General features: G+C 48.2%; 2 protein-coding genes across 3 annotated transcripts; both read left to right on the top strand.

The window, feature by feature from the left end:
* The first annotated feature begins 11,102 nt into the window (after positions 1–11,102).
* On the top strand, positions 11,103–19,827 carry CD177 (CD177 molecule). The gene is given in 10 exon segments (XM_055248533.2): positions 11,103–11,247; positions 11,334–11,474; positions 11,689–11,874; positions 13,118–13,178; positions 13,180–13,235; positions 13,445–13,561; positions 17,732–17,872; positions 18,613–18,798; positions 18,915–19,049; positions 19,497–19,827. Coding segments are annotated over 10 exon segments (1,308 nt in total). The 5' UTR covers positions 11,103–11,195; the 3' UTR covers positions 19,730–19,827.
* A 1,170-nt stretch (positions 19,828–20,997) lies between these two features.
* TEX101 (testis expressed 101) lies at positions 20,998–33,718 on the top strand. Of its 2 annotated transcripts, XM_063621071.1 has the most exons (7): positions 20,998–21,055; positions 21,823–22,119; positions 31,019–31,121; positions 31,237–31,380; positions 31,510–31,689; positions 32,999–33,127; positions 33,289–33,718. In XM_063621071.1, the coding sequence occupies exons 2-7, from the start codon at positions 22,105–22,107 to the stop codon at positions 33,516–33,518; spliced, it is 801 nt and encodes a 266-aa protein (XP_063477141.1). In that variant the 5' UTR covers positions 20,998–21,055; positions 21,823–22,104; the 3' UTR covers positions 33,519–33,718. The 2 variants fall into 2 exon arrangements, with proteins under 2 accessions (XP_063477141.1, XP_055104516.2); XM_055248541.2 differs by lacking the exons at positions 20,998–21,055; positions 21,823–22,119 and having other exon boundaries at positions 30,390–31,121.
* The last annotated feature ends 21,071 nt before the right edge of the window (positions 33,719–54,789 follow it).

Genomic DNA, 54,789 nt, shown 5'->3' with positions numbered 1-54,789 from the left:
GGGTAAATATCAAAGGTTAAATATCAAAGGTCGAAAGTAAACAATAGACGGTAGAGGGAATACCCCAAATTGTAAAACAACAAACTGTTTCAGCCACAATAGAATTATCGTAGAAATAAACCACGGTCCTTCCTGCTAAAATATTCCACTTAGAATTGTAAAATATTCTTCTCAATAACTCCTGGAAGAGCCTATTAGGAAATTAACGAGGCTGAGTGCGGTGGGTCACACCTCTAATTCCAGCACTCTGGGAGGCCGAGACGGGCAGATCACTTGAGGTTAGGAGTTTGAGACCAGTCTGGCCAATATGGTGAAAACCCGTCTCTACTAAAAATACAAAAATTACCCAGGCTTGGTGGCAGGCGCCCATAATCCCAGCTACTCGGGAAGCTGAGGCAGGAGAATTGCTTGAACCTGGGAGGCAGAGGTTGCAGTGACCCAAGATGGCGCCACTGCACTCCATCCTGGATGACAGAGTGAGACTCCATCTCAAAAAAAATAAAATAAAATAAATTAACGAATGTAAGAGCATCTCCGTTCCAAATCCAGTGTATTATCTTATGCAGGCTTTCACAAGCTCCAAAAGATTCACCGTGAGGAACTGGAGGTTCTAGAGAAAGACCACGCCTCCTCCTGCAGGTAACTCTTCATTCAGGAAGCAGCTCTTGGCTTATCCCTGGGCTTAGTGGAATTCGAATACCTGACCATAGGACACCAAGGGCTTTGGGACCTGAATGGCGCATCATGTCCTGGTGACGTCTGAGTTACCTGGGGCGTGCACAGCAGCCTCCAGCATCCCAGGGAGAGCGGTGCATGGGGTCAGGCTCAAGCAGGTCCCAGGGCACCAGTGACCCAGTGAGTGACTCAGACTCCCATGACACCTGCTTCTTCTGTTTCTCCCTCCACCATATAGATGAGCTCATGGGAAATGCTGTGACCTCTTACAGGGGAGGAAAGTGCATGGACTTCCAGCTTCTAGAACTGTGATACAATAAACTCCTGTTGCTTATCTACTCTTCTGCAGTATTTTGTCATGGCAGCCCTAGCAAACTACTACAGGGACTGTGAGGGTTAGGCTGACACCAAGCATCAAATGCCACTCCCTGTTCCAACACTGAGACCATTCCACAGCCCCTGAATGACAAGACAGGCCTTCAAACTGAAGACTACCTGGCTAGGTAAGTAGCACTTTATACACACCACTTCTGAACTGTCTCGCCTACCTGCAGGGCAGGAATTTTTATCATTTTCAAATGAGGACACTGAGGCTCAGAGAAGTGATGCTATTTCCTGATGGATAAGAGGTGATATATTTCAGTCCTCAGACCAACTCTGAAGTAGCAAGGCTGTAGTCTTACGAGTCAAACTTGGCTGGGCGTAGTGGCTCAAGCCTGTAATCCCAGCAATTTGGGAGACCGAGGCAGGTGGATCACCTGAGGTCAGGAGTTCGAGACCAGCCTGGCCAACATGGTGAAACCCCATCTCTACTAAAACTACAAAAATTAGCCGGGCGTGGTGGCATGTGCCTGTAATCCCAGCTACTCTGGAGGCTGAGGCAGGAGAATCGCTTGAACCCAGGAGGCAGAAGTTGCAGTGAGCCGAGATTGTGCCATTGTACTCCAGCCTGGGGGACAAGAGCGAGACTTCGTCTCAAAAAAAAAAAAAAAAAAAAGGAATCAACCTTGAGCCAGGCATGGTGGCTCACACCTGTAATCTCAGCACTTTGGGAAGCCGATGAAGTCAGGAGTTTGAGACCAGCCTGGGCAACATGCTAATACCCTGTCTCTACCAAAAATTTAAAAATTAGCTGGGTATGGTGGCTCATGCCTGTAATCCCAGCTATTTGGGAGGCTGAGGCACAAGGATGGAATGAACCTAGGAGATGGAGCTTGCAGTGAGCCAAGACTGTGCCATTGCACTCCAGTCTGGAGTGCAAAAAAAAAAAAGTAATCCATCTCAAAAAAAAACACAAAAAGAATAAATATGGGGCCTCATGACTGTATATTACTGGGCTTCTGACCTAGACTGAAAGATCAGGGAAGACTTTCCTGAAGAGAAAGTGAGTTATGATGGGCCCACTGTACCCCAGCCTGGACAACGTAATGAGGCTCTGTCTCAAGAAAAACATACAGAATAAAACCACAATAAAATACCACTACAGAACTATTAGAATGGCTAAAATTAAAAAGAGTGACCATGCCAAGTGTTGGCAAGGATGTGGAGGCACTGGAATGCTCACGCTGCTGGTGGGAATGTAAGATGGTACAACCACTATGGAAAGCAGTCTGGCAGCTTCTAAAAATTTCAGCATACACCCACCATGCCACTCGGCAATTCCATTTCATTCTCACATTATTTTTATTTAAAGGAAAGTCAAGTGGAATGATCCTTAAAGCACTTTTGCCTGATGAATAGATGAAATGTGGGTAGCAGCCCAACACTCCCTGGTCAGTCTTCACAGGGCATATGTGACCTCATGGCCCCCAGGAAATACGGCTCTTTCCACAAGTGCTAAGTCCACTCTCTCCACCAATCCTAAGATGTTAGTTCCACAGCACTGCCAGCATTGGGCTTTGTCTATTTCTTTCTTTCTTTGTCTTTTTTGAGAGGGGGTCTTGCTCTGTCATCCAGGCTGAAGTGCAGTGATGCAATTTTGGCTCACTGCAACCTCCACTTCCCAGGCTCAAGAGATCATTCCACTTCAGCCTCCCGAGTACCTGGGACTACAGGTGCACACCACCATGCCTGGCTACTTTTTTGTATTTTTGGTAGAGACGGGGTTTCTCTGTGTTGTCCATACTGGCCTGGAACTCCTGAGCTCATGCGATCTGCCCGCCTTGGTCTCCCAGAGTGTTGGGACGGCAAGCGTGAGCCACTGCTCCTGGAGTGGGCTTTACTTATTTCTATTTCTGTTTCCTTTTCCTGTGTGGTAAAGAGATTGAAAACCATGCCTTATTTTGCAGGAAGAGATGGAAGGCTAGAAAGAGGAAGTAAATTGTTCAGGTCATAGTGAAACGATAGCAGGTCTAGAATATCAGCCTCTTTACTCAAAGCCCACAATTTCCAAATATCACAACTTCCTTTCTCTTTATACACTTTAGGGATTTTATTTATTTATTTATTATTATTTTTTGCCAAAATGGAACTCCAGGTCAAAGGACTTTGTTGGTCTAGTGTCAAATTGGCTTCCAAGGTGTTGATCTAATCCATGGGGCCACCAGCACTCAAGGATATAGGCGCACAGCAATGCCAGCCTCGTGTTGTAATCTTTTTATTCATTTTTGCTCCTCTGGTCAATACACAAAGGCCTGTAAAGATCTTTTCCTTTATTTTTGAGATGGAGTCTCACTCTGTCGCCCAGGTTGGAGTGCAATGGCACACTCTCGGCTCACTGCAACCTCTGGCTCCAGGGTTCAAGCCATTCTCCTGCCCCAGCCGAGTGGCTGGGATTATAGGCACATGCCACCATGCCCGGCTAATTTTTGTATTTTTAGTAGAGACGGGGTTTCACCATGTTGGCCAGGCTGCTCTCGAACTCCTGACCTCAGGTGATCCACCCGCCTCGGCCTCCCAAAGTGCTGGGATTACAGGCATGAGACACCACACCCAGCCAGGCCTATGAAAATCTTTAAGTGTAACTTTTCATTAAGTGCCATAGATCCCTCCTCTTTATAACATAAAGTCCTGTAAACTGAATGCAGATCAGTTTGCCATAAGAATAATTTGTCTTTGCTGGAACATGCTGGGTGCTTGGCAGATGAGGAGATTGGAAGTGAACCACTGAGATGACTGATGAGCGTCCTCGGCAGGCTGTGGTGCAGGGGGAAGAGTGCAGGTTGTTTGTTTATAAGGCCTGGGTCGTGCCCCTGGCCACCATTTCCTGGCTTTGTGACTCCAGCTTTACTTCTCCTTCCCAGGGCTCGGTTTTCTTCTCCTTGATGGGGATGAATGGAACCAGCTCTGGGTGCTGAGCTGCCTGGGTGTAAAGACTTCCTGTAATGGGCAGAGGAGTGGATAGGAGGGCAGCAGGGGAGCTGGACCAAAAGCGTCATGTGATTTGCCGTGATCACAGAGGATTTTCTGGAAGTAGCTTGGGCACAATGTGTGCAAGGAGACAGAACGGTCTGGTGGTGGGGAATAGGACATTCACACGGCCTCCGTGGCTTACCTCACAGAGCAGTTGTTAATTAGCCAAGAATTGAGAAACAGGCATTAAAGGCCTTCTGAATGTGACACACGACACCCAGGTAGAAGAATATTGCCAGAAACCATTAAAACTACTCTAATCATAAAGTCCGAGTCAGACACATCCAGGTGGTGGACTACTTTACAAAAAAAAAAAAGAAAAGAAACTGAAAGGCAGCTGGGGAGCACTCCTAGATTAAAGGGGAGTCCAGAGATGAGATGTAAACCAAAAGGTATCTGAGACAGGTCTCCATCAACTTAGAAGCTTATTTTGCCAAGGTTAAGGACATAGAAAAAACCATGCAATCATAGAAACAGTCTGTAGTCTGTGCCTTTTTCCAAAGATAATTTTGAGGCCTCAATATTTAGAGTGGAAAAGCTGGCTGGCGGTGAAAGAAGGAGGGTGTGATCGCATTACTGAATCCACATGGTGTAAGAGAAAGCAGGAGGTAGGGGAATAATTGATCACGTATTCATCTCACGCTCAGTAAATTGGCACGTTATGAAAGATAAGGTGAATATGGCCAGGCGTGGTGGCTCACACCTGTAATCCCAGCACTTTGAAAGGCTGAAGCGGGAGGATCTCGTGAGTCCAGGAATTTGAGACCAGCATGGACAACATGGCAAAACCCATCTCTACAAAAAAAACACAAAAATTAGCTGGGCGTGGTGGTGGGTGCCTGTAGTCCCAGCTACTCGGGAGGCTGAGGTGAGACAATGATTGTGCCATTGCACCCCAACCTGGGAGACAAAGTATGACACTGTCTCAAAAAAAAATAAATAAGTAAAAATTTTTTTAAAAAAAGATAAGGTGAACATAGAGTAGCTACCTACGGAAATACTTAACCTTTTCTCTGTAGCTGTCTGCTTAGGAACAAAAGGAAAGGAAGTTCCTTGCATGACTCAGCTTCCAGTTTTTTTTTTTCCTTCTGTCATAGTGTATTGGGGTCCTGAGTTTTTGCTTCTCTTTTATAAAGCCAACGCAGTGCAGTTCATGCTTGACCCTGGATGTTCTGATCAGAAAGCAAAAAAGCAATGAGGGATGTTATTGGGACAACAGAGGAAAACTGGAAATGGGCTATTAGACAACAGTGCATCCGTGTAAACTATACGGGTCTGATCCTGGTCTGTGGTTACGTAGGACAAAGTCTTTAAGAATAATCTATTTAGGCTGGGCATGGTGGCTCACACCTGTAATCCTAGCACTTTGGGAGGCCGAGGCGGGTGGATCACCTGAGGTCAAGAGCTCAGGACCAGCCTGGTCAACATGGTGAAACCCTGTCTCTACTATAAATACAAAAATTTGCCTGAGTGGTGGCAGGCGCCTGTAATCCCAGCTACTTGGGAGGCTGGGAGAGGAGAATTGCTTAAACCCGGGGGTGGGGGGAGGTTGCGGTGAGCAGAGATCACGCCACTTCACTCCAGCCTGGGTAAGAGAGCGAAACTCCATCTAAAAAAGAGGGAGAGAGAGGGAAAAAAAGAATAATCTATACTTTTTAAAAAATTTTTATTTTTTTTTTTTGTGATGGAGCCTGGCTCTGTCACCCAGGCTGGAGTACAGTGGTGTGATCTCGGCTCACTACTGCAACCTCTACCACCAGCTTCAAGTGATTCTCCTGTCTCAGCCTCCCAAGTAGCTGGGATTACAGTTGTGTGTCACCATGTTCAGGTAATTTTTATATTTTTAGTAGAGATGGGGTTTCACCATGTTTGCCAGGCTGGTCTTGAATCCTGACCTCAAGTGATCCTTCCAAAGTGCTGGGATTACAGGCGTGAGTCACCGTGCCCAGCCCCCTTAAGAATAATCTTAAGAAGGTTCTTGCTGAAGCACTTAGTGGTGAGAGTTATGACATCTACTCCTTGTTTTTAAAATTTAAGAATATTTTAAAAGCATGTATCATTTGTGTATAAACAAATACAGTAAAATGTGAAGAGTGGGTGAATCCAGTGAAGGGGATACTTGTGTTTACTGTACTATCCTTGCAGCTTTTCTGCAGGTTTGAAATTTTTCTTTCTATTTTTTTGAGACGGAGTCTTACTCTGTCACCCAGGCTGGAGTGCAGTGGCGCAATCTCGGCTCACTGCAACCTCTGCCTCTTGGCCTCCGGAGTAGCTGGGACTACAGGTGCCTGCCACTACACCAGGCTAATTTTTGTATTTTTTTTTTTTAAGTAGAGATGGGGTTTCACCATGCTGTCCAGGTTGATTTCAAACTCCTGACTTCAATAGATCCACCCGACCTTGGCCTCCCAAAGTGCTAGGATTACTGGCGTGAGTCATCGCGCCCGGCCTGAAATTTTTCAAAATGAAAACACCGCAGGTCAGGAGTCTGAGACCAGCCTGAACAACATGGTGAAACCCTGTCTCTATTGAAAATACAAAAATTAGCTGGGCGTGGTGGCGCACACCTGTAATCCCAGCTACTCAGGAGGCTGAGGCAGGGGAATCTCTTGAACCCAGCAGGCAGAGGTTGCAGTGAGCTGAGATCATGCCACTGCACTCCAGCCTGGGTGACAGAACAAGACTCCGTCTTAAAAAAAAATTAGGGAATAAAAAGAAATAGAAAGCTGGTGGAATGCTTTGAAGTTAGGTAGGATAGGAGGTCCTTGACCCTCCCTGACCCTCCTGTGTGGACCAGACCCTCTGTGATGTCCTGTTCAAGGATTTGAGATTGAGAGACAGACGGGGACAGTCACAGCCCAGGTGATTAGTAGGACAGAGACAGAGGCAAGGGTCAGAGCTGGGGAAACCCCCAGGGGAAATACTCGTTTCTGATATCATGAAGAGAAGTCTCAGTGGGGAGAGTGTGTTTTCAAGAGTGTCTCCATGGAGGAAATATTTGTACTCAACAGGGCAGGCTTTATCTCCACGGAAAAAGCCCCACCCAGGTCCTACAGAGTCTGGCTTTGTCTTTGGTAGGTAAACATTGGAAGCAAATTCTGGCACTATCTGGGCTTCTCAAACTTGGGGAACACTCTGGCTGCTCAAGAAGGAGAAACAGTAGGGAACAAAAGGAAACAGAGAGCCCTTGGACTGCTTTGAGGACACATGGGATCAGAGGTTCTTGTCCCTCCCAACCCCTCTCTCCCCGCAAGCAGGGGGCTGAGGGGCCCAGACTTGATTCTAGCTTGACCACAGCTTGACTCAGAGATCTTGGTCAAGCTCATTCCCTTCTCTCAGCTCCTGCATCCTCTTCTACAAGACCAAGACGAGGAAGGAATTTCTGCGATTGTTGCACCTAACAGCAAAGAAAAGAGAAGAACAAGAAAACCCAGTACCGGTGGTGCTGCAGGCGAATGCCTTGGAGCTGTTAACTGGGGCGCTCTGTGGCATCAGTCATAACAGTTGTGTTTATCATTGTTATTACTCTGTTCGCGTTATGAAATTAAGTGACACGCATGCATCCAGGCATGGTGTAGTGGTTAGGAACTGGCCCCTGGAATCCAATGTGTCTCCAGCTCTGGAGCGGGTAAGGCATATCCTACCCACATCCCCTTGGCCAGCTGGTGTTGGCTGAAAACGTCTCACAGGTGCCCCTTCTCTAGAGAATTGCCCTTGAACAATGGGAGCCACTTGCCACAGGGACAGCACCCTCTTCACCTCTTCAGCTCAGGAATAGACCTTGGCCGTTCCCCACCTCAGCCTCGCAAAGTGCTGGGATTACAGGTGTGAGCCACCACACCCAGGCCTGGCATCTCGTTCTAATTCTCACCTAAACCAAGTTGAATCTCACCTAAGCCAAGCTGGATCTCACCTCATGGCCTTTGCACCTGCTCCTGCCCTGCGTGGAAGGCTCTTTCTGCATGTCCTTCCAGGCCTGGCTCTTTTTTTTTCCATTCTGCTCACAGCTAAATGCCACCTCCTCAGGAAGGTCCTCACTGATTTCTTACCAGCCAAAGCAGCCGGTTCAGTTGCCTACTTTCACCTCACCAGATTTTCACGCTCTGTCCAGCACCCTGAACCACCTAAGATTTTTCATGTTTGTGTGTTTGTTTAGAGTCTGTCCCGTCAGAGGCTGTGAGCATGACAAAAAGCAGTGGCCTCCTCCTTCTTGGCTTCTCTGTATCCCCAGCCACTAGCATGGTGTCTGGCACATATTCCAGCCTCAGTAAACATTTGTTGACTAAAGCAAGACCTTTTTAAAAAATTTAACTTTTATTTTAATTCAGAAGTATGTGTGCAGGTTTGTTATTAATATATGGGTAAACTAGTGTCATGGGGGTTTGTTGTACAGATTAGTTCATCCCCCCAGGTATTAAGCCTAGTACCCAGTAGTTATTTTTCCTGATCCCCTCCCTCCTCCTTGTCCTCCCACCCTCCACCCTCTGATAGGCTTCAGTGTGTGTTGTTCCTCTCTATGTGTCCATGTGTTCTCATCATTTAGCTTCCACTTACAAGTGAAGACATGTGGTATTTGGTTTTCTGTTCCTGTGTTAGTTTGCAAAGGACAATGGCCTCCAGCTCCATTCGTGTTCCTACCAAGAACATTATCTCATTCTTTTTATGGCTGCATAGTATTCCATGGTGTATATATACCACATTCTCTTTATCCAATCTGCCACTGATGGGCATTTCGATTGATTCCACGTCTTTGCTATTGTGGATAGTGCTGCAATGAACATACACGTGCATGCATCTTCATAATAGACTGATTTATATTCCTTTGGGTGCATACCCAGTAATGAGATTGCTGGGTCGAGTGGTATTTCTGCTTCTAGGTCTTTGAGGAATCGCCACACCGTCTTCCACAATGGATGAACTAATTTACACTTCCAGCAACAATGTCTAAGTGTTCCTTTTTCTCCCAGCGTGTGTAATTTTTGACTTTTTAATAATAGTCATTCTGACTGGTGTGAGGCTGTATTTCATTGTGGTTTTGATTTGTATTTCTCTAATAATCAGTGATGCTGAGCTTTTTTTCATATGATTATTGACCACATGTATGTTAAAGTAACACACTTAATTGAGTACCTATGACCCTGTTTGCCTCTTTGCCCACCCTTCCCTTCCCTCTTCCATCAGGGAAACTGCTTCAGGCCATGCACAATTCCAGGGCACCATTCACACAGTGACCACATGAATTGCTGCGGAGGGGGCAAGATTTCTAGGGTGCACGACCTGTACAAATGGAGTGAGGGCTCTGCTCTTGTCTTCCCCTTTTCATTCATTCATTCATTCATTCATTCAGTAAATATTGAGGCTGGGGCTTGGTGGCTCATGCCTATAGTTCCAGCACTTTGGGAGGCCAAGGAGGGAGGATAACATGAGCCCAGGAGTTCAAGACCAGCCTGGGCAACAGAGTGAGACCCTGTCTCTACAAAAATTAGCCAGATATGGTGGTGCACGCCTGTAGTCCCAGTTACTCGGGAGGCTGAGGTGGGAGAGTTGCTTGAGTCCAGGAGATGGAGGCTGTAGTGAACTGCAGTGAGCTACAATTGCACCACTGTACTCCAGCATAGGTGAGAGCAAGATTGTTTCTAAAAAAAAAGAAAAAAACTTATTGGGCATGTACTATATGCCATGTAGGTGGTGGAGACATAGCAGGAGATCAGACAAACACTTCCCTGTCTGTGTGGCAAATATTAAACTTGCAATAAACTTGCAAAGACAAATAAAGATAAAATTTATAGAGATGTCAAAAATAAACATGTAATTGCAGGTCACATTCATTTCTCTTTCTCTGCTATTCCTGCTCTCGCCTTCCCTCTTCTGCTTCTCCTCTCTCCATCACAGACACCCCCAATGTCCCTCTGCAGTCACTGACAGATACCCCTGGTTCCTTCCTGTCTTCCTCCTCCCCAGTGTGTTACAGCTGATTTGTACAGCCCTGGAAAGGCCAATGGTTAAATACCTAGGGATTTCATCAGTCCGGTTGGCAAACTGTTGGTAGCTTAAAATCAGACATGCTTATGAGTATTTACACCAGAGAAATAGGCCAACACTACAAGGCAGGATTTGTGGGTATTGTTTTTCAGCACAACACTGCTCTCCCATCGCCTTCCAGCAAATAAATGTTGCATTTTTCAGATATATCCTAATTCTTTCGTAGATATTCAGTCTCTACTCCACCTCTGGCCAAGCCTTTCCTGGTAGTAGGAAGCTGGGGATTGAGTCCTATGTTGTACTGTGAAGGTAGAGAATAGAAGAGAAAACGAGAGAAAAGCATGAAAAGGAGAATCCAAAGAAAAGCAATATAGGAAGGAAGGAGAAAGAACAGAGAAGTGGGAAGCCAGTGGAGGGTAGAAACTAGGACCGGAAGACATGGGGACAAGCCGATGCCCACTGCACAACGTCCTCACAGGTAGTTGGGCCATTTCCTCATCTGGGGTACAGAGGTGGCAAGGGAGCCCATGAGAAATGAGGCAACTGCCTTCCCAAACTACTGGAGAAACAGGGTGGGGGTGGCGAACCACATAGCTGGGCTCAGGAGGAAAGAGGGCTGGGAGTCTGGACGGGGGGAACCTAGGGTCAAGATGCCACAGTTTCTAACTATGGAGGGTCTGGGGACCTGGACTCCTGGGTCTGAGGGAGGAAGCACTGGGGGCCTGGACTCCTGGATCTGAGAGAGGAAGCACTGGGGGCCTGGACTCCTGGGTCTGAGGGAGGAGGGACTGGAGGCCTGGACTCCTGGGTCTGAGAGAGGGAGGCCTGGGGGCCTGGACTCCTGGGTCTGAGGGAGGAGGGACTGGGGGTCTGGACTCCTGGGTCTGAGGGAGGAGGGACTGGGGGTCTGGACTCCTGGGTCTGAGGGAGGAGGGGCTGAGGGGCTGGGGGTCATGGACTCTCCATCTGAGCGAGGAGGGGCTGGACGCCTGGACCCAAAGGTCTGAGGAAGAAAGGGGGTCCCTGATAGGCCGTTGGGGCCATTGAGACTTGGGGTGGGGCCCAGGCCTCCATTTAGCAAGGCCCTCCCCTCCCCACACTTTTCTGGGCTGGCTGTTCAAGGGCTGGTATAAAGGACTTGTTTCCTGCTGAAAAAGCAGAAAGAGATTACCAGCCACAGAGCGGTCATGAGCCTGGTGTTACTGCTGGCCCTCCTGGGGGTCACCTTCCCACTGCCGGGTGAGTGACAACCCCCGCCTGGAGGAGATTCCCTGGAGGCGGGGCAAGGGAACCCTGCTGAGACGGATTTGCTCTTGCCACTCCAGGAGTGCAGGCGCTGTTCTGCCAGTTTGCGACAATTCAGGATGTGTGGAATCTGTCCGACCTACCCCTGCGATGGACCCCTAAGAACACCAGCTGCGCCAGCGGCATGGGGTGCCAGGACACGTTGGTGCTCATCGAGAGTGGTAAGAAGGCCCTGGGGTGCAGAGACCCCGCCCTGTCCCCTCAGTCCCTCCATCCCTGTGCAGGGACTCGGGAGCCACCCCTCCGGGGGGATCGACTCCTAGGGTCCCGGTGATCCCCTTTCCAGCCTCTCAGCCTACGCCATGCAGCAGCGTCTCCCTCCAGGACCCTGGAGCCCTGACCTCCATCCTCGCTTGCCTCCCTCTCTCGGTCCAGGACCCCAGGTGAGCGTGGTGCTCTCCAAGGGCTGCACGGAGGCCAAGGACCAGGAGCCCCGCGTCACCGAGCACCGGATGGGCCCCGGCCTCTCCCTGGTCTCCTACACCTTCGTGTGCCGCCAGGAGGACTTCTGCAACAACCTCCTTACCTCCGTCCCGCTTTGGGCCCCGCAGCCCCCAGCAGGTGCCTGCGGGAGGGTCGGGAGGAGAGGGAGGGGCTGCCAGGAGGGATTCAGCTGAGCACAGAAGGGCTGTTACGGAGTCCCTCCCACCCTCGCTCGCTATCCTGCCCCTCGCTCGCTCCATCCCTCCCCTGACTGCTCCCTGACCCTCGCCCCGCCCCCCTCCCCTTCCGTCCCTCCCCACGCACTCCGGATCCCTCCCACTGACCTCTGCCACCCGGGAATCCCCGCATCCCTCCTCTTCTAAGAGCAAACAGGACGGATTTCTGATATGAAATCCCCATTAACTGGGTCACCCTGCATTCTTTTTTTTATTCTGTTGCGTTTGGTTCAAGAAGTTCTCCCGCAGGGTTTTGGTATTTCCTCTTCCTGAGGGAGACTGAGCTGTAACTTTCCACTTTCCTTGTCTGGTGTTATAAAGAATCTAGGGAGATACTTTGCGCTTCTTTTATTGGAACAGCTTGTGAACACAGAAGTCTCCTGTTCTTGGAGGTTCAGTAGCACTTGCAGGTGAAGGCACTGGCTCGTTCCAGGGCACCCCCTGGTTCCCTTGACCAAGGAGTGTGCTTCTGTGTCTCCCCTCCGAAGGCCAGACTTTGTTGAAAGGTTCAGACTTGACCGTGTCTGAGTCTACATTTGGCCTCAGCAGGCCCCTCCTCCACCCTGCCCACCTCCCACCCCCACTTGCCCCCCAAGAACCCCCCCTTTTGTTTTTTTTTGAGAAGGTGTCTCGCTGTGTCGACCAGGCTGGAGTGCAGTGGCGCAATCTCGGCTCACTGCAACCTCCAACTCCCGGGTGCAAGCGATTCTCCTGCGTCAGCCTCCCACGTAGCTGGGACTAGAGGAGCCCGCCACCACGCCCAGCTAATTTTTGTATTTTTAGTAGAGACAGGGTTTCACTACGTTGGCCAGGCTGGTCTTGAACTCCTGACCTCATGATCTGCCTGCCTCAGCCTCCCAAAGTGCTGGGATTACAGGTGTGAGCCATCACACCCAGCCAAGACCACTTTCTGTACCCAGCCCTGGTGCCTCTACCAAGACTTCCTGCTCTCTCCCTTCCTCTTTCATGGGTTACGCTTCTTTATTTTCCCACATCCAGATCCCATGATGGGAGCTGCAGAAAGCCCCTTTAAGGAAGGCTGAGCAGTTGACTCCGGAGGCCAGCAAAAGTGGGGTGCAGAGAAGGTACCTGATCAAATCCAGTGCCCTCTCAGTGCCCCCTCATTCGGTCTGTCACTTCCCTAGACCCAGGATCCTTGAGGTGCCCAGTCTGCTTGTCTATGGAAGGCTGTCTGGAGGGGACAACAGATCTGCCCCAAGGGGACCACACACTGTTATAACGGCCTCCTCAGGCTCAGGGGAGGTAAGCCCGGGACATCGGGGTCCCTACGGGAACTGAACGGGAAGGTCTGGGGACTGAGATCTTAGTCTTTGGGGAGCGAGGGTGAGCTGAGGCATGGCATGAGACCCAGAGGAGGGTGGGCCTGGCTTCCTGGAGCTATGCCTGCCTCTGAGGGTTGGGTGGTCCTCAAGGCAGCATCACTGACTCTCCCTCGCTCCCCCTTTCTGCAGGAGGCATCTTCTCCAATCTGAGAGTCCAGGGATGCATGCCCCAGCCGGGCTGCAACCTGCTCAATGGGACACAGGAAATTGGGCCCGTGGGTATGACTGAGAACTGCAATACGAAAGGTGAGTCCCGCCCCTAGGCTGTGCCCTGCACCGCAGCCTCAGGGCACGATGATACATGGGGCATCCAGAGCCATCACACCAAAGCCAGCAGGAGGAAGGTCAAGGGTGCAGGGTGGGTTGCTTGGCATGTGGCTTTAGGCAACAGTGAGTGCTGGGGCCCCTGCTGGCTCTCAAGCTGCTGAGAGTGGTTGCTTCAATTTCTGTGTCTCCACACCCCTGGCCTTGGGTAACCCTAGGTCTCCCACTTCCCTAGGCCACCGTAGCCTCTCTACCACCCTCACCAGCCCCCGCCCCACCCATGGTGCTGGAGAGCCCCAGCAGCCTTGCCTGCACAGGAGAGAACATCAGAGAGAAAATCAAGGGCACTTCAGGTGTAACAGAGAAAGCAAGAGTTAAAGGAGGACACTGAGAGGGTCCCCACTTACCCATTTAGGTGCTGCTATGGAAGAGAGTGCCAGGGAATGTCTCCATAAGAAGGGCTCCAAAGCAACAGGAAGCCGTGGTGGGGTGGTGAGGGTTTTCTAGGAATCCCAGCTTCCCTCCTAGGAGCAAAGTCCTCCCTGCCGGTGCCTCAGTTTCCTTGTCTGCCCACATCACGCTAACCCTTAGAGCTTAGAAGAGAGAGTTGTGTGAGTTCTGCATACATTCCTCTATGTATTTGGCTGTTTCTCCCTAGCTCGGCTGGGAGCCCGAGGCCGGGGGCTTGGTACCACTGGCACCAGGGTTTCCAGCTTTGGGTAGCTCAGGAGCCAGCTCAGGAAGGGCACCAGGAGGTGTTTGTTCAAGTGAGGACACGGAGGGCTCACTTGAGCAAAGCTCCCTCATGAGTCAGACCCTGTTTCTACCTGAAGAGCCTCCAGGACTAGGAGGGGGAGGTGCTACAGACACAGATGGTCACAGCTTGAGGTGATCAGGGCTGTGGCAAACCGGGCTGTGGGGACTGGGGCAGCTCAGAGGAGGAAGATACCGATGTTGTTGGGGTAGAGAGTCAAGGAGGGCTTTACAGAGGAGGTGGCCTGTGAACTGTGTGTTAAAGATGACCTACAGCATATTGGTAGAAGAGGAAGAGGACATTGGTGGCAGAGGGAACAGTGTGTAGCAGCTGTATAGGCCTGGAGGTGGGAGTGAGGCTGCTGTTTTCAAGAAGAGTCCCTCCCTCCACCTGAGAAGGACTCATCAAGATGAGGGGGCACAGCTGGGATTGGAGGTGATTAGAAGTTTTCCAGGTGGACAAGGTGGGTGTGGGGTCGAAGAGGGAGCGGCTCCAAGCCAAAAGCACTGCAGGTGTGAGGCTGAGGAGGAAATGAACTGGCATGCCTTCAGAATGGATACCGGTGGGGGAGGAAGAGCTAAGTGGGGAACCTGGTGGTCGCTCAAGTACCTGAAAACCCAGGCTGAGGGGTGGACCCTCTCCTGAAGGCAGAGGAGCCATGGAAGATTGTGGAGCACGGAGGGCAGGGTCTGACCATTTATCTTTCCTTTTGACTGATGCTGGTGTTAAGGATCTGGCCCTGGTCTCTGGGACCAGATGACACTGATAACCCAGAAGGTATTTCAGAAACAAATCAGACGCCACATGCCACACACACAGCCCACAATAAGCACAGCAGACACGAATGCATCACACCATGCCACATACACACCACACATCACATACCACACACACACTCCCCCATACCCCGACATACCACATATGGAACACAAATCACACACAGAGCACACAATATGCACAACACACACAAATGCATCACACAACTGCACAATTACTACGTGTACATGTAGTGTGTATGCCACATACACACTACACGTCAGGCACCACACACACTCTCCCTCTCAACATATCGGACTGCAATACATACCACACACAACACACAATACACACAAAACACCTGGCATGCCACACACACCACATGCAAACAAAACACAGATACACAGAACACACACCGCACCAAACACACAAAACAAACACATACCACATATATCACGCGCAGTATGTCTACACGTGTACACACCACACAAACATACCATGAACACACCACGCACCCCATACAAGCACACCCCCCACGTGTACTACACACTTACACACAGCACACACACCTGCACACAGCACGCATGCTCCCCCACACCCCATGCGCACACGCTACACGAACACACCACATAAAACACAGCTACTATGCACAAATCAGTGCTGTTCATGGAGATTCGTATTCTGCTTTCAACACTGGAGCCAGATCTTGGAGGATGTTTTGCCTTCCCTGGTGAAGTGCAGTTCAGCAGTTTAGCAGACAGCGAGCATCACAAGACCAGGCATCAGAAACTGGTGGAACAACAAGACGTTGGGGACCAAGTGCAGGAGAGAAGAGGCTTCAGGGTGATGGAACCGCTTATAAGAAGCCACAGCAGTGGGAGGGCTGGGTGCAAGGACGCAGATTACTAAAAGGGGCCATGGCAGCAGCCCCTTGTGAAGAACCAAGGGGTCCGGGCAGATAAGGCCCTGGCTGCCCCTAGAGGAGCTGGGCAGCGGTCCCAGTGAGAGAGCAGGGAAGAGCCCGCGTCTGAGGAACACGTGGGTCCCGGGCCCTGCTCTGCCGCTGAAACAGCATTCCAGCCTCAGCTTCACTTCACTTCACTTCAAAGTCCATATCTCATGGAGCCTCTTTCCCTGGATTTGGGGAAGAGGAGGGGATGGTTGCAGACATGGGGCGGAAGCAGATGCAAAGGCCATGGGGTGGGTGAGTGCCTGCCAGAAGCACCTGTGCAGAGCAGAGTGCTGGAGGGAGCGGAGTAGGACACCTGCATGGAGCAGGGAGGCAGCCGCCTCTTATCAGGCCTCCCAGGCTGTTGGAAGGGCTTAGAATTTTATTCTCCAGAATGGGGACCTCCTGGAGTCTTCAGAGCAGAGGAGTGACATGAACTGACTTAGGTTTACCCAGCCTCCCTCTGCCTGCTGGGTGGAGAATGGAGCGGGAGGAACAGTGACAGGCGGGCGCAGGGAGAGCCCCAGGAGTCAGGTGGGAGCCAAGAGGGGCTTGGAAGCAGCAGAGGTGGTGACGTGGGGTTGGGTTTTGAAGATTTTCTGCAGCTCAAGCCAGTAGGATTTCTTGAGGAACACAACGTGGGAGAGAAAGGGAGTAGTCCAGGACAGCACCAATCAGCCAGGCCGGCAGAAACGAGCCGCCACAGGCATAAGTAGGGGAGATGGGAGCGGGGAGAGAAGGGTGGGAGAAGGGAGCAGGAGCCATGATTTTGATTTTGTCATCTGTGAAGTATGCAAATGAGCAGCCCTCCAGGGTGGCATCCGTTCTGCAGGTCGCATGTGTTGGTGGAAGCTGGGGGCTCAGCCTAAGAGTCCCTGCATCATGGGACCGATCCCCCCTGCTCTGTGATGGCCACGAGGGAAGGCCGGGGGATGTGGTTTCACACTAGAGCCTTGAGGGCCTCGGGGCCAAGGTAGCCAAGGATGGTCATCAGTACCTGTCTCCCTCCTGCTCCCAACCCCGACCCTGAGGGTCCAGAGTCCCTGGGTTCCCAGCCTACCTCTGCCGCTCACAGGCTGTGTGGCATGGGCAGCTACTGAGCAATCCTGCCTGTTTCCCTTGTTGCAAATGAGGTTGTTGATTGTGATGACACCACCTACTGTTGGGGTGCTGTGGGGAAATGAGGCATCCTAGATAAGCTGAGTTCCCTGGGACCTGAGATGGGTGGATCCGTGGGAAGCAATGACGTCAGCCAGGTGCAGAGGCAGTGCTCAGCCCATCCCGGCCCTTCGCATCTTTTGTTTGGAGCATAGGGCTTTGCAACTGAAAGGTATGAGAAAGGTCTCAGGCTGTCTTCCTTATTATTGAAATGAGGACCTTAAAGCTCAGATGGGGAAGCAGAGATGGGCAGAGGATAAGGAAGAGCTTCCATTGCTCTCACAGCTGAAGCAAGGAACGGCCGTTCCCACAGGGCTGCGAGAGGACGTCCCTGCGGGTGTTCAAGCAGAAACAGGGAACGATGCAGGTGGGGTTTGGACTCCCAAGTCCCTTCTGAATCCGTGGTTGAGGGACTCTGTGGCCAGGTTACCTGGAGTGTGACTCAAGAGCAAGATCACCTTCCCTAGCCCAGGACGTGGAGGGACAGACATGGTGGGTTCCTGGCTTACACAGACCCTGGGTTTCCTCTCCCCAGATTTTCTGACCTGTCATCAGGGGACCACCGTGGAGACGCAGAGAAACTCAGCTCAAAAACCCACTGATTGGACCACATCTAATACCAAGATGTGCGAGGCGGGGCAGGTGTGTCAGGAGACGCTGCTGCTCATTGATGGAGGTGCGTGGACAGAGGTAGAAGATGAACACCTGTCCCAAGTCCCTGGCAGCTCCCTCCACCCCACTGGGTTCTTTCCCCTGAATTTCCTGCTCAGCTCCCTTCACATCTGCAATTTTCAATCCAACTCTTCTTCTCTCTACATCTTGGGTTCCCCTTATGAAAACTGGGGGTGAAGCAGTGGGAATGACAGTGTCTGCCTTTCTGGGTAGGGGTGATGATGTATGCGGTAATCCCTGCCCAGGGTGGAGAACCGTGCCAACACCGAGGAATCTCATTGGCTTCATACATTCTGGAAATATTTACCCAGCATTTGTTTTAGGCGCTGCAGATCCAATCCCATCATCTGTATTCCTGCAGCTTTATATGCCTTGAGAAACAGGAAACAAACAAACAAAAAGCAGCAAAGTATGGGGAATGGAGATCCCAGCTCTGGAGAGAAATCTGGCAAGGAAAAGGAGATAGGAAAAGTGAGGTGAAGGCTGCAATTCTAAGCTCAGTGCTCAGGGGAGACTCATGGAGAAGGTGATGTTTGAGCGAGAACCGGGAGGAGGCAGAGCTTCGGGGAGGACCCAGGCCCCGGCCTCCGGCTTTCCCCACACTAAACATGACCCATGCAGTTGTGATCAGGGCATTCACCCTCTGCCTGGGGGTTATTGTGAAGGGCAGGGAGTCCAGCTCTGGAGCCCCTGCTGTCCTAGGAGCTGCCCAGTCCCCAGCCCAGCTTTCCCTCTCACCCTCAGGACTCACATCAACCCTGGTGGGGACCAAAGGCTGCAGCGCTGTTGGGGCTCAAAATTCCCAGAAGACCACCATCCACTCAGCCCCTCCCGGGGTGCTTGTGGCCTCCTATACCCACTTCTGCTCCTCGAACCTGTGCAATAATGCCAGCAGCAGCAGCGTCCTGCTGAACTCCCTCCCTCCTCAAGGTATGGGATCCAGGGCCGTGGAGAAATGAGGCCCAGACACACAGAGACTCTAGCCCAAGGTGGGCGGCTGCTCTGAGCAAAAAGTCATGTACCCCCGTCTTCCCTCTGCTCCCCAGCTGCCCCTATCCCAGGAGACCGGCAGTGTCCTACCTGTGTGCAGCTCTTTGGAACCTGCTCAAGTGACTCCTCCCGAATGACCTGCCCCAGGGGCGCCACTCATTGTTATGATGGGTACATTCATCTCTCAGGAGGTGAGTGCTGCAAGCGGGACCCCAAGGATGAAGGCGCTGGTGGGCCTGGGCTCCTGGGACTGAGGGAGGAGGAAGCTGGGGCTCTGGGCTCTTGGGTTTCAGGGAGGAGGGGCTGGGCCTGGGCTCTTGGGTTTGAGGGAGGAGGGATGGGGGCCTGGACTCCTGGGTCTGAGGAGCTCAGGCTGGGGCTCTGGGCTCCTTGGTCTGAGGGAGGAGGGGCTGGGGACCTGGACTCCTAGGTCTAAGGGAGGAGGGCCTAGGGGTCTAGGCTCCTGGATCTGAGGGAGAGAGGACTGGGGGCCTGGACTCCTGGGTCTGAGGCAGGAGGGGCTGGGGGTCTGGGCTCCTGGGTTTGAGGGAGGAGGGGCTGGGGGCCTGGACTCCTGGGTTTACAAATTTGGCTGGGCTGTACTCTGTGTCCTTTCTGACTTGGTCTTCTCCCTCTAGGTGGGCTGACCACCACAATGAGCATTCAGGGCTGCGTGGCCCAACCTTCCAGCTCCTTGTTGAACCACACCAGACAAATCGGGATCTTCTCTGTGCGTGAGAAGGGTGATGAGCCGCCTCCTGCCCCTCAGCCTGAGGGAGGTGGGGCTGGGGGCCTGGAGTCTCTCACGTGGTGGGTGGGGCTAGCACTGGCCCTGGCACTCTGGTGGGGGGCGGTTTGCCCTTCCTGCTAACTGTGGGCGGCAAGCCATCCAGGTGCCAAGGCAAGAGACCGAGTGCACGAGCTGTTCCAGTATAATAAAATATATAAAACAACAAGAGTTATGCTAGATCTTGATCATAGACATGATTATATATGAATATAATTAATCACTAGTAGTACTTATTCTTTATTCCAATATTATAATAATCCTCGCTCTATAATCATAACCTAGGAAAAACCAGGCCATAAAGAGATAGGAGGTGAGGAGACATAGTGAGAAGTGACCAGAAGACAAGAGTGCGAGCCTTCTGTTATGCCCGGACAGGGCCACCGGAGGGCTCCTTGGTCTAGTGATAATGCCAGCATCTGGGAAGACGCCCGTTGCCAAGCAGACCACGGTCTAGAGGTAGCCTCAGTGTCAAGGAAAAACACCTGCTACTTAGCAGACCGGGAAAGGGAGTCTCCCTTTCCCCGCAGGAGTTTAGAGAAGACTCTACTCCTCCACCTCTTGTGGAGGGCCTGACATCAGTCAGCTCCACTCACAGTTATCCAGAGGCCTAATCATCTCCCTGTGATGCTGTGCTTCAGTGGTCACACTCCTAGTCCGCCTTCATGTTCCATCCTGTATGCCTGGCTCTGCCTTTTAGATAACAGTAGCAAAATTAGTGAAAGTACTAGAAGTCTCTGATATGCAGAAATAATGGTGTAAGCTGTCTCTCTCTTTCTCCCTCTCTCTCTCTCTCCATACCCATGGAACCCACTGACCGTCTCAGGTGCCCCACTACACAGAGACAGCTGCTTCTCAGATTGGCGCAATGGCTCATGTGTGGCTTATCAGGGCACCAGGAGGGAGACCGTACCCCACCACCCCACAGGAGATGCCACACATCTTATAAACCAGCAACCAGGCTATCGGGTCATTTTTCCCAGGGCCAGATGCAAAGATCCAGGAAAGACAGGAAGAATAAGGGCGGGTGCCTCCCATGATTGCACCTGCCAGCCCGCTGACAGAATGCTTGCTCCTTGTCCCCGTGGCCCTGGGCTGCTGTGGATGAGGAATCTCTTTCTAGTTCTGATCTGCAGGAAGCCATGACAGCCCTCCAGCCATCCTGTGCCCCTTGTGCTTCCAAAACAGCAGGCAAAAGAGAGGTCATTCTGCAGTCGGGGGAACGGCATCTGATTACAGAGGGAGGTCGGGTGGCTGGGACAAGGAGGCTATTTTTGAAGGCAGGCAACTCATGGCGGTAACATTTCCTTGGCCAGGGCCCTGTTCCATGGAAAACTATAGAAACCCACTAAAGACAAGGCCATCCAAGACTCACTCTCCATAAGAATCAAGATTTGGGTTACATTGCAGGTAAGAAATAACATCCAAAGGAGGTTTTGGAGGTGGGAAGACAATGTGGAATGTACTGGAAGAAAGCAGCTCTGAGCACCAGCAGCCCCGCCCCCAGGACCTCCGCAGTGCTATTGGAAGCCATCTCCTCCCCATCTTCCTCTCATTGTGGGCAAAGAACTGGTGCCCAGCACAATGGGAAGAGGACATCACTGTCACCATCACACACTGTTACTGTGACAGAGGGAAGGACTGGAATTGTGTGTCATCTGCATGGAGGACTCTGATTTTTTTTTCCCCTTGAGACAGGGTCTCATTCGGTCGCCCAGGCTAGAGTGCAGTGGTGGTCTTGGCTCACTGCGGCCTTGACCTCCTGGACTCAGCCTTCTGAGTAGCTGGGACCACAGGCACGCACCACCACACCTGGCTAATTTTTTGTATTTTTAGTGGAGACAGGATTTCACCATATTAGCCAGGATGGTCTCAATCTCCTGACCTCATGATCTGCCCGCCTCGGCCTCCCAAAGTACTGGGACCACAGACAGGCACGCACCACCACGCCCGGCTAATTTTTTGTATTTTTTTGTAGAGAAGCGGTTTCACTATGTTGCCCAGGCTGGTCTCAAACTCCTGGGCTCAAGTGATCCTCCCACCTCGGCTTCCCAAAGTGCTGGCATTACAGGCGTGAGCCACCGAGCCCGTCCTGGACTCTGATTTTCATCTGTTGAATTAAAACAAAACACGGCTTAGGCTGCTGTGGGTATTGACGTCTTGTGATTTCTGTGCAGGGCACTGAATGTCAAAGTGAAAGAATGCAATGAAGCCCGGATCAAGGGCAGGAGCAACCGTGACCCTCTTAAAAGAGGCAATGCCCCATGTAATTAGTGATGCGCGCGAATGGATAGACACTATTCCCACCGTCCCTACGTAGCATCCAGCGACACCACAGCCAAGGGACAGGCTTGGCGGAACCTGCGGGAAAGAAGAACCCGCTGAGCCTGATTGAAACGCGGTGAAGAGACAGCGGAGGGGGATCAGTGGGCGGTCCCGCCTCCATCTCCATTTCCCGCATGGAGGCGAGGCAGGTACATGCACCTTGCTGTCTGTGGGTGAAATTCCACTATTGATTGTTTTTTCACTAACCTGGTGGGGGAGTCGGGCGCGAGTTTCGAGAGAGGCTCTGGCTTCTGGCGCCAAGCCTTAGCCAAGCTCACCAGGGGCAGCGCTAGATGGGGAGACTGGGACACACGTCTGAATGCAGGTGTCCTAAGGCAGCTTAGGAAGACAGAAGCCTCCCGTGGGGCAGGAGGGCAAAAGCTCTTGGGTCTTGGATTTGCAGCAGGAGTTCAGACGGTGAAAGCAGGGCCTCAGGATCCTTCTGACCTTTTGAGTTTTAAACAAGGGGTGTCAGAAAAGTCGTCACAAGGATAACTGATTTGCAGCAGGAAAGCAATCATAGGAATGAGGCTTTTTTTTTTTTTTGACAGGATCTCATTCTGTGGCACAGGCTGGACTGCAGTGGTGCCACCATAGCTAACTGCGCTATGTGAGCTATGTGATCGGCGCTCAAGTGATCCTCTCGCCTCAGCCTCCAAAATAAATGGTACCGCAGGCCTGAGCCACCGTGTCCTGTGGCTTTTTAATCCTTTTGATCCTTGGATGTGGGCTCTTCCTATCATTGGAAGACGGAATTCACCAAGGTTGGGTTGTTCACCCACTCAGAAAACCTGAGCTGGGGCTGGGGCTGGGGCTCACGCCTGTAATCCCAGCACTTTGGTAGGCCAAAGCAGGCGAATCACCTGAGGTCGGAAGTTCGAGACCAGCCTGGCCAACATGGTGAAACCCCCATCTCTACTGAAAATACAAAAATTAGCCGGGTGTGGTGGCGCATGCCTGTAATCCCAGCTACTCGGGAGGCTGAGGTAGGAGAATCGCTTGAACCCGGGAGGCAGAGGTTGCAGTGAGCTGAGATGGTGTTACTGCACTCCAGCCTGGGCAACAAGAGCGAAACTCCATCTAAAAAGAAAAGGAAAGGAAAGGAAAGGAAAGGAAAGGAAAGGAAAGGAAAGGAAAGGAGAAAGAAAGAGAAAGAAAGGAAAGAAGAAAGAAAGAGAAGAAGAAGAAAAAGAAAGAAAGAAAGAAGAAAGAAAGAAAGAAAGAAGAAAGAAAGAGACAGGGTTTCACTATGTTGGCCAGGATGGTCTCAATCGCCTGACCTCGTGATCACCTTGTGAGCCACAGCGCCCTGCCTGGATTTTCTTAAAATAAAAAGCTTCTTTTAAAATATACCATTTTCTTAACAGCAAAAACACAAGTCACAAACAGAGAAAATACTTGCAGTACATACGTTGAAAACAAAGAAAGTCCAGGCGCGGTGGCTGACGCCTGTAATCCCAGCACTTTGGGAGGCCGAGGTGGTCAGATCACCTGAGGTCAGGAGTTTGAGACCAGCCTGGCCCACATGGTGAAACCCCGTCTCTACTGAAAATACAAAAATTAGCCAGGCGTGGTGGCAAGTGCCTGTAATCCCAGCTACTTGGGAGACTGAGGCAGGAGAATCACTTGAACCCGGGAGGCAAAATTTGCAGTGAGCTGAGATCGCACCACTGCACACCAGCCTAGGTGACAAAGCAAGACTCCGTCTCAAAAAAAAGAAAACACAAAACTGAGCAAGGGTGGGAGACTGGAGCTCATGGAAAAAGGTGGTGTCTGATATGATTTTCTGTAACTTCCCAAGTCCTGGTTGGTCACCACAAAGTGCTGTTGAGAATTAGGAAGATTTGAGTAAGAAACGCCCTCGTGGATAGCATAACAGGGGAATTCTTTTTTTTTTTTTTTTTTATGAGTTTTGTTGTTGTTGTTTTGAGATAGAGTCTCACTCTGTCACCCAGGCTGGAGTGCAGTGGTGTGATCATAGCTCACTGCAGCCTTGAATGCCTGAACTCAAGCAATCTTCCCACCTCAGCCTCCTGAGTAGCTGGGACTACAGGTGCACACCACCACACCCAGCTAATTTTATTTCATTTTTCTAGAGATGGAACTCCATATGTTGCCCAGGCTGGTCTTGAACTCCTTGGCTCAAGCAATCCTCCTGCCTCAGCCTTCCAAAGTGCTGGGATTACAGGTGTCAGCCACTGCGCCTGGCCAAAGCTTTTTAATACATCCTGAATCCCAGAATACAAACACCAAAACAGGAAAGAAATGAAAATATTGATCTGCATTTTTTTAGACAGCAGGAGGGACAGCCCAGAAACCAGCCAGCTGACTTCCAGCTGTTAGTGGATTTTATACATTACAGGCATTCGTTTGGTGGTCAGAAAAAAGGAAGGTGGCCGTGCGCAGTGGCTCACGCCTGTAATCCCAGCACATTGGGAGGCTGAGGCAGGTGGATCACTTGAGGTCAGGAGTTTGCGACCAGTCTGGCCAACACGGTGAAACCCCATCTCTACTAAAAATACAAAAATTAGCCGGGTGTGATGGCGGGTGCCTATAATCCCTGCTATTTGGGAGGCTGAGGTAGGAAAATTGCTTGAGCCCAGGAGGTGGAGGTTGCAGTGAGCCAAGACTGTGCCACTGCACTCCAGCCTGGACAACAGAGCGAGACTCCATCTCAAAAAAAAAAAAAAAAAAAAGCCCGGGCACAATGGCTCGCACCTGTAATCCCAGCACTTTGGGAGGCTGAGACGGGCAGATCACAACGTCAGGAGTTCGAAACCAGCCTGGGCAACATTGCGAAACCCATCTCCACTAAAAATACAAAAATCAGCCCCGCGTGATGGCACATGCCTGCAATCCCAGCTACTACAGAGACTGAAGCAGGAGAATTGCTTGAACCTGGGAGATGAAGGTTGCAGCAAGCCAAGATTGCACCATCGCACCCCAGCTCTGTGTGACAGGGCAAGACTCCATCTCTGGGGGAAAAAAAAAGGAAGGAGAAACAAATGTGGGTGTGAGCAAGGCAAGTGTTTCCTCTATGATTAGTAATTAGTAGTCTTCAAAAAGACATTCCGAGGCTTGGAGTTTAATAGTAAAATAATTAGCTGGCATGGTGACATGTGCCTATCCTCCCACCCCAGAGGCTGAAGTGGGAGGATTGCTTGAGCCCAGGAGTTTGAGGCTGCAGTGAGCTGTGATTGCACCACTGTACTCCAGCCTGGACAAGATTGAGAGAGATCCTGTCTCAAAAAAAAAAAAAAAAGGTAAAACTGGTGGTTTAACCTCAAGGCTTACAACTCATTGTTTTGTAAGGTTTGCAGAAGATCTCAATCCTTTACAAGTAGGAAGGAAAAGCACTTTGGTTTGAGAGGGAAACTCCTTGAGCACTCAAGAAGGGAGCTGCACAATGCTTATGCCGGCTTCACTGAGGGCTGTGGGCATTGGAGGGATGGGCTTTGAAGGACAATTAGGAGTTTGTGGGGTAAACAAATGCATGGGGGAAGCGGATTAGGGAGAGGTCTCCCATGCAGAAGGAACAATGTGAGCAAAGCCAAAGAGGCTGGAAAAGACTGGGGAAGTCCTGGGAATAGATATTAGACAGGGAATGATAAGGGTGGGGCATGGGGACTGGTCTCCAAGACCAGTGAGGGAGGTTGGAATTTTCCCCCAGGAATACAGGAAGCATGGAAAAAATTCTGAGGATGGAATACGGAGGGCCTGAGGTATGTGGTGGCTCACTGTTGTGTGTTTCTCATTTCTGGATCTAAGAGACATTCTTTAATCCAGCAAACGTTTACTTACCTACACTGTAATCACATGCTGAGTACACAGAGATGGATCAGACACAGCTGGAAGGAACCAGACACACACATGCCCCTGCACACATGCACACTGACATGTACACCGAGACACACATATCAGACACATTTGCACACAACACACAGGTACACACACAGACATACATATATACAGATATGTGCACACACAAACATGGATGCACTCACAGTCACACATGAACACACATAGCCAATTACACTATAAAGTACAAAAAAAATTGTTTTTTTTGAGACAGGGTCTTGCTCTGTCACCAGAGCAAGAGTTGGAGTACGGTGGCGTTATCTCGGCTCACTGCAACTGCAACCTCCACCTCCTGGGCTCCAGCGATCCTCCCACCTCAGCCTCCCAAAGTGTTGGGATTACAGGCATGAGCCATGGCACCCAGCCTAGAATCTTACTTGAGGTAAAATGAGAATCCATTGGAAAGTTTTGGTTTTTTTTGAAACAGAGTCTTGCTCTGTCACCCAGGATGGAGTGCAGTAGCACAATCTTGACTCACTGCAGCCTCCACCTCCCAGGTTCAAATGATTCTCTCGCTGCAGCATCCAGAGTAGCTGGGATTACAGGGGCACACCACCATGCCCAGCTAATTTTTTCATTTTTAGTAGAGACAGGGTTTCACCATGTTGGCCAGGCTGGTCTCGAACTCCTGATCTCAGGTGATCCTCCACCTTGGCCTCCCAAAGTGCTGGGATTACAAGCCTGAGCCACTGTGCCTGGCCCATTAGAAACTTTAAACAGGAGTAATGTGGTGTGGCTTACAGTTAAGAGATCGCTCTGGTGCCTGGTGGGAAATAGCCACATGGGCAAGGGCAGGGCGTATTGCAATAATCCAGTGACCAATGGTGGTGTCACAAGTGCTTACATAAAAAGATGCCTTCATTGTATGTTAGCCATTGAGCTTTTTTCTTTTTTACAAATGTTCCATGGATTTTCATAAATTACCATTGCTCTAGACTAACCTCCTCATTTTCCTTTTTTTTTTTTTTTTTTTGAGACTGAGTTTTGCTCTTGTTGCCGAGGCTGGAGTGCAATAGTGCAGTCTCAGCTCACTGCAACCTCCACCTCCCAGGTTCAAGCGATTCTCCTGCCTCAGCTTCCCGAGTAGCTGGGATTACAGGCGCCCACCACCAGGCCCAGCTAATTTTTGTATTTTTAGTAGAGACGGGGTTTCACCATGTTGGTGAAGGTCAGGCTGGTCTCAAACTCCTGATCTCAGGGGAGCCACCCGCCTTGCCCTCCCAAAGTGCTGGGATTATAGGCTTGAGCCACCGCGCCCGGCCTAACCTCCTCATTTTCCAGATGAGGACACTGAAGCCTGGGGAGGAACAGAAACTGGCTCAGGCTAAGGAAGATCTGTCGATCTCTCTTGCACCAAAAAGGCAGAGCCACCTTTCTCAAGGGGCTGTGTATTGGGGGTGTTCTTGCACTGCTATAAAGAAATACCTGAGACTAGGTAATTTATAAGAAAAGAGGTTTAATTGGCTCAAGGTTCTGCAGCTGTACAGGAAGCATGGTGCCAGCATCTCCTTCTGGGGAGGTCTCAGAGAGCTTTTACTGATAGCGAAAGGATGCAGGCCAGAGAAGGGGAGCAAGAGAGAGTAGGAAGGGGAGGTGCCACCCACTTAAACAACCAGATCTGGCAAGGACTCACTCACCATTGCAAGGACAGCACCAAGTCACGAAGGATCCGCCCCCATGACCCAAACACCTTCCACCAGGTCACACCTCCAACACTGGGAATTACATTTCAACATGAGATTTGTGGGGAGGGGGGGACAAATATCCAAACTATGTCATGGGGCAAGAGGAGGTCCCTGGAGCTGTTGAAGCAGAAATGGGGTGAAGAATAGAGGTGGAGGGCGCTTAGGCTTCCAAGGTCTCTTCTAAGTGTGAGACGGAGGGATTCTGTGACCAGGTCACCTGGAGAGTGACTCAACGAGGTGATTACTTTCCCAAGCACAAGCCCTCAAGGGACAGATGGGGGCTGAAAACTGGCACATATTCTTCCCAGATCCTTTGACATGTGATCATTCAAAGATAACAAAGGGATTGGAGCTTTACCAATCCCTTTCTTATTGTGGCATTTTCTCTATTAAAAATAAATACTCATTTATAACTTACAGAATCAGTACCAATTCTGAAAGTATACAAAGCGTTGCCTTACTTTAAGGAAGGAGACCACTACTACTCCTGCTGCCCTCCTCCCCCGACCTTGCCTAGTTCACAAGAAAGGAGGAAAGAGAGAAAGCAAAAAGTTGGAAAGAAACAGAAGTAAGATAAATAGCCAGTAAACCTTGGCACCACCACCCGGCCCTAGGAGTTAAAAAAGTAATAATAATAACATCAACCCCTGACCTAAACTACTTGTGTTATCTGTAAATTCCAGACATTATATGAAAAAGCATTGCAAAACTTTCTGTTCTGTTAGCTGATGCATGTAGCCCCCAGTCACGTTTCTCACGTTTGCTTGATTTATCACGACCCATTCACGTGGACCCCTTGAAGTTGTAAGCCTTTAAAAAGGCCAAGAATTGGCCAGGTGCGGTGGCTCACGCCTGTAATCCCAGCACTTTGGGAGGCCAAGGCTGGCGGATCATGAGGTCAGGAGATCGAGACCATCCTGGCTAACACAGTGAAACCCCATCTCTACTAAAAATACAAAAAACTTAGCCGGGCATGGTGGCGGGTGACTATAGTCCCAGCTACTCCGGAGGCAGAGGCAGGAGAATAGCGTGAACTCGGGAGGCGGAACTTGCAGTGAGCCGAGATTGCGCCACTGCACTCCAGCCTGGGTGACGGAGCGAGACCCTGAAAAAAAAAAAAAAAAAAGGCCAAGAATTTATTTTTCAGGGAGCTTGGCTCTTAAGACTCAAGTCTGCTGAGGCTCCCAGCCAAATAAACCTCTTCCGTCTTTAATCCGGTATCTGAGGAGTTTTGTCTGCAGCTCGTCCTGCTACAACTTCATGTCACATCTGGAAAGCTTACATAGGCCAGGGGTGGTGGCTCACATTTGTAATCCCAGTACTTTGGGAGGCCGAGGTGGGCAGATCACCTGAGGTTAGGAGTTCAAGACCAGCCTGGTCAACACGGCAAAACCCCGTCTCTACTAAAAAATACAAAAATTAGCCAGGTGTGGTGGCAGGTGCCTGTAATCCCAGCTACTCGGGGGAAGCTGAGGCATGAGAATTGCTTGAACCTGGGAGACGGAGGTTGCAGTGAGCCGAGATCACGTCACTGCACTCTAGCCTGGGGGATAGAGAGAGGTTCTGTCTCAAAAAAAAAAAAAAAAAAAATACAAAAAATTAGCCAGGCATGGTGGCTTATGCCTGTAATCCCAGCTACTTGGGAGGCTGTGGTAGGAGAATCGCTTGAACCCGGGAGGAGGAGGTTGCAAGGAGCCAAGATTGCGCCATTGCACTCCAGCCTGGGCAAAAAGAGCAAAAGTCTGTCAAAAAGAGAAGCGGAGGGGAGGGGAGGGGAGGGGAGGGAAGGTTACATAGATGTGAAAGTGAACTGCCAGCCATGAGCAACAAATCCGAGTGACATCCGAGTCTTCTTCATGGTCCTGACATGGACGCGTGGGTTCGATCTGACAGCAGCCTGTGCCATCACAGCTACTGCTCATGCATGCATTCGGGGTGCCCAAAGTGACGCTGAAGGGGGCATTCCTGGATTCAGCCCTCCAGGAGACCATGAGGAGGCTGGTGCCATAGTGCAATCAGAGGAAGACGGCCGGGCTGCGCAGGGGCCACTGCAAGTGAAGACTGAAGAGGCCAAGCTGACTCCCAGGGGCCGGGGCCACTAAGGTGGGTGCCGAGGCAGGGGCCAGGCTGGGTACATGAGAGGCCATTTGGGTAGGGAGATAAGTTCCGTGAGTGAGGGCCAAGGGTCTTACCTTTTAGTGTGGCTGGAGAAGCAGAGACAACAGAGTGCGGAGAAAAGGGCCAGGCGAGGTCATCTGGCAACGCAGTGCCCAGCCTGCATTGCGCGCCTGGGGCTGCAAAAAGAGGCGGGCTCTTCTGGCCGGTTTGCCCGCCACTCGCCTTCCGAGCATGCGCACCCTCGGAGATTGCCAGGAATTGACTTCTCTGTGGCCAGTGAGGTGCCGTGTTCCTCCAGGCTCATCCAATGAACTTATCCGATGCTTTTGCATCCACCAATGCGGTTTCGAGTGCTGTGTGGTCAGGCTGGCCCGGCCTTCCGGCGTAAGAGAATGCCAAGCCTCGGGTGAAGGCGTTCCGGGCCTCAACTTCGGCGTCTTGAGATTCTTGTGAGGCGTCTACCTGGAAGCCGGCGGAAATTTTGCTTCTTTAAAGAGAAAAAGAAGGCTAGGGACTCAGATTCCTGGATTCTGAGGAAAGAGAAGGCTGGGGACCCAGATCCTGGCTCTGAAGGGAACGAGGGTTGGGGGCCTGGGCTCCCGGGCCTGAGAGGGGAGGGGCCCAGAATGGTGTGTCCCGCGGGAAAAGGTGGTTGGAACCCAAACTCCTCGATCCCTACGTAGGACGGGGCTGGGCTCTCAGAATCCCAGGTTCTGATGGGGCTGGGGCTGGGGCTGGGGCTGGGGGCTGAAATTCTGGGGCCCTGAGAGAATGTAAGGGACCCCTGAGACTGAGGGAGAAGCGGCCTTCAGGGCCACACTCCTGATCCTGAAGTTGGAGGGCACCGAGTGGCCGGGCCTGAGAATTAAAACCATGAAAAACTGGGGCATGATAAACCTGTGAACTCGCTCCAGCTCACAAGCCGGTTAGGGAAAGAACGACTTCAGAAGTCTTGGTCATATACACCATAAACCCCACTGTGAGGCCGGGCGTCGGGGCTCACGCCTGGAATCCCAGCACTTTGGGGGTACTAGGCGGGCAGATCACCTGAGGTCAGGAGTTCGAGACCAGCCTGACCAACATGGTGAAACGTCATCTCTACTAAAAATACAAAAAATTCACTGAGTGTGGTGGTGGGCACCTGTAATCCCAGCTACTCGGGAGGCTGAGGCAGGAGAATTACTTGAGCCCGGGAGGCAGAGGCAGTGAGCCGAGACTGCGCCACTGCACTCCAGCCTGGGCGACAGTGCAAGACTCCGTCTCAAAAAAAAAAAAAAAAATGCAGATTAAAACACCCCATCCTGAAGTCAGTACTTGCCAGGACCTAGATTTGATCTCATGTGTTCTGGCTGAAAAGTTAACTGCCTTCTCTCCCTCAAATTCACAGATCCAGACCAGCTCCTCCCAAACCTCTCCAGAGGAAACCATGGGAACCCCCCATATCCAGCATTTGCTGATCCTCCTGGTCCTAGGAACCTCCCTCCTGACCTGTGCGTATGGGGGACATAGGGGAGAGCAGTGTGTCACAGAAGGTGGACTGATGATGAAAAAAGAGCCACCTTGGCCCATGGAGAAGTGCTTATCCTTTTCTCGTTTTCTCCTCAGCGGGCCTAGAGCTGTATTGTCAAAAGGGTCTATCCATGACTGTGGAAGCGGATCCAGCCAATATGTTTAACTGGACCACAGAGGAAGTTGAGACTTGTGACAAAGGGGCACTTTGCCAGGAAACCATACTAATAATTAAAGCAGGTGAAATGAGATGGGGCAGTTGGGCTGGGTAGGAGGGAGGTTGATATGTCCATGCCAACGCTTGTTCCCTTCGTCCAGGCCACTCGTGACGGCCACCATCCATTTCCCCTCCTTCCTGTCTCATAACAGGGACTGAGACAGCCATTTTGGCCACGAAGGGCTGCATCCCAGAAGGGGAGGAGGCCATAACAATTGTCCAGCACTATTCGCCCCCCGGCCTGATGGTGACCTACAGTAACTACTGTGAGGATTCCTTCTGTAATGACAAAGACAGCCTGTCTCAGTTTTGGGAGTTCAGTGAGACCACAGGTACCCTGCAAGTGGGGGAGATAGGTACTAAGAGAAACTCCATAAAGAGCTTATGTATGTCCTCCCTTTGCATTCTGACTTGGCTTAGCCTAAGCGGCCCATACCCTAAAGTACCCCACAGGTCAAGTAATTTTATTTTTCTGAATTGTTCATTGGGATCTAAACACTGCTCAGAGCAGAGAGACACTAGTGAAGGCTGGACTGTAAACTGGGTTTTGTGTTTATTAAGCAATAAGACAGGCCAGGTGAGGTGGATTGCCTGAGGTCAGGGGTTTGAGACCAGCTTGGCCAACATGGTGAAACCCTGTCTCTACTAAAAATACAAAAATTAGCTTGGCCTGGTGGTGCACACCTGTAATCCCAGCAACTCAGGAGGCTGAGGCAGGAGAATTGCTTGAACCCAGGAGGCAGAGGTTGCAGTGTGCCAATATCACACCACTGCACTTCAGCCTGGGAGAGAGAGCAAGACTCCATCAAAAAAAAAAAAGCAATAAGACATCAGTGTAGGTTTCTGAGCAGGGTGGTATTATCGGTCTAACAAGTATTGGTTTCCCACTGCTGCATGAGAACAGCCCAGTTCCCCAATTTACAAGGCCTATAGAAACTTGGCCCTGCCTGTCTTTTCAGTTTCATTTCCCTCTCTTCCCTCTCTCATTTACTATGTGCTAACTGGGGCTAATACTCAAAATACTTAACAATGTAGATGGCACTGGCCAATCGAAATGGATTCGGGCCATAAAAAACAAAAACAAAAAAACAGCTCAAAGAAACAGCTGGGCCTACAAGCTGAATATCAGCCGTGCAACTTCTCACAATTCCCTGAATCCACCAAGCTGGCTCACACCACCTGACCTTTGTCCTTGCTGTTTCCTTTCCTACCCCTACCCTCCCCATTTTCACATAGCTAACCCCTGTCCATCCTCCATGTCAACTGAGGTATCAGCTCTTTGAAAATATTTACCAAATTCTTTTAGGTAGTTGGGTATTCCTTCATTCCTTTGTCATTATACCTTGAACACAGCAGCTACTGAGTTGATTACTTACATGTCTTTCTCCTAGGCAGAGATACTAGGTGATAGGAACTATGTCCTTTTCATCTCTGTATCTTCACACCTCAGCAGAGTTTGGAAGTCAGATCGATGGAGATTTCACAGCAGAGAACACCAGCTGGGGAAGGATGGGGAGGCTGAAGTAATGGGCCTTGATTAGAGTGGCATCTGCAGGAAAATCTTGGGGAAGAGAAGGCAGCAAGGAGCAACATCTCTGGAGGCAGGACCTGCCCTTAACTGTCTCTCTCGTTTCCCTCCAGCTTCCACCGTGTCAACAACCCTCCACTACCCAACCTGTGTGGCTTTGGGGACCTGTTTCAGTGTTCCTTCTCTTCCCTGTCCCAATGGTACAACTCGATGCTATCAAGGAAAACTTGAGATCACTGGAGGTAAACTGAAATGAACATCTGATAGTTTCAGAGGCTGGAAAACCATTTGAGTGGATCCCAAGAGATTCTGACATTGAGTTCTCCAGGGATGAGAGGGGACTGGATTCTCCTCTGATGTCCTAAAACATCTCTGTCTCTCCCCATCCTTCCTTGTTCCATAGGTGGCATTGAGTCATCTGTGGAGGTCAAAGGCTGTACAGCCACGATTGGCTGCAGGCTGATGTCTGGAATCTTAGCAGTAGGACCCATGTTTGTGAGGGAAGTTTGCCCACATCAGCTGCTCACTCAATCTCGAAAGACTGAAAATGGGGCCACCTGTCTTCCCATTCCTGTTTGGGGGTTACAGCTACTGCTGCCATTGCTGTTGCCATCATTTATTCACTTTTCCTAAGAAGGCACTTCTGGGCCTGGGTCTGAGGACATCTTTTTTGACTGGGAGCCTTCTTACTGTTGAGGTTCAACAAGTTGAGGAGTAGGTGGGAATTTGAGGGAGAACAGAGAGATACTGTGAATGTATTTGACATTTTTAATACAATTTCTGCTGTAATTTTTGTATGCAGTAGGCGTTACTAATAAACATTTCTGCTGCAATTTGTGTATGTTTCAACACTAGAAGTGGAATTTTAGTGCTGAAAGAGCCTTTAAAATTCATCTTCTCCAAACCACACATTCTCCAGAAAGAGAATCTGAGATCTGGAAAACTTCAGTGAGTTTCTTACATTTAGCTATGGCCAGAGTCAACACAAGAACGTAGATATTTTGACGTAAAGTCTGATTTTCCTTTCACTCTAATACGCTAACTCTTCTAGGATTAGCCTCCTCCAGAGCACTCCCAGCCTAATCTTAAAGCTGCTGTTTTGGGGTTCTAAAATTCCCCTAGGAGGTATGGCCGAATGAGAAAAATCAGACTCCAAATTCTCCAATTATGGGCCTGCTGTAGTGGCTCATACCTGTAATCCCAGCACTTTGAGAGGCAGAGGTGGGAGGATTGCATGAGCCAAGGAGTTTGAGACCAGCCTGGGCAACCTAGTGAGACTACATCTCTACAAAAAAATATAATCTAAAAATTAGCCTGGCATGGTGGCACTCGCCTGTAGTCCCAGCTACTTGGGAGGCTGAAGTGGGATGATCACCTATGTCCACAAAAAGAGTCAAACTCTGTAAAATATTTGAAAAGATGTATTCTGAACCAAATGTGAGTGACCATGGTGTGTGACACAGCCCTCAGGAGACCCTGAAAACGTGCCTAAGGTGGTTGGGGCACAGCCTAGTTGTATACCTTTTAGGAAGACATGAGGCAATCAAATACATGTAAGATGTACATTGTTTCAGTCCAGAAAGCCAGGACAACTCCAAGTGGAGGAAACTTCCAGGTTATAGATAGATTCAAAAATTTCTGATTGGCCATTGGTTAAAAGAGTTGTTATCTGAAGACCTGGAATCAGTAGAAAGGAATGTCTGGGTTATGATGATAAGGGATTGTGAAAACCAAAGTTTTATCACACAAATGAAGCCACCAAGTCGCAGGCTTCAGAGAGAATACATTGTCAATGTTTATCAGACTTAAGGTCTGTGTTGATGTTCATGCTGCTCAGCTTTTCCCAAAATCCAAAAGGGAGGCGGGTATAATGAGGCATGGCCGACTCTCCCTTCCCACAGGATGGCCTGAACCAGTTTTTCAGGTTAACTTTGGAAAGCCCTGGCTGAGAGGAGGGGTCCATTCAGATGGTTGTGGGTGGGCGTGGCTTATAATTTTATTGTTTTGTCTGCACTTGAGCTCAGGAGGTTGACGCTGCAGTGAGCCATGATCATGCCTCTGCACTTCAGACTGGATGACACAGTGAGATCTCTATCAAAACAAAAGGCAAATTCTCTCATTACAGTGGGCCCCATTTCTCTGTGTCCTGTCTAGCCCTTGCCTGCCCTGCATCATTCCTTCCCTTCCCTGGGGCTGACTTAATGACTCTCCAGTGGACTTGGGAGGGAGGGAGGAAGGATTCATCACAGTATGGTGAATGGGGACCTGTGACTACTTGGGCAGCAAAGATTTTTGGAAAATTCTCGTGCTTATTATTACTCAAAAATACATAAGCTCTGTCTTATTGTAAAAGACTCAAATGATATCAGAGGTGTATACAGCAAAGTAAAAGGTGGGGAGGGTAAAGGGGAGACAGATATTTTCTTCTAAAAAAAAAAAAACAGCTTTACTAAGACTTATCTGACACACAGTAAACGGCACTGGAGGTGGAAGGAGAGACTTTTATTACAAACACTTGTTCCCCTCCCAAAAGACTGGGGAGTTTGGCCATAGTATATACATTCCAACCAAGTTCTTACTAGAAAGTTCTCTGGTTCTACACACTGAGAAAGGAAAAAAAAAACCTTGGTACACCAAACTCGCTATGCTAAAGGGAAAAGTCAGGCTTGGGAACGGAGTCACACCAAACTGCCTCCTATTTTGTTCCTAAATATATAGCTGCAAAGATAGAAGGCTACACACCTCTCCAGCAGGCCTTGCTCACAATTTGGCCACAGGGAAATTCCTTGTGGGCCCCAAGATCTTTACCCTAAAACAGTTCTGTTGAGTTTCACCCTGACAATGTAATGAACAGCTTATCTTCACAGGTACTGGACAAGACAGGACCAGAAGTCATCCCTCTGCTCACCTGAGACAAATGCCTATTTCACTCTTTCCTCTGCTAGATGTTTAGTTTATTTTATGTAAAAATGCAAATCTGGCCAGGCACGGTGGCTCACCCCTGTAATCCCAGCACTTTGGGAGGCCGAGGTGGGCAGATCACGAGCTCAGGAGTTTGAGACCAGCCTGGCCAACATGGTAAAACCCCATCTCTACTAAAAATACAAAAATTAGCCAGGTGTAGTGGCGGATGCCTGTAATCCCAGCTATTCGGGAGGCTGAGGTGGAGAATCACTGGAACCCAGAAGGCAGAGATTGCAGTGAGCCAAGATCGGGCCATCGCACCTCCAGCCTGGGCAACAAGAGCAAAACTCCATCTCAAAAAAAAAAAAAAAAAAAAAAAAAATGCAAATTCACTGAGGGCAAGATGATTGCATAGTTGACGATTCCTCTACCCTCGCCTTTCACATGTAAAATGTAGATTCAGTGAAAGCTGATCAAAGCCTCAAAAGAATACAACCACTTTCCCTTTTTATTTACTCTCCTCCTTTTTTCTTTCCTCCTTCCCCTATTGCCCACTCCTTTCCCCACTTTAAATATTGAAGTCCCCAGGCCAGGTGTGGTGGCTCATGCCTGTAATCCCAGCACTTTGGGAGGCCGAGGCAGGTGGATCACCTGAGGTCAGGAGTTCAAGACCAGCCTGGCCAACATGGTGAAACCCCGTCTCCACTAAAAATATAAAAAATTAGCTGGGTGTGGTGGTGGACGCCTGTAATCCCAGCTACTTGGGAGGCTGAGGCAGGAGAATTGCTTGAACCTGGGAGGCAGAGGTTGCAGTGAGCTGAGATCATGTCACTGCACTCCAGCCTGGGCAACAAAAGTGAAACTTTGTCTCAAAAAAAAAAAAAAAAAATTTGAAGTCCCCAAATCCTCTTTGGAAATAGCACAGATCACAGATGTTCCTGTGGTTCTGTGTTTCTTTTTCCTGGGCATGTCCTAAACCTTAGCAAAAGAAACTAAAATAATTAAGACTCACTTCAATCATTTTCTTTGATTTATACCACTCTCTTGCAGTTTAAGCACTACTCTAGCTAATTCCTTATCTTTGTCCTTAGGTAGCCAGTCCCCATTGTGTCAGTTTGCTAAATCTCCCTAAAGAGGAAGAAGAAGCACATGAAAATCAAATTTTAACTGAGGGCCAGGTGCAGTGGCCCACACCTATAGTGCCAGCACTTTGGGAGGCCAAGGCGAGTGTATTACTTGAGCTCAGGAGTTTGAGACCAGCCTGGGCAACATAGTGAAACCCTGTCTCTACAAAAAATACAAAAATCAACTAGGCATGGTAGTGCGTGCCTGTACGTAGTCACAGCTATTTGGGAGGCTGAGACAAGAGGATGGCTTGACCCAGGGAGGTGGACAGTTTGCTGAGGTCACGCCACTGCACTCCTCCTCCCTAGATGATAGAGCATGACCCTGTCTCAGAGACAGAGAGAGAGAAAGAAAAAGGAAGAAAGGAAGAAAGAGAGAGAGAAAAGAAAGGAAAGAAAGAAAGAAAGGAGGGAGGGAGGGAGACAGAGAAAGAAAAGAAGAAGGAAGGGAGGGAGGGAAGGAGGGAGACAGAAAGAAGGAAGGAAGGGAGGAAGGGAGGGAGGGAGAGAGAGAGAAAGAAAGAAAGAAAGAAAGAAGAAAGAAAGAGAAAAGAAAGAAAGAAAGAAGAAAGAAAGAAAGAAAAGAAGGAAGGGAGGAAGGAAGGGAGGGAGGGAGAGAGAGAGACAGAAAGAAAGAAGAAGGAAGGAAGGGAGGGAGGGAGAGAGAGAGAAGAAAGAAAGGAAAGAAAGAAAAGAAGGAAAGAAAGAAAGAAAGAAAGTAAAGAAGGAAAGAAAGAAAGAGAAAGAAGAAAGAAAAAAGAAAAGAAAGAAGAAAAGAAAAGAGGAAAGAAAGAGAAAGAAAAGGGAAGAGTGACAATGCCAAATTCTGGAGAGGAATTGAGAAACTAGACCTCTCATATATTGCTGTATGAGTGCACCCACTCCGGAAAACAGTTTGGCCATTTATTTAAAAACTAAACACACACTTACCATCTACCCAGCAGTCATACTGCTGAGCGTTTATCCACAGGAAATGGAAACTTAAGTCCACACAAAATCATGTACATGCTTGTTCTTAGCAGCTTCATTTGTAATGGCCCAAAATGAAAACAACCAGAATGTCTTACACTAGGTGAATGTTAAACTCCACTACAGAAAGAAACAAACTATTTATACACACAGAAACTTGACTGGATCTCAACGGCTTTATGCTGAGTGGAAAAAAGTCCATCTCAAAGGTCATATATGTACTATATGAATCCATGTATATAATATTCTTGAAATGGCAAAATCATAGCAATAGAGATGTATTTTATTTAACTGAATGGTATATCCAAAATATTACCATTAAACATGTAATCAATACAAATTTTAATGAGCTATCTTACTTTTTTTATATACTAAGTCTTCAAAATGTGGTGTGTATTTCACAATCATGATACATCTTAATTTGGACTTGTTACATTTCAAGCATTCAGTATCCACATGTGGCTACCATATGATATAGTGGCTACTATATCGTACAGCACAGATCTAAATAATATAAAATGCCTCTTCAAATGGATGGCCCTTTTTTTGTGATGTTTATTTTATTACTGAGTTTTGAGTATGTTTCATATTTGTATATTACAAATGCAAATTCCTATCAGGTATATCATTTTAAAATATTTTCTTCCACTCTGCCTTGTCCTTTTCTTCTCTTAGTGTCTTTCACAGAGCACGGTTTTTTTTTGTTTTTGTTTTTTTTTTTTGTTGAGACGGAGTCTAGCTCTGTCACCCAGGCTGGAGTGCAGTGGCGCAATCTCGGCTCACTGCAACCCCCACCTTCCGGGTTCAAGCAATTATCCTCCCTCTGCCTCCTGAGTAGCTGGGACTACAGGCACACGCTGCCATACCAGGCTAATCTTTTGTATTTTAGTAGAGATGGGGTTTCACTGTGTTGCCCAGGCTGGTCTCGAACTCCTGAGCTCAGGCAATCCACTCGCCTTGGCCTCCCAAAGTGCTGGGATTATAGGCATGAGCCACTGCACCCAGCAGAGCATGGGTTTTTAATTTAACGAAGTCAAATTTATCAACTTTATGAAATATGCTTTTAGTATTATATATTATATATTAGCCAAGTTTTTTATTGTTTTTTGTTTGTTATTGTTGTTGTCCCTGCTATTCTAAGTCGTTTGCATTTCCAAATGAATTTGAGAATCATCTTGTCAATTACTACAAAAATCCTGCAAGGATTTTGATTGGGATTGTTTGAGAATTGACATCTTAATGTTAGGGAAACAGGAGCGTAGGAGAGCCAGGGTGACACCATTTTAAAATCAACTCCGTTGTAAAACTAGCAAGGTACGCTCCTTGCCAATCACAACCCATGGTCATAAGACGTTTACAGCTAAAGAGGCAGTTTATTAATGCCTGCAAGGACAAACTCCTGTGACAGAAGAATGTACAGATGTCCCAATATCATATAACAATATACGCTTTCAAGATAGAGTCATTCTTTGATGTACTTATGCACTAAAATGCCAAGAATAACTTTTATTTATTTATTTATTTTTATTTTTGGAGATGGGGTCTCGCTCCATCACCCAGGCTGGAGTGCAGTGGCATGATCTCAGTTCACTGCAACTTCTGCCTCCCCGGCTCAAGCAATCCTCCCACCTCCCACCCCCACCCTCCAGTAGCTGGGACTACAGGCGAGAGCCACCACACCTCACTAATTTTTGTATTTTTTTGTAGAGACAGGACTGCACCATGTTGCCCAGGCTGGTCTCAAACTCCTGGGCTCAAGCGATCCTCCCACCTTGGCCTTCCAAAGTGCTGGAATTACAAGCATGATCCACCACACCTGGCAGATAACTTTCCTTAAATCAGCAAAATAATAAATTTTTCATGCTGTCAGCCAACCCACACATAGACATAACTTAGCTTAGCTTTTATATAGGTAAGATCGCTGTATAAGAAGAGTTTTTAAAAAAAGGACAGTGCGGCTGAGTGCAGTGGCTCACGCCTGTAATCCCAGCACTTTAGGAGGCTGAGGCAGGCCGACCACCTGAGGTCAGGAGTTCAAGACCAGCCTGACCAACATGGAGAAACCCGGTCTCTACTAAAAATACAAAATTAGCCGGGCGTGGTGGCGCATGCCTGTAATCCCAGCTACTCGAGAGGCTGAGGCAGGAGAATCGGTTGAACCTGGGAGGTAGAGGTTTTGGTAAGCCGAGATCGCACCATTGCACTCCAGCCTGGGCAACAAGAGTAAAATTCTGTCTCAAAAAAACAAAGACAGTGCATTCTTTCTCTTGCTTTCTGAGGCCACCCTACTGTGTAACTGATGAGCTTTCAATAAACTCTCTCTTTCCACTGCACTCTGTGACTCACCTTGAATTCTTTCTTGCATAAGATCCAAAAATCCTCTCTTGGAGTCTGGATCAAGACCCCTTTTTCCAGCAACATTAATAATACTGTGTCTTCTTCCCCATTCATACCATTATATCTTTTCATTGATTTCACAACAGTGCTGAAATCAATGAAAAGATATATGGTATGAATGGGGAAGAAGACACAGTATTATTTCACAGAGTAAAATTTCCTTCGGCATTGTTGTCTCGTTTCCAGTATACAGGTGTTGGCAGGGATATAGAAAAACTGGAATGCATATATTATGGGTGGGCACCTACATGAGATCCCAAGAAACAGCAACTAGGCCAGGGTGACTGCAGCAGAGGAAATGAGGAAGAGCATCTTAGGAGATGTGGTCAGAGGTAACGGGGAACACAGATCTCAGAGAGCTCACAGGCAACTGCACTGACTCTGGCTTTTATGCCAGGTGAATCTGGAAGTTGTTAGAGAGTTTAGGTCAGGCTAGATGTGGTGGCTCATGCCTGTAATCCCAGCACTCTGGGAGGCCAAAGTGGGAGGATAACTTGTGTCCAGGAGTTTGAGACCAGCCTAGGCAACATAGCAAGATCCTCATTTCTACAAAAAATTTTTAAAAATTAGCCGGGCATGGTGGCATGCACCTTTGGTCCCAGCTGCTGAGGAGGCTGAGGCAGGAGGACTGCTTGAGCCTGGGAGGTTAAGGCTGCAGTAAGCTTTGATTGCACCACTGCACTCTGCCTGGGTGACAGAGTGAGACGCTGTTTAAAAAATAAAGAAAGACAGAGAGATTGAGGGAGAGAGAGAGAGAGAGAAAGGAAAGGGAGGAAGGGAGGAAGGAAGGAAGGGAGAAAGGGAGGGAGGGGGCAGTAGGGAGGGAGGGAGGGGAAAAGAAAGAAAAGAGAATAGAAAAGAAAAGAAAAAAGAAAAAGTTTATGTCAAGGTGTGATATGATGTTTTGACTTCTCTTGTCCAAGGAGCCCTCTAGCTGCAATGTTGAGAATGGGCTGGAGGAAGACAAAACTGGCAGTGGGAGACCCACTAAATCGCTGTTTGCCATGTTTTTAAAAGCTGAATAGCTTAGATCAGTAGTTTAGGAGATTGACAAGACTTGTTTTCTGGTCACAACCCTGCTGACTAAAACAGAATCTAGTCCAGACAGGATAAAGTGAAGAAACTGGACAAAACCAGCAGATGACAGCAAAAGTGACCCTAGCTGCCCTCATTGCTCATTAGGTCAAGACACTCCCCTCAGCACCATGACAGTTTATAAATGCCATAGCAACGACCCAGAAGTTACCACCCATTTCCATGGCAATGATCTGGAAGTTGCTGCCCTTTTCCTGGAAACTTCTTAAATAATTCACTCCTTAATTTGCATTAATCCACACCCTAATTTGCATGGAATTGAAGTGGCTATAAGAGAGTATAAATGTAGTTGCCAAGGGTTCACAGGTTGCCAACTCTGGGCACACTGCCAATGAGTTATCCCTGCTTGGCAAGGAGCAGTCCCATTCAATAAAAGATTACTGCCTAATGCCCGGGGCTCGCCCTTGAATTCTTTCCCGGTCAAAGCCAAGAACCCTCCCAGCCTAAGCATCAATCTGGGGGCCTGTCCATCCTGCATCAGTTTTTCTGTTTTGTTTTTGTTGCCGTTGTTGTTTGTTTTTGTTTTGTTTTGTTTTGAGACAGGGTCTTGCTGTGTCACCCAGGCTGGAGTGCAGCGGCACAAACACAGCTCACTGTAGCCTCTACTTCCTGGGCTCAAGTGATCCTCCCATCTCAGGCTCCTGGGTAGCTGGGCCTCCAGGCACGCACCACCAGACCCGGCTAATTTTTGTTTTAATTTTGTAGAAACAGGGTCTTACCGTGTTACTCAGGCTGTGCTCAAACTCCTGGGCTTAAGCGAGCCTCCCACCTTGGCCTCCCAAATTTCTGGGATTACAGGCGTGAGCCACTGCACTCAGCCTGCATCAGTTCTAACTACCAAATTGAAAGGAACTTAAGAGGAGAAAAGAGCATGTTAAATGCCTAGGGGGACGGAGCTAGCAAAATCCAGATTGTGGAAACTGCAAGACAATGACCTAATTTTGTCAAAACGTAAATTTGAGAGAAGAAGAAAAAAAAGTAAGGGAAGCTATAGTTTAAGAGGGACTTAAACACACAAAGTCAAATGCAATTTGTGGGCCTCGCTTGGATCCTGGCTTGAATAATCAGATATAAAATAATACTTTTCTGAGACAGCTAAGAAAATGCATTCATTGATTATTTAATGAGGTAGGTATCTTAAATTCTATTAGAGATGAGAACTGAGATCATGTATTTCAACATGACTTACCTGTTTGTTTGACTTTCCAAAAAGTCTTGCCTGGAAGGATAAGACTATAAAACAATAAAGAATTCATTGTTTGCTTCAGGAAAATCCAAAAAAAAAAAAAAATTCATCTAGGCAAACAATTTGCTCACCTGGACAAATAGCTCTCCTCTCAACACATAGCTCAACTGGGCAAAAATCTCACTTATCAGACAATAATTTGCTTCTCAAGGCTTGTCTCAAGACCTCCATTCTGTTGTGTTCACCAATTCTAAACTATTGTCTGATACTCTTTATCCAATTTTATTTTATTTTATTTTATTATTTTATTTTATTTTATTTTATTTTATTTTATTTTGAGATGAAGTCTTGCTCTGTCGCCCAGGCTGGAGTGCAGTGGCATGATCTCAGCTCACTGCAACCTCCGCCTCCTAGGTTCTTTCCTGACCTCAGGTGACCCGCCTGCCTCAGCCTCCCAAAGTGCTGGGATTACAGGCGTGAGCCACCGCACCCAGCCCTTTGCCCAATTTTAGTCAGTTCCTTGCTTTAAAGAATTACCTCAAATACTCTTACATCATTTTCCCTTTTGTGACACTGTTGAGACACCACCGAACTTTGTTCTCCCTTGCTGCAATTGGCCTCATAAACTCTACTTTGCATGATCAATGGGTTTCTCTGGTAGTCTTTGCAAGAAAGTCAACCGTTAATAGATATGATGATTTCGTGACATGTTTTTTTTTTTATTTTCTTGTAACTTTATGTAACTTGCACAGAATGTGGCATATTTATTTTTTAAAAGGGGGAGGCTCAGCCAGACGCAGTGGCTCATGCCTGTAATCCCAGCACTTTGGGAGGCTGAGGTGGGTGGATCACTTGAGGTCAGGAGTTCAAGACCAGCCTGGCCAACATGGCGAAACCCCATCTCCACTAAAAATACAAAAATTAGCCAGGCATGGTGACGCGTGCCTGAAATCCCAGCTACTCAGGAAGCTGAGGCAGTAGAATAACTTGAACCCGGGAGGCAGAGGTTACAGTGAGCTGAGATTACACCATTGCACTCCAGCCTGGGGAACAGAGCAAGACTCCATCTCAAAAAAAAAAAAGGTAGAAGGAGGCTCATCTTTTTAAAACTATATATGTAAAGAATGGCTGGGCGTGGTGGCTCACATCTGTATTCCCAGCATTTTAGGAGGCCGAGGCAGGCGAATCACTTGAGGTCAGGAGTTGAAGACCAGCCTGACAAACATGGTGAAATCCCGTCTCTACTAAAAATACAAAACGTAGTTAAGGCATGGTGGTGGGTGCCTGTAATCCCAGCTACTCAGAAGGCTGAGGCAGGAGAATCGCTTGAACCTGAGAGGCGGAGGTTGCAGTGAGCCGAGATGGCACCATTGCACTCCAGCTTGGGCAACAGAGTGAGATTGCATCAAAAAAAAATATATATATATATACATATGTATATATACACACACACGCACACTATACACACACACACAGAAGGATTTACAAATAAAATGAAATGATGTCTGAGATTTACTTCAATACAATATGGAATAGAGAGTAGGGAGAGGCATAGATGAAATGAAACTGGTCATCATTTCAAGGCAATCATTATTGAAGCTTGTTGACAGCTACATGTGGTTCACTATAAGACTTGTCTGGCCGGACGCAGTGGCTCACGCCTGTAATCTCAGAACTTTAGGAGGCCGAGGTGGGTGGATCGCCTGAGGTCAGGAGTTCGAGACAAGTCTGACCTACATGGTGAAACCCCGTCTCTAATAAAAAAAATAAAAAATAAATAAAAATATTAGCCGGGCCTGGTGGCAGGCGCCTGTAATCCCAGCTACTCCAGAGGCTGAGGCAGGAGAATCGCTTGGGCTCGGGAGGCAGAGGTTGCAGTGAGTCGAGATCACACCACTGCACTCCAGCGTGGGCAACAAGAGTGAAACTCCTTCTCAAAAAAAAAAAAGATTTTTATGTACTTAGATATATTTCTGAAACAGTCCATAATAAAAGAGTTTTATGTGTGCTACTCAGACCACAACATTGGAGTTATTCTTGATCTCCCTCTCCTATCCCATATCCACTCCTTTAGCATATCCTGTTGATTCTGCCTTCAAAATACCTCTAGAACCTGACTATGTCTCATAACCTCCACTGCTTCTTCTCCAGTCCAAGCTGCCACCATTTCTCACCTTGATTATTGCAACAGCCAAGAGTCTCTATGCTTTGACCTTTCCCTTCCCACAATCCCATTCTGTTCTCAACATAGCAGCCGCAGTGATCCTTTTTTAAAGTAAGCCTAAACCCTCTCTCTTAGCCAGGCATGGTGGTGCCCACTTGTAGTCCCAGCCACTCAGGTGGCTGAGGCGGAAGAATCGCCTGAGCCCAGGAGTTCAAGACTGCACTGAGCTATGATTGCGACACTGCACTCCAGCCTGGGCAACACAGCAAGACCTTGTCTCAAAAGCAAAATAATAAAGAAATGTAGAAATAAAAAATAAAATAAACTCTCACTCTATCAAAACCCTACAATGACTCTCCACTTCACTTGGAGTAAAAACCAAAGCCCATGGCCAGGAGCGGAGGCTCACTCCTGTAATCCCAGCACTTTGGGAGGCTGAGGCATGAGGATTACTTGAGGTCAAGAGTTTGAGACAAGCCTGGCCAACATGGAGAAACCCCGACTCTACTAAAAACACAAAAAATTAGCCAGGCATTGTGGCAGGCACCTGTAATCCCGGCTACTTGGGCAACTGAAGCACGAGAATTGCTTGAACCCAGGAGGCAGAGGTTGCAGTGAGCCAAGATTGTGCCATTGCACTCCAGCCTGGGTGACAGAGCGAGACTCTGTCTCAAAAAAAAAAGAAATAAAAAATAAATAAAAATTAATTTAATAAAAATAAAAATTATCCTAAGGGAAGAGAGATGGAGCCCTGATACAGAAGTGCACAGCCCCAGACACCCTCATCAGCCAGCATGGTCTCTGTGAAAGATGCACCCTACCTCAGAATTCTGTGAAGGGTTCCTGTGGGGCAGTGCCCCCTGGTGGACAATGACCTTTAGACAAAGGCATTACCTGTAAATGATCTAGTGTGCTAGAAGACTGGAAAAGACATTCAATTTCCATCCCTAGAAATCCAGGAAATGCGAACTAAGACAACAGTAAGTTGCCTGGAAACTTTATAAACAAGAGAAGGAAATAGAAACTTTGTCCAAAACAAACTTTGAATGCAGTGTTTCACTTTCTGGGCATGTCTCAAGACAAATGACTTTCTTTCTTTTTTTTTTTTTTTTCTTTCAGAGAGTCTCACTGTCACCCAGCCTGGAGTGCAGAGGCACGATCTCAGATCACTGCAACCTCTGCCTCCAAGTGATTCTCCTGCCTCAGCCTCCTGTGTAGCTGGGATTATAGGCAAATAACTTTCTTTAGAAGACCGAAATTGGCTGGGCACGGTGACTCACGCCTGTAATCCCAGGACTTTGGGAGGCTAAGGCGGGTGGATCACCTGAGCTCAGGAGTTCGAGACCAGCCTAGGCAACATGGCAAAATCCTGTCTCTACTAAAAATACAAAAATTAGCTGGGCGTGGTGGCAGGCACCCATAATCCCAGCTACTCAGGAGGCTGAGGCACGAGAATCGCTTGAGCTCGGGAGGCAGAAGTCGCAGTGAGTCAAGATCACACCACTGCACTCCAGCCTGGGTGATAGAATGAGACCCTGTCTCAAAAAACAAAACAAACAAACAAAAACTACATCATGGAATGAAAATGGAAAAAATGTTTCACAGTACCTACTAAGGCTAAACATATGTATATCCTATGGCCCAGCAGTTCCACATCTGGGAATATACCCAAGAAAAATGATTGCATGTCTACGTACAAGACTGCTTCTAGCAACTCTTCATAGTAGCCGAAAATCAGAAAGAGCCCAAATGTCCATCAACAATACATTTGAATAAATAAACGTGGTATAGTCATAAAATGGAATGCTACACAGCAATTTTTAAAAATAACAGCACATGCACCAACATGCAACAGCATGGTCAAATATCATGACGTAATGTTGAGTGAAAGAAGCTGGACATTGCCAGATGCAGTGGCTCACACCTGTAATCCCAGCACTTCAGGAGGCCAAGGCAGATGGATCACCTGAGGTCGGGAGTTCGAGACCAGCCTGACCAACATGGAGAAACCCGTCTCTACTAAAAATACAAAATTAGCCAGGTGTGGTGGCGCATGCCTGTAATCCCAGTTACTTGGGAGGCTGAGGCAGAAGAATCACTTGAACCCAGGAGGTGGAGTTTGTGGTAAGCCGAGGTCACGCCACTGCACTCCAGCCTGGGCAACAAGAGCAAAACTCCGTCTCAAAAGAAAAAAAAAAAAGAAGAAGCTAGACACCTCCAGATGCAATGGCTCACTCCTGTAATCTCAGCACTTTGGGAAGCAAAGGTGGGCGGATTACTTGAGGTCAGGAGTTCGAAACCACCCTGGCCAACATGGTGAAACCCGTCTCTACTAAAAATGCAAAAATTAGCCAGACAGGGCTGGGCGCAGTGGCTCAGTGGCTCACACCTGTAGTCCCAGCACTTTGGGAGGCTGAAGCGTGTGGATAACGAGGTCAGGAGATCAAGACCACCCTGGCCAACATGGTGAAACCCCGTCTCTACTAAAAATACAAAAATTAGCTGGGCGTGGCAGCACGTGCCTGTAGTCCCAGCTACTCGGGAGGGTGAGGCAGGAGACTCTCATTAACCCGGGAGGCAGAGGTTGCAGTGAGCCGAGATCGCGCTACTGGACTCCAGCCTGGTGACAGAGTGAGATTCCATCAAAAAAAAAAAAAAAATTTTACCGGGCGTGGTGGTGCATGCCTGTAGTCCCAGTCACTCGGGAGGCTGAGGCAGGAGAATAACTTGAACCCAGGAGGAAGAGGTTGCGTTGAGCTGAGATCGCGCCACTGTGCTCCAGCCTGGGTGACAGAGTGAAACTCCATCTCAAAAAAATAAAAAATGAAAAGAAAAGAAAAGAAGCTAAGCCGGGCATGGTGGCTCACGTCTGTAATCCCAGCATTTTGGGAGGCCAGGGCAGGTGGATCGCCTGAGGTCAGAAGTTCTAGACCAGCCTGACCAATATGATGAAACCCCCTTTCTACTAAAAATACAAAAAAATTATCTGGGCATGGTGGTGTGCACCTATAGTCCCAGCTACTTGGAAGGCTGAGGCAGGAGAATTGCTTGAACCCAGGAGGCGGAGGTTGCAGTGAGCCAAGATCGCACCACTGCACTCCAGCCTGGGTGACAGAGTAAGGCTCCATCAAAAAAAAAAAAAAAAAGAAAGAAAGAAAGAAAGAAAGAAAGAAAGAAAGAAAGAAGGAAGGAAGGAAAGAAGAAAGGAAGAAAGAAAGAAGAAAGGAAGAAAGAAAGAAGAAAGAAAAAGAAAGAAAGAAAGAAAGAGAAAGAAAGAAAGGAAAGAAAGAAAGCTGGACACCAAAAGAAAAGAAAGAAGCTAGACGTAACTGTATATGCATTTTATATAAGCATTAGGAACAGGCAAACCTAACTTGTGGCGACAGAAATGAGAAAGTGGTTACCTCTGCATGCTATTGAGTGGGAGAATGCACAAAGGAACCTTCTAATACGATGGGAATGCTCTATATCCTGACCTAGGTGGTGGTTACAAAGATATGTACATAAATTCATTGAGCTTTATACTTCGGTTTTATGCTGTAAGTTATCTCCATTTTAAACGTTAAATTTTTAAAGTTCGAAATAAAACAGAATAGAATAAACAACTAGTGTATCAGTAGTTTCAAGATACACAAAGGATCAGAATGCAGGACCAGCCTGGTGGAGAATACCCTGGGGTGGGGAGAACAGGGCCCCAGGTGCTCACATTCCCTCTCCAGACACAAGGGGGCTCTCCCCACCTCAGCTCTCTACAGCCAAGTCCTCTCGAAAAGCCAGCCGCACATGACCTCACCTATTCAGAAATGTCACTCCTGGCTGGGCGAAGTGGCTCACCCCTGTAATCCCAGCACTTTAGGAAGTCGAGGTGGGAGACTCACTTGAGTCCAGGAGTTCAAGACCAGCCTGGGCAACATAGTGAGACCCCCATCTCTACAAAAAAATAGAAAGAGAAATACAATCTTATGATTCAAATATACAACCATTGCAGAAAACTGTCAGTATTTAGCATAAACATATGCATACCTTGTGACCTTGCCCTTCAGGTCCTGGCCTACATACCCAACAAAAATGCATCCATATGTTCTTTAAATGACCTGTACAGGAATGTTCCTAGCAGCACTATTTGTAATTGCCAGAGATCAGCCGCAACCCAAATGCCCCCAACAGTTAGAATGAATAAATAAATCACAGTGGAATGCTATATACATCAATGAGAATGAATGCCATGCAACAACATAGATAATTCTCATAACGCCAGGCACAGTGACTCAAGGCCTATAATCCCAGCACTTTGGGAGGCCAAGGTGGGAGAATTGCTTGAGCCCAGGAGTTCAAAACCAGCCTGGGCAACAAAGTGAGACCTCGTTTCTATAAAAAATAAAATAATCAGCCAGCCACTAATTGTTGCTGCATCAATGGTACAATCATAATTGAACTATTGCAACACAGCAGAAAAGACCGCAGGCTCCCTAGACAGGCTGCCTGGGTGTGAGTGCAGCTTTGGCTGGCTGTGTGGTCTTAGACAAGCTACTTAACCTCTCTGTGCCCCAGCTTCCCCATCTTTAAAATGAGCCAGCTGGGCGCAGAGGCTGATGCCTGTAATCCCAGCACTTTGGGAGGCCGAGGTGGGCTAGATCATGAGGTCGGGAGTTCGAGACCAGCATGACCAACATGGTGAAACCAAATCTCTACTAAAAATACAAAAATTAGCCAGGCATGGTGATGTGCGCCTGTAATCCCAGCTACTCGGGAGGCTGAGGCAGGAGAATCGCTTGAACCTGGGAGGTGGAGGTTGCAGTGAGCCAAGATCACGTCATTGCACTCCAGCCTGGGTGACAGAGCAAGACTCTATCTCAAAAAAAAAAAAAAAAGCCTAATTATAGTACCTACCTCATCCAGTTATTGTGAAAATTAAATGAATGATTATTTGTAGAGCACTGAGAACAGTGGCCATGTATTCCATGAGTGTTGCATGAGTGTTTTACTATATCCTGGTATTGGACACTGAGATTTTTCTAATCATTTTATATTTCAGACAATGCTGCAACATACACCCTTATAAACGTACCATTTGCCACAAGTGTGAGAAGTGGAATAGTGGGATAGTGGGATTGGTGAACCAAAGAGTGTTTGTGCTGGTTACATGAAGAGATGTCAAATTTGTCTCCATTAAAGTTGCACCAATTTACACTCCCACCACAATGAAGGAGAGAGCTGATTTCTCACCATTACCCTGGTTGTGGTGATGGTTTCACAGGTAAATACATATATCAAAGCTCATCGCTATATACCTCAAATATGTGCAGCTTTTGCATATCAATTACACCTCAATAAAGCTATTTTTTTTTTTTTTGAGACGGAGTTTCACTCTCGTTACCCAGGCCGGAGTGCAATGGCATGATCTCGGCTCACTGCAACCGCCGCCTCCCGGGTTCAAGTGATTCTCCTGTCTCAGCCTCCCGAGTAGCTGGGATTTTAGGTGCCTGCCACCACACCTGGCTAATTTTTGTATTTTTAGTAGAGATGGGGTTTCACCATGTTGGCCAGACTGGTCTCGAACTCCTGAGCTCAGGTGATTCACCTGCCTCGGCCTCCCAAAGTGCTGGGATTACAGGCATGAGCCACCACGCCCAGCCAATAAAGCTAATTTTTTGAAAATTATCATGGTCTCCCTTTTGAGAAACACTTAATGGAGGAGGATGATAAATGATTCCACTGGGATGCAGCCAGCAAAATCCCGGATGTTGCAAACCCTATGAGAAGAAAGGACCCTATTTATTCACCAAACGTACTGTAAGAGAAGGGAGCGAGGAAGAGGGAGAATCCAAAAATTCAGAGAGAATTAAGAAACGGATCCATGAAATGCAATGTGTAGATCTTTGTTTTTCTCATGAGTTGAATAAACCAACTATGCAATAAATGTTTTATGGCGGGTGCAGTGGCTCACACCTGTAATCCCAGCACTTTGGGAGGCCAAGGAGGGAGCATCACTTGAGGCTGGGAGTTGGAGACAAGCCTGGGCAGCACATGAAGACCTTCAGCTCTAAAAAAAGAAAAAAATAAATAACCCAGACATGGTGGTGTACCTGTAGTCCCAGCTACTTGGAAGGCTGAGGCAAGAGGATTACTTGAGCCCAGGAGGTCAATAGGCTGCAGTGAACCATGATCACACCACTGCACTCCAGCCTGGATAACAGAGTGAGGCACTGTTTCAAAAAAAAAAAAAGAAGAAGATAGTTAATTATATTAACAAGTTATTAATAACTTTTAGATATGATAATATATTATGGTTATTTTCTTTTAAGAGTTCTTATAAGATACTAAAGTTTTTGTCTCTTCAGTATGTATCAGTGAAATGATATGTTTGGGGTTGATCTCAAATTAATTGGAAAGATAGATGAAATAAGAACAGCTGGGTGGTCAGGGAGGATCACCTGAGCTCAGGAGTTCAAGGCTGCCATGAGCTATGATTGCACTACTCCAGCCTGGGCAACAGAGCAAGATGAAAGAATGAAAAGAAAAAGAAAACGGGAAGGGAAGGGAGAAAGAGAGAGAGATAAAGAAAAAGAAGGAAGGAAAGAAAAGGAAGGAAGGAAGGAAGGAAGGAAGGAAGGAAGGAAGGAAGGAAGGAAGGAAAAAAAGAGAGAAAAAGAGAAAGAAATGGCTGGGTGCTGTGGCTCACACCTGTAATCCCAGCACTTTGGGAGACCAAGTTGGGTGGATCACTTGAGGTCAGGCATGAGAATCGCTTGAACCTAGCACAAGGAGGTTGCAGTGAGCCGGGATCCCGCTACTGCTCTCCCGCCTGGGTGACAGAGTGAGACTTTGTCAAATAAACAAACAAACAAATAAATCTAAAAAAGAAGAAGAAGAAGAAAGAAGAAAGAAACACTGCTCTGAATCTCTTCCCACTCTTCTCCCTCTACATACAGACCTGCCTCGAGGTTGTTGGAGCTCTGTGTGGTCTCCTTTTAGGGGTGAGCAGGGGGCAATTTGAGAACTGAGATGCTTCAAGTTACTCCCTAGGCAGGGTTTGGGTTCCCCCAGAAGGATGTTGGCCTGAAAATTTTAAAACACATGGCACAGGTTGGGGATTCCCGGGGTTTTGACCCCAATGGGGACACACAACACCCTGAAAAGGAACCAACTTCCTCCTTCACAGAGCCCTGGAAACACATCTTAGCTTTCTGGAAACTTCTTGAGATTCTCTGGAAAGTCCCTCCAGGAAATTTGGAAAAATCTATCCTCATCGAGGCCATGCTTTTGGCGTATGTAGATGTCAGCCACTTTGGTGGATCTGTACTGTCTCGAGTCAACTAAATGGGTGTGGGCAGAGGATTACCTAGGTGCCGAGGCAGGAGACTGAAGGCACAAACTGTTTCAGTATAATAAAGAAAATAGTTAGAATAAGAATAGTCACAATGCAAATTAAATATAGAAATGATCATGGACATTATCAATCATTATTATAAACATTATGAATCATTAGCTTTTAATATTACTCTTTGTTGCATTGCTAATATAACCTAGGAATAACCGGCTGGTATAGGGTCAGGTGCTGAAGGGACATTGTCAGAAGTGACCTAGAAGGCAAGAGGTGAGCCTTCTGTCATGCCCGCATAAGGGCCGCTTGAGGGCTCCTTGGTCAAGCGGTAACGCCAGTGTCTGGGAAGGCACCCATTACTTAGCAGACCGCGAAAGAGAGTCTCCTTTCCTTGGAGGAGTCAGGGAACACTCTGCTCCACCAGCTTCTTGTGGGAGGCTGGATATTATCCAGGCCTGCCCGCAGTCATCCGGAGGCCTAAACCCCTCCCTGTGGTGCTGTGCCTCAGTGGTCACGCGCCTTGTCCACTTTCATGCTCCTCCGGCACTCCCGGTTCCTCTTTGAAGTTTGTAGTAGATAACGGTAGAAGAAATAGTGAAAGTCTTAAAGTCTTTGATCTTTCTTATAAGTGCAGAGAAGAAAACGCTGACGTATACTGCCTTCTCTCTCTCTGCTTCGGCTACCCAAGAGGGAAGGGCCCCCTGTCCTATGATCATGTGACTTGCTTCACCTTGTCAATCACCTAGAAGATTCACCCTCCTTACCCTGCCCCCTTGTCTTGTATGCAATAAATATCTGCGAGCCCAGCCGTTCGGGACCACTACCGGTCTCCGCGTCTTGATGGTAGTGGTCCCCTGGGCCCAGCTGTTTTCTCTTTATCTCTTTGTCTTGTGTCTTTATTTATTACAATCTCTTGTCTCCGCACATGGGGAGAACACGCGCTAAGCCCCGCAGGGCTGGACCCTACACGGCAGCCTTCAGAAAGGCCAATGGGGCTGAGGAACTGAAGCCTTCTACCAACAGCAGGCACAGCCTGCCAGTTCTGTGAAGGAGCCATCTTAGAAGCAGATCCTCCAGCCCTAATTGAACTTCCAGACGATTACAGCAGCCCCGGTCCACATCAATAAATAGATCAATAAATGCTTATTAGGGCCGGACATGGTAGCTCATGCTTGTAATCCCAGCACTTTGGGAGGCAGAAGCAGCAGGATTGCTTGAGCCCAGGATTTCGAGACCAACTGGGGCAACATGGTGAGACCCCCATCTCTAGAAAAAAATTTTAAAATTAGCCAGGCATGGTGGCTCATGCCTGTAATCCCAGCACTTTGGGAGGCCAAGACAGGAGCATTGCTTGAGCCTAGGAGTTCAAGACCAGTCTGGGTAACACAGTGAGACCCCATTTCTATTTTTTTAATAAATAAAGATAATTTTAAAAATTAGCTGGGCATGGTGGTGCATACCTGTAGTCTCGGCTACTTAGGAGGCTGAGGCAGGAGGATCACTTGAGCCCGGCAGGTCAAGGCTGCGGTGAGTCATGATGGTACCAGTGCACTCCAGCCTGGGCAATTAATCAACATTCCAAATGCATCCTCAGGAACAATAAATCTCTCAAATACTGCCTCTACAGGGGAAAAAACCCAAAGGTCCTTAATGATGACTCAGAGGGAAGGTTGAAAGATGCTTGTCCGAGAGTTTGAGTTATATATCCATCTGTCTGTCTATGTATTGGGGTTCACCAACTGTAAAGGCATCGTTGCTATTACAGATATAACGCACTCCAAGCCTGAGAGCCCTGAGGGTAGGGAGGTTACTCCAGGAGACCAGGAACCAGGAAACACCCACACCCACTGTAATGGTTAAGAATGACAGCTGCAGACCAGACCAGCCCTCTACTGTGATGCTGGAGAGATGAGACTCAGCCGGGATCCTTGGCTCAGGCCCTCGTGCCAAGACAGCTGTCTCTAATCTGCCGGTGACAGCCCAGCCAGCCCATTCTACTCAGAGAAATCATCAGTGCTGAGGGAAATCATCTGGAATCATCTGGGTCTGGTTATTTTTTACAAGCAGCCAAAATCCTGGGAAACTGGTTTGTACAAACCACTAAATTTCCCTGGCTTATAAAATGGCGATAATCACAGTCTGGCTTCATAGAGGTGTCGTGACAATTAAGTGGCTTCTGCAAATCAGGTACATGGAACCAGGATGGAATCCAGGTCTATGAGGTGCACATGAGAGAAGATTTTGAAATGAGCTCCAAAGGTCTTGGGATGCATGAAACCCTCATTATCTGCACCTTTATTTTCAAATCAATGCTTAACGGAGCTAAAGGCAAATCTTCATTTTAAGATTAAGAAAGATTAAGATTAATTATGAAAACATAGACATATAATGAAAAGATACATAAATACCTACATACGTATATTTAAAAAAAACAAAACTGATAATGCAGTGACTAAGAACAAATAATGCCATGACTAAGAGCAAATAATGTCAAATCATTCACTTCTCATCAACCAGCAAATGTGAATGCCTTCAAAGCTTCCTGCCAACTTCCTCTAGACAACCACACCCAAATGACAAATGCAGACACAACAGCTTCTTTGCTTGACTACTCTCTCCTACTTCATTTCCGTTCTCCCCACCCCCTACCCTCCCCCCCCACCGCCGCCGCCTCCACCCCGGCCCCCCGCCGCCAAAACCCTGTGCCTCCTGAACCTGGGAGTGTCCTTTAAAGAAGCCAT

This window comes from Symphalangus syndactylus, chromosome 17, assembly GCF_028878055.3.
Source record: "Symphalangus syndactylus isolate Jambi chromosome 17, NHGRI_mSymSyn1-v2.1_pri, whole genome shotgun sequence".
NCBI lineage: Eukaryota > Metazoa > Chordata > Mammalia > Primates > Hylobatidae > Symphalangus > Symphalangus syndactylus.
This window is presented reverse-complemented; position numbering and strand designations above follow the sequence as displayed.

What these genes read in the sequence shown, in the direction of transcription:
- TEX101 (XM_055248541.2), top strand. Translation starts at nt 30,911, where the DNA reads ATGCAGATTAAAACACCCCATCCTGAAGTCAGTACTTGCCAGGACCTA. An exon ending in CATACTAATAATTAAAGCAG is followed by an intron (nt 31,381 to 31,509) that starts GTGAAATGAGAT and finishes GTCTCATAACAG; the next exon opens with GGACTGAGACAGCCATTTTG. An exon ending in GGAGTTCAGTGAGACCACAG is followed by an intron (nt 31,690 to 32,998) that starts GTACCCTGCAAG and finishes GTTTCCCTCCAG; the next exon opens with CTTCCACCGTGTCAACAACC.